Source organism: Microchirus variegatus (genome assembly GCF_963457635.1).
Source record: "Microchirus variegatus genome assembly, chromosome: 1".
Lineage (NCBI taxonomy): Eukaryota > Metazoa > Chordata > Actinopteri > Pleuronectiformes > Soleidae > Microchirus > Microchirus variegatus.
In genome coordinates this window covers 43,409,043-43,480,428 of record NC_139802.1, presented here as the reverse complement: position 1 = coordinate 43,480,428, position 71,386 = coordinate 43,409,043, and the positions used below count along the sequence as shown (strand labels likewise).

At 41.1% G+C, this 71,386-nt stretch overlaps 6 protein-coding genes across 8 annotated transcripts in view; 2 read left to right on the top strand and 4 right to left on the bottom strand.

The window, feature by feature from the left end:
* Positions 1-10,550, bottom strand: part of mamdc4 (MAM domain containing 4) — a gene marked incomplete at both ends in the record, with an annotated part of 15,524 nt that extends 4,974 nt beyond the window's left edge. The window contains 18 exons of the mRNA XM_083910012.1: positions 1-46; positions 1,054-1,188; positions 1,708-1,812; positions 1,905-2,013; positions 2,165-2,304; positions 2,394-2,531; positions 2,743-2,835; positions 3,683-3,796; positions 4,251-4,341; positions 4,898-5,053; positions 5,132-5,235; positions 5,319-5,474; positions 6,475-6,597; positions 6,689-6,922; positions 7,002-7,127; positions 8,305-8,457; positions 9,293-9,379; positions 10,496-10,550. The exon at positions 1-46 is cut by the window's left edge and continues 82 nt beyond it. Coding sequence (XP_083766138.1) covers positions 1-46; positions 1,054-1,188; positions 1,708-1,812; positions 1,905-2,013; positions 2,165-2,304; positions 2,394-2,531; positions 2,743-2,835; positions 3,683-3,796; positions 4,251-4,341; positions 4,898-5,053; positions 5,132-5,235; positions 5,319-5,474; positions 6,475-6,597; positions 6,689-6,922; positions 7,002-7,127; positions 8,305-8,457; positions 9,293-9,379; positions 10,496-10,550 — 2,165 coding nt within the window. The remainder of the gene's footprint in view (positions 47-1,053; positions 1,189-1,707; positions 1,813-1,904; positions 2,014-2,164; positions 2,305-2,393; positions 2,532-2,742; positions 2,836-3,682; positions 3,797-4,250; positions 4,342-4,897; positions 5,054-5,131; positions 5,236-5,318; positions 5,475-6,474; positions 6,598-6,688; positions 6,923-7,001; positions 7,128-8,304; positions 8,458-9,292; positions 9,380-10,495) is intronic.
* Positions 10,551-11,533: 983 nt separating this feature from the next.
* Positions 11,534-13,412, bottom strand: phpt1 (phosphohistidine phosphatase 1). Its single transcript, XM_083910773.1, has 3 exons — positions 13,067-13,412; positions 12,338-12,465; positions 11,534-12,164 (listed from the first exon to the last, which is right to left on the bottom strand). The coding sequence occupies exons 1-3, from the start codon at positions 13,230-13,232 to the stop codon at positions 12,072-12,074; spliced, it is 387 nt and encodes a 128-aa protein (XP_083766899.1). The 5' UTR covers positions 13,233-13,412; the 3' UTR covers positions 11,534-12,071.
* A 1,475-nt stretch (positions 13,413-14,887) lies between these two features.
* On the top strand, positions 14,888-17,426 carry macir (macrophage immunometabolism regulator). Its single transcript, XM_083899846.1, has 2 exons — positions 14,888-14,963; positions 16,692-17,426. The coding sequence occupies exon 2, from the start codon at positions 16,695-16,697 to the stop codon at positions 17,307-17,309; it is 615 nt and encodes a 204-aa protein (XP_083755972.1). The 5' UTR covers positions 14,888-14,963; positions 16,692-16,694; the 3' UTR covers positions 17,310-17,426.
* A 19,246-nt stretch (positions 17,427-36,672) lies between these two features.
* pam (peptidylglycine alpha-amidating monooxygenase) lies at positions 36,673-54,784 on the bottom strand (the record flags this gene model as incomplete). Its single annotated transcript, XM_083897021.1, has 25 exons — positions 54,691-54,784; positions 53,640-53,760; positions 52,715-52,772; positions 52,479-52,566; positions 51,184-51,275; positions 51,011-51,094; positions 49,778-49,826; positions 49,624-49,691; positions 48,637-48,717; positions 48,448-48,524; positions 47,254-47,357; positions 46,728-46,924; positions 46,569-46,634; positions 43,820-44,095; positions 41,238-41,367; positions 40,721-40,837; positions 40,546-40,618; positions 39,816-40,026; positions 39,523-39,726; positions 38,899-39,014; positions 38,699-38,795; positions 38,492-38,542; positions 38,105-38,419; positions 36,988-37,047; positions 36,673-36,878 (listed from the first exon to the last, which is right to left on the bottom strand). Exons 1-25 carry the CDS (start codon positions 54,774-54,776, stop codon positions 36,673-36,675), a joined length of 3,027 nt encoding a protein of 1,008 aa, XP_083753147.1. The 5' UTR covers positions 54,777-54,784.
* Positions 54,785-60,325: 5,541 nt separating this feature from the next.
* Positions 60,326-63,736, top strand: skp2 (S-phase kinase-associated protein 2, E3 ubiquitin protein ligase; the record flags this gene model as incomplete). The annotated part of the gene is made up of 9 exons (XM_083910002.1): positions 60,326-60,566; positions 60,662-60,773; positions 61,721-61,867; positions 61,954-62,088; positions 62,749-62,847; positions 62,968-63,095; positions 63,190-63,241; positions 63,325-63,432; positions 63,517-63,736. 9 exons carry the CDS (start codon positions 60,326-60,328, stop codon positions 63,734-63,736), a joined length of 1,242 nt encoding a protein of 413 aa, XP_083766128.1.
* A 2,401-nt stretch (positions 63,737-66,137) lies between these two features.
* The window catches only part of nadk2 (NAD kinase 2, mitochondrial), an 11,599-nt gene continuing 6,350 nt past the window's right edge, over positions 66,138-71,386 (bottom strand). Inside the window, exons 6-12 of one of the 3 annotated variants that reach the window (XM_083901160.1) lie at positions 70,902-71,044; positions 70,703-70,796; positions 70,417-70,581; positions 69,519-69,574; positions 69,372-69,425; positions 69,154-69,277; positions 66,138-68,069 (exon numbers count right to left, since the gene is read on the bottom strand). In XM_083901160.1, the coding sequence (XP_083757286.1) occupies positions 67,931-68,069; positions 69,154-69,277; positions 69,372-69,425; positions 69,519-69,574; positions 70,417-70,581; positions 70,703-70,796; positions 70,902-71,044 (775 nt within the window). In that variant the 3' untranslated portion in view covers positions 66,138-67,930. The remainder of the gene's footprint in view (positions 68,070-69,153; positions 69,278-69,371; positions 69,426-69,518; positions 69,575-70,416; positions 70,582-70,702; positions 70,797-70,901; positions 71,045-71,386) is intronic. The other 2 variants (XM_083901161.1, XM_083901162.1) reach the window with 2 other exon arrangements.

The following is a 71,386-nucleotide window of genomic DNA, read 5'->3' as shown; positions in this document are numbered from 1 at the left end:
ACGATCTCGTAACCTTTTCCATCCGACAGCTTCACGTTTAGAGTTCCTGAGAGGATAAAAAAGCTTTATCAATCAGTTTCTTTTTGGTTTTAGTTCAAAATTGTATGATTTTAGCCACCTGACAGAAGGTGCGTCTAATAAAATCTATGTCGGCCTAAGTCTACGATATCTTGAGGACATACACTAAGTTCTAAAGGGTTAATCTTTACAGGAAGTGATCCTTGAGCAAAGTGAGCCCTCCACATTTATACCTGAGCAACGTCCCCTTTTGAATTCCTCCAATAGACAAAGGGTCTGGCTTTCCCGGCTATGTTTTAACACCTCTTTGTCTACTGTAGGTATTGAGGAGCCGACTCCCTGCGTATGCTGTAGGAAGGTGTCAGTTCAGGCTTTTTGGGGAAAAAAAAAATGTATTTTGAATTTTATTGATTTATTTTTTAATATAATTTTTTGACATTTTGGACGAATTTTGAAAAAAATAAATACTTTTTTTTTAAATTTTGGACAATTTTTGGTGAAAAAAAATTCTGAATATTTTTCTTTAAAAAAAAATTCTGAATATTTTTCTTTAAAAAAAAATTCTGAATATTTTTCTTTAAAAAAAAAATTCAGAATATTTTTCTTTAAAAAAAAAATCATTTTTAAAATATATAGTTTTTGAAAAAAAAATTTGGTAAAAAATTTTTTGAAAATTTTTTTTGGAAAAAATATAGTTTTTTAAAAAAAAAATTTGAAAAAACTTTTTGGGAAAAAACTTTTTTGGAAAAAATAAAGTTTTTGAAAAAAATAAATATTTTTTAAAGTTTTTTTTTTAAATTCGTCATCAGTTCAGGCTAGACATCCTAACTACACAATAAACAATACACTATACACAAAAGGACCTGGTCATATTCTTGTAATTCTTACCATTACAGGAGCAACAAAGCAACACAGAGTGTAGTTTCCTGGTAGAAAATGATGACTAACAGCGAGATAAAGACAAATATTTTCTGAAGGGATAAAAAAAAACAAAAAAAAAAAACGTGGAGGCTTTATCGTCAGGTGCATCCTCACCTGTGTTTGGCCCGTAGAGTTTGTAGAAGAAGGACAGGCAGTGATCTGAAGAACCTGGAGACTGCGTGAACGACACCAAGCGTCCGAACATACCGCGGAGGGACGGATTCCACATGTCCACGACGAGGCTTTTACCTGGACAGGGGAGAGGGGACATCACGCGCCGGCGGTTACATATGTTATATTTAGTGCTGGGCGTTAGCGCATGACACGTATCCATGACGACTGACCGGAAAAAGGCGCGCTTGTCGTGGTGTTTACGTGACTCCGGATTGTTAAAATGAGTCTCTAAAGTAACGCTAAATGCTAAAAACAGAGGCACACATACGCAGTTACACAGGTACGCTGGTTATTTATAGCTTTTGTAGCTCTTGTCCTTTAATAAACAGACCGCTCCAGTTCGACTGTAGGCGCGCTAATGGCGCTAAACAAGCGCTAAATGCAGCTAATGGAGCTAACTGGTAAATGGTGCCTGGACTCTGGTGTCGCGGCACGTACACATGATGTCACGTGCGCTAACGTGCGCTAACCTAGTGCCCAGTACTTTATATTTTACACATATTACGCATATATTTATACTCTACTACTCTTATTTGACAACACTTTTGCTCGTTTATGTGTTGACGTATTTACGCTAATTCCTATTCCGCTTACCGACCCCGATGGTGTGGTCTGTCCCGCTCACCACACTCCAGTCAAAGTTGTCGCTCTTGTCCTGATACCATCCACACAGCCCGTCTTCAAAGTTACAGGACAGTCCTGGGCGAAAAAAATTAAAAAAGTCATGTCATGTCATGTCTAGAAGACGTATAAAGGGTATTATTGTGCGTGAATAACAGATAATTAATTACCTGTTGGAGCAGAGGGAAGATATTCAGCGTAGCAGTCGGTGAAGCGAACGTTCTGGACTTTAATCTTGGCGCACGGACACAGTTTACGAGCGCGAGCCTCGAACGCCAGCTGCACAAAGTAAGAGAAGATTAGAATTTCACCTTTCACCGCAACCTGTCTAGGCAGATTTTGCCGCACAGACTGAGACTGTGTCTCAGACTTGCCTTTGGTCGTCGATCAACACATTTTCTCTGTTCATCTTTGAGTCACAAAAACACACCTGAAAGCGATGTTTCCTGGCTCCAATGGTCAGGTTGACGCCTCGCCACGCCCCCTCCTCCGCTCCCGTCTTCCCGCTGAACTCCCACAGTTTAGGCTGCACGCCCAGCACGCTGTCAATCACCCTGACGGACAGCTCTCCTGCAAACAGAAGACACGGTGAATGATCTAAGTGCAGAGTGATGAAGCAGTGACAAGAAGAAGAAGAACATGGTGAATAACGGACGTACCGATGTGATCTGGGTTCCCCGTGAGCGTGAAGTCAAAGCTGAGGGAGCAGACCGGGCCTGAGGGTCCCAGGAGAGGGGTCCTGGTCTGGGCTTCAGTCAGCTGCTGGCCCGGGGCCTCAACCACGTACAGGTACTCCTCTGAGAAATAACACAGGGATAAATGTGACTATTTTTACCTTAAATTTGAAAATACTGGCTTCTTAATGTGTGATAAAAGCAGGAGACTGAGGTCGTAGCGACACGCTAGCACCAACTGTCAGAACTAACCCTTAAAGCAGAACATCCAACAGAAGACATCACTGACTGAAGCTTTAAAGGAGATGGAGATGGAGGTGAAGTAGGTTTTTACCTTTGGACGTCGTGTTTTCATGAAGCTTCCAACCTTGACTCCCGATACTGGAGTCAGTCCAGCCTGAGCTGCCGTCAGTGTACGAGAAATCACCTGCACACACACACACACACACACACAACACACAAATCACATGATCACACACACAAAAAAAGACAAAAGAGAGCAGACAGATTGAGATTAGGTCAAACTTTAAGGGCTAACAATAACACCAGTGGTTCCTAAAGTGTGGGTCGGGACCCACAGACAGGCCACCATATACTGCCATACACAAAGCATGTAATAACATGGTAATAACATCTTATAACATGGTAATCACATCTTAATAGCATGGTAATAACATTGTAATAACACAATAACAACATCTTAATAACATAGTAATAGCATATTAATAACATAGTAATAGCATATTATTAGCATGGTAATAGCATCTTACTAACATCGTAATAGAATATTAATAACATCTTAACATGATCATAATATCTTAATAACATCTTAATAGCATGGTAATAATATTTTAATAACATGGTTATAATGACAATATTGTGATACTCCAGACAATCGTATATATCAACAATACATCTGTCATCTGTGACAAGCGCCACCACCAGGAATTATGAGGTAGTGACACTGAGAAGAGTAAAAATGGGGGAGGGGCCTGTCTGCAGGGGGGCAAGACAGTGGGTGGAGCTACAAGTGATTTAGACAACTTGAGGTTCCCGTACTTTTTACACTTTTATTTTGTCGACTTCTCGTGTGAATTGGGTGATTTGAAGCACCACCCCTTGTTTATAGCCCCACCTACTTGAAGTCCCACCCCCTCTCTTGCCGTTTACAGATGGATAAATTTGAAAATTGGTGGGAAATGTGTTCCAAGCACTTTTGTTTTTTAATAAAATATAAATTCTTGGGATGTTTAGTGTGTGACTGACGAACTCACCACATTTAGCCTCGTCCTCTGCTTCAGGACAGTCCTGTTTAAAGTCGCACAGCTTGTCTGCTTCAGTACACGGGTCTTTAGGGGATTGTGGGAACTCTGCGAGGGTCTGATTCTCTGTTCAAGAGAGAAAGTGAGAAAGAAGATTAGAGGGTTGAATCTTTGCTGAGGAGGGAAATGTGTATTGTCCTGTTGTAAGTTAAATGGCTTGTTCAGGATTATTTGAAGTGGGGTTGAAAGTCAGAGAGATTGCACTAAACCCTGTTTTTAGCCAATTAACAAAAAGGTCACGTGGTAAAATCTAGGCCAGCTTAAGTCAGCGATATCTGAGGAAACATGTTCCCTGCTTTATCTCACTGTTAGACAACCTTCTCCAACAGGGAACTCAAGGTTTGTGTAGCTTTGTCAACCACTCCCTCTCCCACACCAAAGTCCAAAAGGCTGTCTAATGACAAGATAAAGTGACAGACATGTTCTTAAGATGCCATAGATTTAATTAGATGATAAATGTGACTGAAATCATACTCATTAAAAGTCCTAAACTGTCCTTTTAATAGAGTTATAGGTTTACCAGATGATATACGGCATCCTGGGGACAACATGATGCTGTCGATGGCGATTCCTCCATATGTAAAGTTTCGGATTGCAGCCATTAGTACAATCTGTGAGAGTTTAACAGAAGAAAATACAAAAAAAAAAATTGTGAGAAATTTTGAAAAAAAAAGAAATTTGAAAAAAAAACTTTGGGAAAAAAATAATTTATTTTGAATTTTATTGATTTATTTTTTTAATATAATTTTTTTTAATTTTGGACGAATTTTGAAAAAAATACTTTTTTTTAAATTTTGGACAATTTTTTCTGAAAAAAAATTCTGAATATTTTTCTTTGAAAAAAAATCTTTTTGAAAAAAAAATTTTTGAAAAAAAAAATTGGGGGAAAAATGTTTTTGAAAAAAAAAAATCGAAAAAATATAGATTTTGAAAAAACTTTTATTTGAAAAGTTTGTTTTTGAAAAAACTTTTATTTGAAAAATGTGTTTTTGAAAAAACTTTTTTTTGAAAAGTTAGTTTTTGAAAAAACTTTTTTTTGAAAAATGTGTTTTTGAAAAAACTTTTTTTTGAAAAATGTGTTTTTGAAAAAACTTTTTTTTGAAAAATTTGTTTTTTAAAAAACTTTGAAAAAACATATTATAAACCTTTAATAAATAAAAAAAACACCTGGAAAGGGGAGCTGGTGACGATCTCCACCTCTGCCTTCACCCACAGGTCGCCCAGAGCTCCGCCCCTCTCCCACACCGGGTAGATCTTCTTATCGGCGATCAGCACGGTCAGACCGCCTGACCTCGGCCCGAACTGGTGAGTGTACATCACCATCTACAGCAGACACACACACACACAGTGGAGGTGAGAGGCTCTGACATAACAGCATCAATAAATAAATAAAGGTCTCACCTTGCACGGATGTGAACTGTTGGTGGGATCGAGCAGAGGACTTTGGAACGAGGCCCAGTCCATCGTGAGACCACCGTCGGGGACAGTGACGTACAGGAAGTGACCTACAAGAGTAGTTATGATAATAAATAATCCTATCTCATGTATCTATATGTATATATATATGTATTCATCCATCCTTTTGTACCTGCTGCACTGTTGCTGGAGTGATCTCTGCCCGGGCCTTTCAGAGGGTCACTGGTGGAGATGTTCTGCTGACTCGTCAGAACCCACTTCAGTTTGGAGATTGACCTCAGGTCCCAGCCACAGGTGCCGTTCTCAAAGTCACACAGCTGGTATCCCTCTGGAGACACACGTAAAGTTCATGTTTATGAGGTTTTTCCTGCTTTACTTTGCCCGTTACACCACAGGAAACGGACATTTTTGTAAAGTTCTCACTCTGCCACACCAAAGTCCATGAAGAAAATCAACGATTTTACATCACAGTAAACAGGAGCTGTTAATCCACTGTTAAGCCTCCGTCTGTGAGTTCAAACGTGTTGTTTGCGACTTAAATGTATGAAATCTTCTGTTTGTATCCACGTCAGTGACACAAACTCACCACAAGAGGCAGCATTGGACCAGCGGCTCCTGTGTTTCTGCTGCCTGAAATTGACGATTTTCTCTATGGGCTTTGGTGCGGGAGAGTGAGAGGTTTACACACTGTGTAACAGAGACGTTAAAATAGCATACACTACCTACGTCACATGTTGAAATTTCTACCGGTGGAGTGTGCTACTATTTTCATTCAGGAAAAATGCCGACAGCTAGCTAGCTAGCTAGCTAGCGGCTATTTGCAGAGTGCTTCGAGAGCGTTTGCTGTCATGTAGCTCTTCGTAACGGGCAAACTCTCGAAGCATTCGGCAAATAGCTGCTAGCTAGCTAGTTAGCTAGCTGCTGTCATAAATCGTCATTAGTGTTCAAAGCTCAACGGTCCTTTGGACGTATATCAAACCAACATATTCCAACACACTTCGACATTGTAACGTACTTATTTGCAAAATTATAATAACAATTTCGTTATTATTATTAACGAAATTGTTCCTCGGCCGCCATCTTTGTTGAAAAAAAATCAGCCGGCTCGCTGAATTCGCAAAGCATCATGGGTAATTTCATCTTCCACTTCGTTTTAAGCCCGCATCAGAGCTCAATACATTTTGAGGGTTGATTATAAGGGAAAAATCGCACTCTGCGCAAAATGTAGGGTTAGGGGAGGTACTGGGGCGGGGCCTAAATCTGACGTAGATGATCTTTTGCTCGGTCGTTCGCTTAATCGTGTCGTGTGATGTCACGTGACGTCTCACCGCTCTCGCAGTTCTCCTCGTCAGTGCCGTCGCCGCAGTCATCGCTGCCGTCGCACACCTGCTGCCGAGTCACGCAGCCCTCGTTCTTGCACGTTAGCATCGTAGCCGCGCACACCTGTGGCACTGATGACGTAGACAAAGGTAAACAAAACAACATCACAAGGACATTAGTGGACATAAGTGGACATTAGTGGACAGGACACTGAAGACTCACAGGGCAGAGCACAGTCTAAGAACTCCAGCTGGTCCACGGCGACGTCGCCTCTCTGCCCCGCCGAGCGCCGCGAGCTCATACGAATCCAGAACGCCGCGGGAATGCGTCCCAGGAAGACGGTTTCCTCCCGCCAGCCTCGGACGCTCGTGGCCTCAGGACGCCACACGACGGTCTCGCCGGAATCCTGGTAGAGCACGGACGCCCACAGCGGCGTGGAGCCCAGGTTTGCGTGACCTTCGCGGGATCAGAGCGTATATGAAACCGTGCGTCGTTTTTAAATATATGAAGACACGTTTTGACTGACTGTCGTTACCTGAATCAAACAGGAAGTATCTGAGGCGGAGACGACACGTCGACGACGACTGTCTCATTTCTGGAGAATCTAAAAAGGCGATCCTGGACGAGTCTGCTGTCACTGCGCTGACGCCCATGAACCAGCCTGTGTGTGTGTGTGTGTGTGAGAGGGGAAACTAAAGCTGTTATAGCAGCAGTGGGCGGCCATTTTGTGCATGTACGGATGATTTAAAATAGGCAAATATGAACGGAAAAGAATCTGAATTCACGATCTGGACACTGGTGGCTCTTATCGCACGATACCAGCTGTCAATCACACTGGCGTCCACTCATATAAGCTGTTTTAAATGGTCCATTTTCCTCTAAATGAGAGCATCATTTACAAAACCAACATCATTCTTTATGGAATCGGACAAGAAATTAACTTCCATTCAAATGTATCTACTTTTAAAACTAGCAGAGTCGCAACCCTGGTGGCTATTTACAATATAATTACTTCCCGATTAGCTTCACCGATCAACTAGGAAGACCACATCCATTTTTATACATCGTCTATGATTGGAATCAGTCTATTTGTCAGACATTACTGCAGATAAATGACGCATTAAAGCAGATTTTGCCTTCTACGTAAACCAGAGGTGTCAAACATGCGGCCCGTGGGCCACATCTGGCTCTCAAACTGATTTCATGCAGCCCGCCACTAAATAAGAATTATTTCGGCATGTTTTTTTTGGTTGTTTTCCTCGATTAATAGACTAATTTTGCATAATTTAGGTATTTTATCGATAACTATATATTGTTCCATATGAACAGACAACGCTCTTATTTTGAATTTCAGGGAAATATCATGAGAAATTAGATTATTGCAATATCATGATGGAATATTGGGATATAATTAAAGCTCACATGGCCCTAAGGAACTCTTCTGACCAGACTAGATGCTCAGTGACTTTGAGACCCCTGAGGTAAACAAACACATGTAATATTTGGGGAAAAAATGTAAATATATTTTTTGACATTTTGGACAAATTTTGAAAAAAATAAATACTTTTTTTTGATTTTGGAAAAAAAAAAAAAAAAATTGAAAAACTTAAAAAAAAGAAAAAAAATCTGCAAAAAAATATTTTTGAAAATTAGAAAAAAATTGAAAATGTGAAGAAAAAAATTGAAAATTGATTTTTTTTTGAAAATTTGAAAAAAAATTGCAAATTTGAAAAAAAAATATATTAAAAAACAAATAAAATATTGATCAGTATATGGATATGGAACCAAAACAGTTTGCATTATTCCCAAAAGTCATGACATTTTAGTGAGCTGTGAACCTGTGGCGGTGCCGGTGGTGAAGTCAGAGGACGGTCCACTGTCTCCTCTCTGTTGTCTCTGCCAGCTGTAATCTGCTGCACTGAGGGACTCGTCCTTCCATCCACACTGGGCCGCGTCTTCAAAGTCACACACAAACAGTCTCTGGGCGTAACCTTTAAAAAAAAATATATAGCAGACTTATTCCATCTCTCTGTGCTTCTAGAAAACAAGGGATGCGACGATACCACTCTCTTGTGCCCGATACGACACCGATATCACCAACCCGAGTATATATCTACCGATACCGATACTATTCCGATACAGTCATTTTAGACCATTTATGAACGTATGAGTGCTTTTCCTGAGTTTTATTTGCATGTACACAGCCTGTGCATGGTGAGATATATAGGATTTTTGGGCCGATATCGAATCAAGTGATTTCGAACCAGCGTTGGACATAATCATGCGAATCACATCGTCATCTGTCATTTCACTTAAAAAGTAGTCGCAATTAGATATTTTTAATCAAAAATCGTCAAAGCCATATTTGTCGGCACATAAGAGACACCTTCTCGTCTCCGCCCCTGCTCTGCTGCTGTATACAAACAAGCACTCCCTCGGTCAGAGCTGATAATTTTCACACGAAGGAAGCGACAAACAAATAATGTTATTTACATTGTTGAAGAAGAAGAAGAAAAACAACAACAAAGCACCAAAAAGGGATAGATAACAGGTTTAAAAGCAAGACTTTTTAACAGAAAACGGTGAATAATAATAACCTCAGAGCTAAAAACTGAGTTAGGTAAGTAAAAATACACAAAGATTCAATCAGATAAGGGTTTTCAAGTCTGATTTTACTTCTATAATGTGACATTATATGGGAAAAATACTCTTAATAGAAGAAATTCAATGTTTTTATTCGTTTCCATTATATATCACATTTTTAAATGTAAACACAGACATTTTTGAGGACTGATGAGTGTAAACAGGGCAGGATTTAATGCTCACCACAGTTTTGCTCGTCGCTGCAGTCGGAACAGTCGCACACAAAGTCACATTTGTTCCCGGGAGACACACAACACAGAGCGTCAGCAGCTGTGATGCAACAGAGAGCAGGAAAAACAGTCCATCAGAGGACAAATTCACATTTAAAACTGAAGCTGAAGGAGTGAAGCGCTGTTTATTTCTGTTTATTTCCCTCTTAAACGTTGAGATTGCGTGCATTTAAAGCTGCGGTATGCAACACCTCTGTGGTTATTGTTTGTTTATGCTTCCGTGTGAAATATCAGGAGATCGTCTTATCAGGATTCATTACTGTCAAAGATTTACGAGGAGACTCGGTAATGGAGACGGGCTCAAAGGCCACACACACACACACACACACACACACACACACATGGGTAATGGGATTAACACCAGCAGCAAAAAGAGCTCAGTGATGCTGCGTCCAAAGGTCTCAGTGGAAATCTCCGGATATTAAACTGGACATTCTAGTAAAAGTTAATTATATATCATTATATAACGTTATTTAAAGTGAGAATCCAACATGAAAAAACACTTAATTAAAGACTCACTGAATAAAAGAAGAAGTTTGCTGCTTTATCTGCGTGTTAAACTGCATTTTATCACGGGAAATTAAACTTTTCTTAAAAGCACTCATTCTCGCACACCAAATCCCATAGAGAAAATCGTCAATTTAAGCTAACATGGACACAGGAGCTGTCGAGTCACTGGCTGCCTCGACCGAAGTCGTCCTGTAAGTTCAAATGCGTTATATTTGTGAATTCGGGGGTTTGAAATTCTTCAGTTTGGGCTTACGGCAATGACACAAACACGCCAACAGAGGCAGCAGAGGACCAATCAGCTCCTGTGTCCCCTGTGAGCTTAAATTGGTGGTTTTCTCAATGGGGGTTTGGTGTGGAAGAGTTTTTACCGTTTTCTTTTATTGGAAAAAAGCCGTCATAAAGCAGTGAAGACACTATTTAGAGTTCTCTGATGCAGATTTCATGTTTCTTAGGCAGATTCTCTGAATATGCGACTATTAAAACCACACTTTAAAAAGCCTTAACTATAACTTTAATCTGTGTTGTCACCTAGGCGTGACCTCGGTGACATCTGGACTAGAGATCAGCTGTTTTGTTGACCCTGTGTGTGTGTGTGTGTGTGTGTGTGTGTGTGTGTGTGTGTGTGTGTGTGTGTGTGAGAGCTTACCCCAGCTCAGAACCAGCAGCAGAACCATCGCCGAGCTCCTCCTGCGACGCTTCATCTTCTCTCTTTTTTCCGTCGTCTTCTTCCACCTGCTGCAGCTCGACTCGCTGGGTCTTTACGAGTCCAACTATGAACTCTTCTTCTTCTCCGTGTCAGGGGGGAGATAGCGGCTGGACTTTAAGTTTACCCAGCATGCAACTGCAACAAACCCGCCATAAAATAATAATCCTCCATTTATTGCACAAGCGACACGTATCACTCAAGTTACAGCATTATTTGTACGTCCTGTACATATAATCATGTTTTAATCTTGCCGTATGTTAGTCACTCACTGTTTTTCCTGCTCTTACAGCTGATTTTCTTCATTATCTCTCCATAAGACGACGTTTTCCAACAGTGCTCAACTCTCCCTGCACCAAATCCCATTAGGAAAATCATCAATTTTACATTTTCTTTACATCACACAGGCTAAAGGAAGTGGTTTATGCATTGCGGCCTCCGTCGGTTAATAGAACTGTGCTGTATTGTGAATTCTGTGTGTGAAATCCTTCATTTGCATCGACTGGTGTGACTCAGACTCACCACACGAGGCAGCAGCAGAGCAGCAGCTCCCGTGTCCCAACGTGAGCTAAAAAACGCTGATTTTCTCTACGGACGTTGGTGTGGGGAGAAAAGCACAACATATAGCCGCGTAAACATAATTCATAAAACATATTTTATGAGGCGATTCTCTTTGATAAGAGGCTTAAGATATGGAACTTCATTCGTTTTTGAAGTTTCAACAGTTTCCATTTGTATCTCAATATCACAGCGAGTCGTTAATGAGACAGAAGACTGGAAAAAACAGGTAATTATAAACTTAGCTCATTATTCTTGGTGATGTTGAAAGAAACCATTAGTTTAAATTAGGTAGTGTTATTATTACAGCCAGGCCAGTGTTGTGATGCCCCCTAGTGTCCAAAAAACAATACTGCAGACAGGATCTCTTAAAAACTCAATCCCATATTTGTGTTTTAATTAAGAAATCATGATTGACAATAATTCAGCGCTGAAGTTTTATGATATGGAAGCTGCAGGATGATGATGATGATGGACGATTATTATGGGCTGTCGGGGAGGAACAAACAAGGAAGAGTGCGACAGGTTTTGTGGTGTTTCTCGTTTATCAACATCAGCGATCATGACACGAACATTGTAATTAGACTTCGACGCGTGACGAGCTTCACTTACAACTTCCTCCAAAACGTAACCCACGGCTCTTTTTACTTCCTGTTAGTCGTCATTCAGAGGGAAACTTGGACTTTCTAAAGAAAGGTTTAGTGATTAAAAGTTCAAACAAAGTGTTGTTTTAGTCGTAATGAAATGAAAAAGGCGTTTAAATTCCAGTGCAGTGAGGCGACGACAGCAGAGCAAAAAAAAAACTGCCCGACTGTGCATATGTCAATATGTCAATTCAGGAGTGAAAAAAGACCCTTAAATGTTAAAAAAAAATCAAGCGCTCTAAGGTTTTACACTGAGATATCGTGTCGTCTCGTGACGTGAGTTACAGTTCACTACGATGCCGTGAGTCCAGAGGAGCTCAGTATCCGTCGTTGCTCCACGTCACCTCGTAGCCTGGATACCGAGCCTTTAGCTTCTCTGTGGTGACCGCGTGGTTCGCTCGTCCGTATCCCTGCAAGGCAAAGAAACAAATGATCAAATAATAATTTATTTCAGATAAATTCCAGCACTGTTGTCTTTGCAGCTGGAGAAAAATAGCGACTTTAAGCCCCTTTTAGCTCCAAGGAATTCTGGGACAAATGTCGTAGAGTTCATTTTCATCGTTTTCCTGCAGGTTTCTCTCACCATGGAGTATCCGTACACGTGGATCTTCTTGTCCTGAGTGTCGTGTCTGATCCTCCCTCCTCCGACACACTCGCAGTCCAGGACGCCGTCCTTTTCCAGCTCCTCGGAAACCTTATCATAGATGTCGGCTACAAGGAAAGAAATGAGGGCAAATAGAAAACAAAACTTTGTTGTGTAACTATAAAAACAATAAAGTTAGTAGTTAGTTAGTTAGTTATTATCCTAATATGATACACACACACATAAATGTATATAAGGGCTGCAAATAACAATTATTTTCACAGTCAATTAATTGTTTGGTCCAAAGATATTTTGTCATAAATCACAACGTTATCTGCATTTAAGAAGCTAAAAATTCTACTAACGTGTTGCATTGAAACAAACTACTTAAATGAATCAAATGTTAAAATAATTGATGAATAATTTGGTAATTGGTTTATCTTTGGGAGACCTCATATCTATGTTGCTAAACTTGTCAGAATTTAATTAAAACCGAGTATTTTTAACACATCGTTTGGTGAAGAAACGTGTTTCAGATTTGTCCAGCAGAGGGCAGCAAAAACATACGAATTCTTACTTTAAATAAACAAAAACACACATTTCTACACGCGAGTACAATAACATTGTATGTCAGTGTACTTAATAATACATTAAGTGTATGTGTATTCCGTGTATTTTAACCGTATTACAGTGAGTTAAAGCCTGGTCGCAGCTCCTCCTCCTCCTCACCGTGGTACTCGGCCCAGCCGTATCCGCGGACTATGTCCACCTCAGAATCGTCGTCTTCCTCCCGGCTGTGAACGCGGATGAGGACGTATTTGAAAACGCCGGTAGGGTCGATGTCTGCCTGCGCTATGTTGGCCATGATGGCCGCAGCTCTGGTCTGTGTGCACATCTGTGAAGAAGATGCTGCTGCTGTCAGCGGCTGCGAAAACACGCACAGAACAACGACGACGAAGACCCGACACAGAGCGCGATAGTTCCGCGGAAACTCCGTATCTGAACAACAGCGTTTTATAATTTAAACTGACGAAACACCGGTAAACACTGTCTCACAATCTTGCTAGGTCCGCCATGTTTGTGACAACAACAGCACTTCCGGTTCTTTTACTTCCGTTCAATGATTTGATTATTTGATTGGCGGTTGGCCACCAGCGTTTAAACGCATTATCGCCACCTACCGGACTGGAAGAGTAGCAGACAAAAACAAACGCCAGTGTTTCTGAGATAATGTTTACACATTTCTTTCGCCGTCCAAAGGTCAACGTTCACACTGCTTTTAATGTCATTTAAAATACATGTATTTATTTATATTCATTTATACATGTATTTATTTATTTATTGATGTCAGGTCTCGTCCTCCATACACATTTGCAAAAAATAAGTCTTCCCATGAGAGACTAAATATCTCATTATTATGACTGATATTTATGATATATTTTCTCATAATTATGATTAAATATAGCAAAATGATTGAATATGTAGCTCATTCTCATCAGATGCTATGCTATCAAAATGATGAAATAAATGATTATGACTTAGTTTGTCATTATTATGACATAGTATCTGATAATTTTGACTTAGTATGTCATTAATATGTCGTAGTATCTCATATTTATGTCGTAGTATCTCATATTTATGTCGTAGTATCTCATATTTATGTCGTAGTATTTCATATTTATGTCGAAGTATCTCATATTTATGTCGTAGTATCTCATATTTATGTCGTAGTATCTCATTTTTATGTCGTAGTAGCTCATATTTATGTCGTAGTAACTCATTTTTTTGTCGTAGTAGCTCATATTTATGTCATAGTATTTCATATTTATGTCGTAGTAGCTAATTTTTATGTCGTAGTAGCTCATATTTATGTTGTAGTAGCTCATATTTGTCGTAGTAGCTCATATTTATGTTGTAGTAGCTCATATTTATGTCGTAGTAGCTCATATTTATGTCGTAGTAGCTAATTTTTATGTCGTAGTATCGCATATTTATATCATAGTATCTCATATTTATATCGTAGTATCTCATATTTATGTCGTAATATCTAATTTTTATGTCGAAGTAGCTAATTTTTATGTCATTGTAGCCCATATTTATGTCGTAGTATCTCATATTTATGTCGTACTATCTCATATTTATGTCGTAGTATCTCATATTTATGTCGTAGTATCTCATATTTATGTCATAGTAGCTCATATTTATATCATAGTATCTCATTTTTATGTCGTAGTATCTCATTTTTATGTCGTAGTATTTCATATTTATGTGGTAGTAGCTCATATATATGTCGTAGTATCTCATATTTATGACCTAGTATGTATTATTATGACTAAGTATCTCATTATTATAATTTAGCATCTCAATATATGCCTTATTTGGGTTATTACTAAGACATTATTATTTAATTTTATTTTATTGTCATGTGGCAGAAACGGGCTTCCATAGCAAAGGTTCCTGTCGTCGGCCGAAAAAAGAAAACAGAAAAAACGCCGGACCGGAAGTGTTGTTTCCTCCGCTGTTGACGGAACAGCTAACGGTGAACCGTGAGCACAGGGAGCGGAGGCTGGAGAGAGAACACACACCGACGACAGGTTCATCACCGGAGCATCACACGGTTAAACAGGTCTGTGCTCCAGTCCGGTTCTACCCGGTTCAAACACGGCTTCTTTCTTTGTGTTTTTTTTGTTTTTAATTTAAAATCGTGGTATCTTCGCAGTCACGTAAACGCGTCCTTCTCTCCAGCTGTCAATCAAACACGAAGGCGAACGGTCGGTGCGTCGCCGTAAAAAAAGAAGCATGTCGGGTTCGAGGTGTGTTCAAGTACCGGTGTGTGTTTCTGCAGCAGCAGCAGCAGCAGCAGCACAGGCCCGGGATAAACCGGGATAAACCGGGATGGAGCGGGATGAAGCGGGCCTGTGGGTGGTCGCTCAGCCATTTTCACTGTGTCATCTCACCTAACATTTAACAATGTGTGTGTGTGTGTGTGTGTGTGGATGAATGAGTGAGTGAGGCCTGTTGCAGTGGTGATGTTTATGTTGTTTTCGCTCGGCTCGGCTCGGCTCGGTTCCGCCTCGTCGTCATGGCAGGCAGCAGCAGCAGTAGCAGTAGTGCTGGATGGTCATACAACAACAGAATAAATAAATAAATAATTAAAATCGTTATTTTGCTAAAGTCTCAGAACCATCATTATCATTTAAACGCAGTTGTGTGAGGCGCACAAATATGGTGCGTTCCATTTGTAGTCGGAAGTCGGATTTCCAACTTGGGAATCAATTATGTATTTATTATTATTACTTGAATAATTGGTCAATAATCGATTAGTAAATGAGCGCCCCCTTGTTTGTGTTTTTATACATCAACACATTATATTGCACATAAACTTATTATGACGTAGTTTGTCATTAATATGACTTAATATCTCACAATGACGTAGTATCTTTAAATTACAAAATAGTATTTCATTATTACGACTTAGTATCTCACTATAACGACTTAGTATCTCATTATTACGACTTAGTATCTCACTATTACGACTTAGTATCTCGATATAATGACTTAGTATATCACGATTATGACTTAGTATCTCAATATTTTGACTTAGTATCTCATTATTAGGACTTAGTATCTTAATATAATGACTTAGTATCTCATTATTAGGACTTAGTATCTCACTATTACGACTTAGTATCTTAATATAATGACTTAGTATCTCATTATTAGGACTTAGTATTTTAATCTAATGACTTAGTATCTCAATATAATGACATTATCTCACTATTACGACTTAGTATCTCAATATTTTGACCTAGTATCTCAATATAATGACTTAGTATCTCATTATAAGGACTTAGTATCTCAATATATAATGACAGAGTATCTCATTATTAGGACTTAGTATCTCAATATAATGCCTTAGTATCTCATTATTAGGACTTAGTATCTTAATATAATGACTTAGTATCTCAATTTTTAGGACTTAGTATCTCAATATAATGCCTTAGTATCTCATTATTAGGACTTAGTATCTTAATATAATGACTTAGTATCTCATTATTAGGACTTAGTATCTCAATATAATGACTTAGTATCTCATTATTAGGACTTAGCATCTCAATATAATGACTTAGTATCTCATTATAATGACTTAGTATCTCATTATTATGACTTAGTAACTGATATTTTTGATTTAGTATCTCAATATTATGACATAAGTCTAGTATTTAAGTCTATATATTTGCTAATAGCCATGTTTTAGCGATAGCATGCCTGTGTGTAACTATCTACGACTGTATCTTGTACGTCTTGTTTGTCTTGTTGTTGGTGACTGATTTCCGTCTCTCTCTAATCTCAGGACATGTCTGTCAGGATGGAAATGGATCTCAGCGGAGTTTCTCGGACACACGTCTCCATCTGTCCCGCGGCTGAGCTCAAAGCCACGCTGAAACCAGAAGCAGAGCGACCTCGCTGCTCCAGCACGCCGTGTTCCCCCATCAAAGCCGGATACCAGATCCTGCACATGGACTCCAACTACCTGGTGGGCTTCACCACCGGCGAGGAGCTCCTCAAACTCGCCCACAAGTGGTCCGACGGCCCCCCGGAGAAGAGTCCGGTGTCGGAGGCGGTGCCCGGCCCCGTCCAGAGCGGCGCCCCCAAGTCCGCGGACCTGGGCGTCCACCGCTCGTCGCGCATCTTCAAGGCCAAAAACCGCTACTATCAACCGTACGACATCCCCGCGGCTAACGGGCGGAGGCGGCGGCGCATGCCGAGCTCCAGTGAACCTGCCAGGAGCCTGCACTCCCCACTGCCGCTGTGTCTGCTCAAAGGAAAGGGGGCGCAGTCCAAGTCTCTGGATTACCTTAATCTGGACAAAATCAGCATCAAAGAGTCGTCGGACACTGAGGTGTTACAGTACCAGCTGCAGCACCTGACCCTGCGAGGAGAGCGCGTTTTCCCCAGGAACAAGACATGAAACGCGCTGGACGGCCTCTCTTTTTTTGTTTGTTTTTGTTTTCTTTAATTTCTTGTTGTTTTTTCAGGCGTCCCTCGACCCTGTGAGGTTTTAGGTGCTATTTCCAGCTCGGTTTCTTTGTACTCAGATTATAAAGCGGCTCTTAAACGAAGACAGTCTGATAATCCAGTTAAACGATTAACTGCCGGGGTTCCTGCCTCGTGCCGTACAGGTGACATCGGGAGGGAAATCACTTAAATCCGTCCTCACACCGTGACGAGGTCCTGAACGCCTCGTTTCCACGCAGCTCTGCGTCTGTTCCGACGTTTATTTATAGTTCTTCAGCCTTGGGGGAGGAGCTAGTGACTGTTCATTCATACCACATGGTTCATTAAAATCATTAAAGTCATGTTTTATGGCTAACCTCTTCGTTCCGTTGCTGCTGTTAGCATTCCCCTCTGTATCCTTTTTTTAGCGGGGGTGTTCCAGTTGTAGTCGGAAGTTGGAATTTCCGATTTGAGGGGGCGTTCCAGTTAAGGGAACTTATTTGTTGTTAAGTTATTCGCCGACATGTTTCTACGCTATTTGTATTCGCAAAATACCACGTAGAGTGTTGTTACGACTGGTATTGCTGACGGTGACTAGCCCAAGATACGTTAGCGTTCAAGTGTTGCTACGCTGTTTGTACGTACAAATTAACATGTGCAGCGTTTGTTATCGTATTTTATTGCTAAAAACAGCTAGCCCAAGTTTTTTTTTCTCGACTTATCAACTGGAACACGATGAAGTCGGAGGTGACGTCACTTACAGGTCTGACTTTCCGATGTAAATGCAACGCACCACCAGGTGGCGTAATTTGTGAAGATTGCGCTCTTTATGCGACAACTTCACAGTTTAAGATGGCTGCTACGATGAACTGTCCCACTGGTGTCTGTGGACATGTTGCTAAGGTGTCTTTATTTTTTAAAATGGACTAGATTAGCTTGCTAGTTAGCGAACCTAGCTATTGTGCTCACATTAACCAACGTAACACACTATTTGTCACAGGAAGTTAGCTTAAAACAAGCTAGCTAAGGGGCAATTTGTTAGAATCCATTTGTTGGTTTACTTTAAAGACATTTTCATTCAAAAATTGTAGTTTTCAATCTAACATGAACTTCTTATCTTTAGTTTTAATCACTTTTTGTCCACAAAATTGCTCTTCTATGCTGTTGAATTGGCTGAAATAACAGACGCGACAGGAAGGAAAAACTCTGGTGGAAACGAGGCGCGTGGTTAAAAAAAACATAAAACAATGTGAATCATATAAACTTAGCAATAACTAGCGAACCTATTTATTGACGGTGTTTTCGTGTGTTTGTGTGTGGAGACGCTGAGGAAAAGCACATATCACAGATCGGAGCTTTAACCTGCTACAGGCCTGTACATGTGCGAGGAGCCGCGTTCTTGTGGACGATTTATTTAACGATTAACGCTCTGCATTATCAATAGTATGATTAAAGTTTCACTATGTTGCTACATTTATTTATTACTGTCAATTATTATCAGTGTTTTGAACCTCTTTTTTTTTTTATCATTAAATAGAGAAAAAAATGTGATTTTGATTGTGATGACAGTTGTAGTCATTTAAAGGGATAGTTCCGTTTATTCCAGCGTGGTTGTATGAGGGTTTAAAAAAAAACATATTTTAGCGACTTAAAAAGGCAAAGTTAAATAACTTGAGCATGAAAAATATGTCTACTGCTTTATCTCACTGGAGGACAGCCGGGAGGGAACGTTTGTGCCAACCGCTCACTCTCCTGCACCAAATCCCATAGAGAAAATCAGCGTTTTAAGCTCACAGGGACACAGTGAGCTGCTGCTCTTGCGGCTGCATCGTCCAGCAAGTTTGGGCCACTTTGGTGAATCCGAAACAAATTATTTCCAATGCGGAAGCCGCAAAATAACGCGTTTAAACACACCGACGGAAGCAGCAGTGGAGTGACGACATCTCTATGTAGTGGTTTAAAAATCGCTGGTTTTCCCTATGGGATTTGGTGTGGGGTTAGTGAGCTGTTTACAGTGTGAAAGTGTGAAGTGTGAGTGTGAAAACTCTGTCCAACGATGAGATAACGCAATAAAACTTTCATGTCTTAGACTTAATTTTAAATTAATTAATCAACTAATTATTTTTTTATTAATAAATATGTCATAGCTTTAATTTTTAATTAATTAATTAATTAATTAATTAATTAACTAACTAATTATTTTTTTATTAATTAATGTCATTGACTTAATTTTTAATTAATTAATTTTTAAATTAATTAATATGTCATAGACTTAATTTTAAATTAATTAATTAATTAATTAATTAATTAATTAATTACTAATAATTAGGTTTTGCTAAGCTAGCGCCTGACGCACACAAAAAAAACATAACAACCACACTTCAGAACGATCTATCCCTTTAAGTTAAGTCTGGAAGTTGGTGAATCTCATGATCACATGACATCACGTCCTTTACATATGGAGAGTGAAATGTATAGATTAACATGGGTGGAGTCTAATTTCAGTCTCTTCTGATTGGTTGATATTGTTAAGGAATGTTTTTTTTTGGCTTCAGAAAAACCATTTTGGTTGCATCTCTTGGTTTGGTTTTGTACCAAGTGTGTGTGTGTGTGTGAGTGAGTGTGTGTGTGTGTGTAAGCGTGGATTATTGGATGTGTTTAATCCAATGCCTCAACTCCCTCTTTTCTTCTTCTTCTTTTTTTTTAATCTGCACCTGATTGCACTGTTGGACACGAACCGCAGAGACGTCAGTGCACCGTGATACGCGTCGCCGCGGCAACCGCCGGGGCGACGACCGTAAAACGCTGCAATATTGTACATTTAAAAAAATCAAAAAATGTAAAAAAAGAAAAGAAAAGCAAGCCATGTGAACACTTACAGCTCTGCGAGGAGTCGGCACGCCCCCCTCTCGAGTTTTGGCACGGCCCGGAACACATTTGGACACTTCCTGTGCCGAGAGCTAGCCTGAAACACCGAGACTAGCTGGCTTAGATTTGAGCCACTTAATTAATTGTAAATATGAAACTTGTTTTCATGTCAAATTCGGGCGGGGGGGGGGGGGGGTCGTACGAACTTGTCTCACTGTAAATTCACTCTTATGCACTTCTGTTAAGCCAAACGGAAAATGTACGCTTCGTGTTACTTGATGACTGTTAGACGATTAAAGCTTATTTCCAACAGTTTTACATCTGTGTCTAATGTGTGGTTTGTGTTCCTAGCTTTATCAGAGAGCTCCTGTGTTGCTGCGATGTAAAAAATGATGATTTTCTCTATGGGGTTTGGTGTGGGAGAGTTGATCTGAAGAGGTCACATGACTTAAACTGACGTTTAAGGTGCATTATGTAATAAATCTTAATATCCAAAATCCAAAATATTTGCATTAAAAACAATATTTTGCAGACTGCAAATCATGTTTATGTTTTGAAATCATGTTTTTTTGCATGTGGCGCCACCTACTGCCGTCTACCAATCATTGCAGTCAGTAGAGTCTCAGCTGCCGAGCAACCACAGGTTGCCAGTTACGTCAGAAAACCAAACCTAAAAGACCTCGGTATTTTGAATTTGAATGTAGTAACTGTTTTTGGCCACATTCTTACATATGGCGCCTTTAAGTATGTTATTTTACTTGGTGACCTTTTTGTGAATTTGGTTTAAATCTAATTTTTTAATGTTTTTAATGAGGATGCTCTTAAAATAGCCATGTTTTAGATGTTTCCCTGCTCCAAAAACACCTGATTCAGTTGAAACATTAAATTTTTGAAAAAAAAAAATTGACAAAAGTTGAAACATAACATTTTTGGGGGGAAAAATTGACAAAAGTCGAAACATTCAATTTTTGATTATTTTTTTTTTACAAAAGTTGAAACATTAATTTAAAAAAAATCTGAATGTAAAAATTGAAATATTTATTTTTTTAGAAAAAAATTGACAAAAGTTGAAACATAATTTTTTTAAAGATTTGAACAAAAGTTGACAAATTAAAATTTTTGGAAAAAATTTGACAAAAGTTGAAAAAGTAAATTTTTGGAAAAAAAATTGACAAAAGTTGAAACATAATTTTTTTTTTAAAGATTTGAACAAAAGTTGACAAATTAAAATTTTTGGAAAAAATTTGACAAAAGTTGAAAAAGTAAATTTTTGGAAAAAAAATTGACAAAAGTTGAAACATAAATTTTTTTTTTTAAGATTTGAATAAAAGTTCAACTACTTCAAGTACAAAAGTGTTTTTGGAGCAGGGTAACATCTAAAACACGGCAGGGCAGTGTTCCCTGAGGACCAGGGTTGGGAAACACTGATCTACATTCATAAATTCAAATATGATTTTTTTTGTGAATTCAGCATGTGGAATCTTTCACAGTTGAATGTAGTAACTGTTTTTGGCCACATTCTTACACATGGCGCCTTTAAGTATGTTATTTTATTTGGTGACCTTTTTGTGAATTTGGTTGAATTGTTGAATTTTTCAATGTTTTTTAATGAGAATGCTCTTAAAATAGCCATTTTTTTTTTAGATTCTAGGATTTATTAGTCTCGTCCACTGCGTACATGATTATGTTTTACAGTGGAAAGCAGAGAGTTGTATAAAAAAAAGTACAGAGTTTGCAGAAAAACAAGTTAACAAAGAGAAAAGATTGATTTAAGTCATAAAAAGAGGTTTAAGTATTTACAAAAGAACACAGAGAGCAGTGATGACAGTAAAAAATAATATTGAATATAAATAAAAAGTGAGAGGATGAAACGTGTGAAGTGTGTGCGTCACATCCTGGTCTCCTCCGCCGGTCGGTTCATGTATTCCTGCAGAGCCCGATGCAGAGGAAGCCACTTCTTTATGGACGCTTTGATGGCCACGATCCACCTGGGAAGGACACAAGGACACGAGGACATGAGGACAAGAGGACACGAGGACATGAGGACACCAGCGCTGACCTTTAGGACAAACAAAAACAATGCCAAAATGAAGAAAAAGTAGTTCCGTATCCTCACCGTTTATTCTCGGTTGGATTCTCGGCGCACAGGTGGAACGTCTTGAACTCATCGGACAGAGGTTTCAGCTCGATGGTGGATTTCTTGAACGCGTACGGCTGCTCTTTCACAGAGTAACCCTGCAGGTAGATACCACCTGACCACACACAGAGAGAGAACAGGAAGTGACACACAAACACTGGAAGAACCAGCCGGAAACACAAGAGCTAGCACAAAAGCTAATTTTTTAGCCACTTATCAAAAGAGTAAATTCAACAAAATCTACGTCATCTTAAATTTTTAACATCCTAAGAATATAGTTAACACTTTATCTCACTGTTTGACGACATTTATCAACAGGAAACTGAAGTTTATGCTAGTTTTTCGTAAACCGCTAACTCTCCCACACCAAAGCCCATTGAGAAAATCATCATTTTTATATTACATTTTTGAAAAAAAAATTGACAAAAGTTGAAACATTACATTTTTAAAAAAAATGTTTTGAACAAAAGTTGAAAAATTAAAATTTTTGGAATAAAATTGACAAAAGTTGAAACATTGATTTAAATATTAAAATATAAAAAAAATGTAAAATTGAAATATAATTTTTTTTTGGAAGAAATTGACAAAAGTTGAATCATTACATTTTTGAAAAAGAAGTTTGAACAAAAGTTTTTGGAAAAAAAAAAAATGTTTGGAAATTTTTTTAATTTTTTGGTAAAAATTTAATTTTGGGGGGGAAAATATTAAATTTTTTGGAAAATATTAAATTTTTTGGAAAATATTAAATTTTTTGGAAAATATTAAATTTTTTGGAAAATATTAAATTTTTTGGAAAATATTAAATTTTTTGGAAAATATTAAATTTTTTGGAAAATATTAAATTTTTTGGAAAATATTAAATTTTTTGGAAAAAATAATTTTTTAGGAAAAAAAAACTTTTGGAAAAAAAATTAAAATTTTGGATAAAAAATTGACGAAAGTTGGAACATATATATATTTTTTTTAAGATTTGAACAAAAGTTTAACTTTTTTTTTTTTTTTTTTAATACATATGTTCGTTATTAGGCTTCTGCAGAGCTGGTGATTTATTTAAATGACCATGTGTACATTGGTACCGTGTGCGTGAGTGGCGCGGATGCCGCTGTACAGGTAGAGACAGCCGTCCTTCAGGATGCAGTAGTGCTGCAGCCACGTGTCCTTGTTCTTGTCCATCTTGTGGAGCAGACCGAGACACTCGGGGTTCTTCACGGCCAGCGGCGGCAGGTTGGAGTTGTGTCTGGTGACGTCGACCCACACGTGGTTCTGAAACAAGGTCAACAAGTCGAGCAGATTAGAAAAAGCCGTTTTAAGGTTGTTAAGTGAGAAATATCACAGTATCGTCGGCGTATCGAAGTTCCCAAAAATCAAACGTGAGCAAACGCTCGTTTGTTTTGCAGCAGATTTTAAAAAAGTTACCTGCGCGATGGGATGAACCGCTCGCTGCATCGCTTCCAACCACCTGAAAATCACAAAAACAAGACATCGGAATCAAATAAGGACAGATTTTTGGGACTTTAGAAACGTTTATGTACGTCTTTTTTTGACAGTAAAGTTTTTAAAAAACAATGACGTGACTTATTTTTCGCAAAACCATTTGTTGTGTAAACCAAAATATCTTCGTATCAGTGAGATAATTCTTCAGACGTTTGGTAGTTTTTTTGTCTAAAATACTCACAAACAACGTCAAAGTCAAAAATCAACAAAAGTAAACGTAAAAATGGGGGAAAATTACTTAAAAAATTTGATTTATTTGTACGGGAGTTTAATTTTTAAGGTTTTTTTTCACATAAAAGATCACAGCTAATATTATTCTCTATTTATAAAAAACAATTCTATTAAAATGTCTAAATTTGTTCAACTACACGACAATAATGTACAATTTAACTAAAATAATCCTCACATATGAGACACTGGAACAGGTATATGATGGAAATTCATGCTTTATTTGTATCTATTAAATCAGTCGGGGTGAACAACATGAGCTTATAGTTAAATTATATCATATTCGTCTTATCCTTATATCACGATATCACAATAAAAACTCTCTGTGACGATAGATAATTCACTGAATTTCAAAATAAAAGTGTCTGAATATAAATAAGAATATATTTAACACTTTATATCAACAAGAAACTGAAGTTTATGCTAGTTTTTCGTAAGCCGCTAACTCTCCCACACCAAAGCCATTGAGAAAATCATTTTTACATTACATTTTCAAAAAAATTTCAATCTAATTTTTTACAAAAGTTGATATATTTTTTAAAAATTTGAAAATTTAAAATTTAAATATATTTTTTTGGGGATGAAATATTACATTTTTGAAAAAAGGTTTTGAACAAAAGTTGAAAAATTAAAATTTTGGGAAAAAAATTGACAAAAGATGAAACATTCAATTTTAGATTTTTTTTTTTTTTTACAAAAGTTGAAACTTTTTTTTATTAAATGTAAAAGAATTTAAAATTAAAAATGTAAATACTATTTTTTTTTTTTTTTTTTTACGATTTTTTTTTACAAAAGTTGAAACATTAAATTTTTAAAAAAATGTTTTGAACAATTTTTTGGAAAAAATTGGCCAAAAGTTGAAAAAAAAAATTTTTCAAAGATTTGAACAAAAGTTTAACTTTTTTTTTTTTTTTAAATAAAAAAGTTTATCATTAGGCTTCTGCAGAGCTGGCGATTTATTTGAATGAGGTGGTTTTGGAGCAGGGCGACATTTAAAACATGGCAGGGCAGTGTTCACTGAGGACCAGGGTTGCGAAACACTGGTCTACATTCATAAATTCAAATAAATTCACTGAATTTCAAAATAAAAGTGTCTGCATTGATATGGAGCGACATATAAGTTCACAGTCGTATGTAAATGTGTGTATTTATGATGCAGAAGTGATGTATGAGGTGTGTGTGTTGTTACCTCTTCATCTCCTGGTTGGACGTGGCACAGAAGAAGAAAACCCTGTTGAGAGCCTGAGGACGACACCTGAACACAAACGGTTTCCCCAGAGTCGAGTCCTGACCGACCTCTGCTCCCTCCAGCTTCACCGCAGACAGAGCTCGTCTTTTCCCTTCGTCCTGTGGAGGTTAAACAGGACAGAGGTTAAACTCACACACACACACACACATGATAGTGATGATGATGATGGTGATGATGATGGTGATGATGACGCTGACCCGTTTGTGTCTGTAGTAGCACAGACAGCAGTCGTGTGTGAGCACAAACCACCTCTTCCTCCAGCCTTTAATCAGACCGGACTGGGTGCGTTTGTGGAGGTAACCTCGACACGCCGGGCGGGGGGTGTTAGGACCGCGGCCGATGTCTGACCCGATGGTTAGCGTCAGAATATCTGGACCTAAAACAAACAACAAACAACAAACATATTTATAACCTTGATTAAATGGTTTAATATGAAACTTGCGTGTATATATACAGTATACACACAGTTATATAGTATAAACGTGAATACATACATGTACATATATACGTAATATGCTATATTGTACATGTAAATAAACATAAATGTAGTTTTACACATTGAATGAAAATTATATACAGTATGAAGTAGTTATATATGTTGTCATATGTTATATATTGTCGTTATATATGTATAATAATATATTTACTTACATAGTGTAATGCTGTATATTAGGTTATATGTTGTTATAGTGTATATGTTATTATATACAGTATATGTATAGTGTATATGTATATGTAATTATACATGTTATTACATATGTAGTTATATATTGTTGTATTTAAACGTAGCTATATACATAGTTACTATGTTCCTATACACGTAGTTGTATATTTTACGTGTATTATTATTGTTTGTACTGTAGTTATATATATTAGTAAACTGTATATACAGGTGTACATAAAGGTGTACATTATTATACTATATATGTATAAAGTTGTATATGTGGTAGTAGTACATACACTTGTATACGTGTTGTGTATATATATATATGTGTGTGTATATATATGTATATATACACACACATATACGTATATATGTGTATATATATTATATATATACATATATATACATATATACACATATATATGTATATATATATACACACACACATATATATACACATATATATACGTATATGTGTGTATATATACATATATATATACACATACATTTACGTGTATATATATGTATATACATACATACACACACACACATATGTATACATATATATATACATAGTCGTAGTACATGTAGTACCTTGTCTGGCCAGATCTGCAGCCTCAGAGTGAGGAATACTGGTGACATCGATGCCGTTCACAGCCAGAACGAAATCTCCGACCGTTAATCCTGCTTCTTCAGCTGCTCCGTCTGTAACCATGGCAACACAATCACACACACAGATACACAACCCTGATGCACATTAGCTTCACTTTACACCTTTACTTAAAAACAGAAGTTTACTGACTGGTGTCGACCTCCGTGACCGTGATAGGTTTGGAGAACTGAATGCGGAAACCCCAGGGATATTCTCCACTGCCTTTGTTGATCTTCACCGTCCGCTCTCGAACTGTCGGCAGAACACAACGCACCTTTATTTAAGCACTTTTATGATCTCATAATTAAATATTTAAGAATAAAAAACCTCAAAAAGCGCTCACTTGCGACAGCCGGAGTTCTGGTGCTGAGGCTCGGGGAAATCACCTCGGCGCCGTCTCCTTGGTAGATCCACGCTGCAGAGTGGAACGTCTCCATGTAAAACCCCCCCTCCTCACTGTCCCGGGTGGTCATGTCCATAGAGGGCGTGTCCTCAGACACTAGAAGAAAACAACAAAACAAGGCGCGGATCACAGGTCAGTTCACAGCGAGAGAGGGAGCGCCTCCTATTGGCCGCTCTTATGTTCCTGGGTAGGTAGCAAGTTAGCATCGGTAACAACTGCCAACAGCGCGAGAATAAGAGTTGCACTTGTATGTTCTGGAGATGAGACCCGACAATCACCTAGCTAGTCTACCGAAGAATACTTGTTAGCACTGGATTAGCAAACAAGCTAGCTTATCTCCCTCTCTAGGGGGCGCCACCACGGATGACCACATATTTGATTGATTTGGCAGAGATTTTTTGTTTGACGCAATCCTCCCACTTATCCGGGCTTGGGACTGGCACTAGGAGGCAGGGCCGTTTCTAGCCCTTTGCGAGATAATATTTGGGGGCCCCTATTTTTTCAAACTCCAGGTAGAGATTCCTAGCTTTTTCCGATTACCCCACAAACACTTACATGCTTTGCAAATATATGCATAATGAATGCATCCAATACATAAAGACAGGTACTTTTAATTCTCAAAAATATAATAAAATATGAGTCTGAACTTGCAGTTTGGGGGCCCCCTGGTGGCTGTGGGGCCCTATGCAGCTGCATGGTCCGCATATAGCAAGAAACGGCTCAGCTAGGAGGTCACTGGATGTGTCCTAGTGCCACTCTAAACTGACCCTCGTGGCTAAAATCAGTTTAGAACGTCCAATGAACAATAAACGATGCGGATTGAGTGCCTTATTCAAGGGTAACCCAGCCCTTGACCTGGCAGGGGGCTTGAACCCGCTAACTCAACTCCGCTAGTTAGCTGTGGGCGACTGGAACTCCAGCAAGTCCAGTCGCCCACAGCTAACTACCGAAGATTAAGAGCCAAGTTCCCTTTCAAAATCTTTTCAAATCCTTGCTAAATGACGTAAGAATGACAAAGGCTAACCCTAACAGCGACAAAGGACGAGTGAGTTAGCCAAAAACTAGCTAAGAGATAACGGCACCATTGTCGCGGTTCCTCACAAACGTACAGACAAACCCCGTCATAGCTGAGTTTGTGGACTCACCCGACTCCTCCGTGATGTCACTGGTGATGGAGCTTCCTCCAGCTGAGCTCCACTGCTTACTGTCCTTGAAGAGCTTGCGTCTCTTGGCCCAGTGTTCAGAGCTACCGCCGCCGCCGCCGCTCTCCGATTCTCCGTGCATCACGGGCTTCAGATGGTCTATGACCTCGCTGGAACCTGGAAAAGACGCAAGAAAAAAACCTGGTTTTAGCCTCTTAACAAAGGTCTTACTGGATCAAATCTGAGCAGTTTCCAAACTTCTGATTCCAGTCTGTCTAACATCTTGGCCTCTGTCTTAGCATAGGTGGCGCTCACAGCACCGTCCGCTAACTACCGCAAACAATCACACTTAACGGACAACCGTAACTAACCCTCCCCACGTGACTTACATCTGGACACAGTTGGTTTGTTCGATTTGTTGGTTTTACCGAGCTGCTCCTTCACGTGTAGTTCCGTCGGCGTCGATCTCCTGGCGCCTCGTCGCCGATCTTTTGTCTCCAGTGTCGTCAGGGGCCGAGAAGTTCTGGTGTCTCCTGGTTCCTCGCCTGCTGCTGCTTCAGATCCACTCTCTACTTCTACCTCTCTTGCGGTTACTGCCTTAACGTCTCCGCCCTGAAAGGGACACCCACCGATGTCCTCCAGTGAGCTTCCGAGAGAGTTTTCCTTCCGAGCGCTCTGCGAAGACCTTAAGTCCATCTGCAGGAACCTTTGCTCCAGTGAGCCGACAGTCAGAGTCACGACTGAGGACTTGTGTTCGGTTGGAGTCGAGTCCGAATCCTCTGGATCGTTCTGGAACAGCGGGACCTGATGGCTCGGCAGCATCTGCTCCTCGGAGCCGCTGCAGGACGGAGGGATGACTTGAATCGCAAAGGTTCTTCGTCCGGGCTCGTCCGCGACGCCGTCGCCGCTCTGAAACTCCACTTCCCTGATTTCTTGTTCAAACCCGCTGTCGGCAACCTCCGTGTCCAGGCTGTCCACGCATTTGCAAGAGCTCTGTTTGAAGCCGCATATAACGTCGGGATTGTCCTCGGAACCGATCGTACAGAACGAGCCGAGTATCGCTCGCGTGCCGTCGTATCTGTTCGAGGGTTCCGTTGAGTCGTCGGGGAAGTTGTCTTCGTCGGTTTGTTGAACCGTCCCCGGCGTCTCCGTCCGCTCGGGACACGAACACATAATCACCGAGGAGAACGACTCGGTGCAGGGCAGCAGCAGATCCTCCTGCATCAGTTCCAGACCTTCTGACATAATCCCGGGAAACGTCTGCCGCCGCTTCTGCAGATACGGACACGCTCTGTGTTCCACGGCGGCGATGCTGTTGTTCCTGATCCAGGACTTCCTCTTCTGCAGGCTGACGAACTCCCTGGTGAAGCTGGATCTGTTGGTGGACACGGACGGCCTCGCCAACGAGGGATCGTAGTTGTCGGACTCGGACAGTTGATCGAACGACGGAGCCAGATCCGCTTGCTCCTCGGCCGATTCTTCGTCGTGGGTCAAATCGGGCAATGTGTGGAATTCTCGTTTGAAGGTGGGCGAAGTCCCGATCCTGGCGGAGGCTAGGTCAAACCTCAGCTCCTCCAAAGTGTTGTATTTGATGTCGGCGAACTCTTGCGGCGGAGGAATGTCCCAGAACTGATCGATGCTGAAGCTTTTCTGGAAATACTTCCTCTTCTCCTGAGGTTTGATGTTCAGCTGAAGGGCGGAGCCCGGCGGCGGATTCGCGGACGAGCAGTCGGTCGCTATTTCTTGCTGTTGACCGGCGTAGCACGGACAGTTCGGATTGTACCACGTCTTTGTCGGATCGTCTGCTCGGTCGCGGACGCCGCCGAAGGAAAATCTGTAGTTCTGATCTGCACCGCGATCGCACGCGTTTAGCAGCGACGGACGCTCGGGCGACTCGTTATCCGGCATCGTCGTCGCCGTCGTCGTCCGGGCACCGCCCGCGTTTCCGTTCACGAAAACAAACGTGGTCTTGACGTCGGAGCCGTTGAGGATTTCCTGAATCTCGAGCTTCACTCCGGACGCCGAGCAGTCGATTTTCATCACGTTGGTCACCGGCGTCGAGGAGGAGCGCGTCCGTTTTTCGTCCGACGAAGGCTCGCGCCGCTGCCGGAACGTGACCTTTGGCGCCGAGCCGTCCAGGTCGTCGACGGACACGGACGTCACGATCTTCGTCCCCGTCTCTTTGTCCTCGGTCGTCTTGGCGTAAACGCTCCTTTGGTTCAGAGCAAACGTCGGGCGGCGATCCGGCTTGTATCGCTTCTCCTGCGGCGCAGAGTTGTCGTATCTTTCCTCGTCGTCGTCGGACGCGGCGCCGACGTTTTCCCTGCGCATCGAGTCGCTTTCGCCCTTTTCGACCGCGTCGTCCTTGTAGCCGGCGCCGTTTTTGTTCTGCTTCAGGAAGATGTACGGCGACGCGCTCTCTGCGAGACGAGAGACAAAACTTTACGTTAGATATTCCGTCGTGAAGGAGCACGGATATATAAGTGAATGAATGAAGTGACCTCTGTTGGGATTAAGCACTCGTCTGTGTCGGTGTGGGAAAAATGTGACTCAGCTAAGCTGCGGATTAACCTCGTCACACCGTCGGCCAAATCTGCGACTCACGTTTGCTGCTGCTGGAGCTCTTCCTCCGGCTGTTCCTCCTCCTCCCCCTCTTACTCATTCTTAAATCGGGCTCGGACTCACATACGCTGTAAGAAAAAGAAACATATTTGGGGTTTTTTAGTCTGGAAACTAAAGTTTGTTCCACTCACTCTCCCATACAGAAGTCCATAGAGAAAACTGGCGTTTTTTAGCTCAGGGTGACGCAGGAGCCGCTGGGCCACCGCTGCCTCGTGTGGTCACTTTGTGTCACTGAGGTCAATCTGAACACGTGTTTTTCAAACACTGAAGTGACCAAATAACACATTGAAACGTACTAATGGAGGCGACAGTGGATCAACGACTGCTGTGCGCTGCGATGTAAAATCGCTGTTTTTCTCAATTGGGTTTGGTGCAGGGAGAGTGAGCGGGTTTATATACTTGTTGTTTCTCGAAAGAAAAGGTGGTTTTAATAGTGAGATTAAGTGGGATTTTGTATTTTTGACTTTGCAAATGTTGGTTAAAAGCGACTTTGATCATTTATGTTGTCATTGTTTGGAGTTAGTCACGAGATATTATTAGAATTAAATCTGAATTTAAGAGGACTTGTGTTGGCAGGTAAACAGGATAAAGGCTTCATTCTTTTCTGAATGAACACAAACAATATATATATATACATATAAAAATAGATATAACAGAGAAATGTCATGAAATAATACATAAGACGACTGATGAACTCACTTTCAACAAACAAATCAGAGTCTACAGGAAACTTTCAGAGCTTAAAAAGAAGCTTAAATCTTTGTTTTTATCACAGGAAAAATGATCTGAGTTTTGTGAATCATTTCAAACAAACTAGACAAACGTACCTTTAGGTTTCAGGTCCTGGTTCGGTTCCTCTCGGACCTGCAGACACACTCGTCCCACACTCGTCTCAGACTGATGTTCCACTTCTTACCGTTGCTATTCTCGACGCAAAGCAGCTTATTAGGTTTAATCCCCGCGGCGGCCGCTCGTGCTCGTTTGTCCCCGTTGTTGTTGTTGCCGCGGCGACGTGGGATTAGATCTGAGAGATCTGACCACAGGAAACTAGAGTTTTCTGTAACTTTGTAAATCGCTGGCTTTCTCACACCAAACCCCACAGAGAAAACCAGCATTTTTCTTTTTTAGCTCACGGTGACTCGGCAATTTCTGATTTTCTCAATGGGGTTTGGTGCAGGGAGAGTGAGCGGTTTTAGGAACGTGTTTCTCGGCAGAAAACGATGTTTAATTGTGAGATTAAGTGACAAACGTAGGCTTAAAATACAGAAAACAAAGAATTTATGAGGTAAGCCTTTTGTTAAGTAGCTTTTTTAGGCCGAAAATTCTGACTTAAAGGTGCAGTATGTAATAAATCTAAAGCAACTGGTCATAAAATCCTCCTAATATGTCACAGAGACTCAGGAATAATGTTCATATAACAAACTGAACTCACCAACAACAACAGTACAGACAAAATATTTGCATTAAAAGAAAATATTTTGCAGACTCTTGAAATCATGTTTTTAGCATGTGGCGCCACCTACCGCCGTCTACCAATCATTGCAGTCAGTAGAGTCTCAGCTACTGAGCAACCACGGGTTGGTTTTCTGACGTTCAGTTACGTCAGAAAACCAAACCTAAAAGACCTCAGTGTTTTGAATTTGAGCGTAGTAACTGTTTTTGGCCACATTCTTACATATGGCGCCTTTAAACATTTAGATTGTTTGACTTAAATTTGTATTTTCGACCAATCAGGTGAAAGAAGAGTTTACGCGTCGATGCTTTGCAGACACTTTATTACACAAATAACATAGTTACTGAAAATAGTACTTTTACTTTTTTTTCTTGCAGCAAAAACCAGTTACAGTGAAGAAGAAGAAGAAGATCAGAGAGCAACGACACGTCATGCTGTTCAGAGGAGAATCAAATCATAAGAAAACATTCGTCCGAACTTTGCGACGAAAAAAACTAAAAAAAACTAATCAGCAACGTGAGCAAAAAGACACGAAACCTGAGAATACGGACTCTCTTTGTTCCCACTGCACTGTAATCCAGATTATATCTGCTTCATGATTCGTAAAAATCTGGGTATGAAACGGAACATGAACTGGACCAGAACCAGATTATATATCAGAGTAAATCCAGTTTGAAACCAGATTACGGTGTAATTTATTATAAATTAAATTGAATCAGATTATAAACCAGGTTGACATCATATGATTATGAAACAAGAGACAAATCAGATTAGAATCATGGCCAAATCAACCAGATTATGCACCAGTATAAAACCACATTATAAACCAGATTGAGACCAGATTAAAAACCAGATTATGACCACAATATAAATCAGATCGAAACAAAACCAGATTGTTAACCGGTTTGAAACCAGATTAAAAACAAGATTGAGACCATTTTTAAACTAGATTGAATGTGACCACATGATAAACCAGGTTGACACCAGATTATAAACCAGATTGAAACTATATTATAAAACATTATAATACCAATTTTCACTTGTGGGTAAAACCAGATTAAAAACAAGCCTGAAAACACGTGATTATGAAACAGACCCAAACCAGATTAGAATCCTGACCAAACCAACCAGATTATGCACCAGTATAAAACCACATTGTAAACCAGATTGATACCCTTTTATAAACGAGACTGAAATCAACAAGATAATAAACGATGTTGAGACCATATTATAAACCAGGTTGAAACCAGATTATAATCTATAATATGAACCAGTCTAAAACCAGATTATAAACAGGATTGAAACCAACCACAATGTGAAAAGACTTAAATCAGATTATCGAGCACATTTAACCCAGATAGACACCACATCATAAACCTGTAATAAACCAAACTGAATCCAGATTATAATCTGCAGAACAAACACGCGTCCAGCCATATTCTCAGATTTCATTTAAAGTGATAAATGCAGATTAACTCGAGCTACAATGTCAGGAAATGAGAGCAGGAAGTGAGAAATGCGAGAGTTCATCGATGACTCACCGACGGGATTGAGATTATTGGACGTGATTGAGATTATCGGACCACCTGGACAACGAGGCTCAACAGTCCACCGTTTCCACGGCGACTGCAGGTGTCAAGACGAGGACGATTAGTTATTTAGATTAAAAATGAAAGCGTACGTTTGATTTGTCGGAGCTACAGCGTACAAACGTACGTACGGTCCCTTTAAATTACAGCATGTGACGTCGTGGTCAGGTGACACTGAAATCTGCCCGATCAATGCCCGACACAGAAGACAGAGGGCGCCGCTTGGCTTTGTCTCTGTGGTTTTGGACCGTGCAAGTCACGTGACCGCGATGAAGAGGACGGAATGGCGTGGAAAAGTTTCCTTCACAGTGAGACATTTAGGGGTCGGAAAAATTACGGGAAATTAACTGGAAATTTGTCAAAATTGTAGTTTGGCAATTTAAATATCGTCTGTGAATAATATACTGTGGAATAATCTCGGCGAAAACACAAATACGGTTGAATATCAATCCTATTCCTTGGCTACTCAGGCCACGCCCCCAAATTTTCCAGTTAATCCACTCGAAAGTTTCCAAAATGGCGAGCGTCATGTGACCTGCAGTGAAGGCATTTGAACAGTCACACACACACACACACACACACACACACACACACACACACACACACACACACACACACACACACACACACACACACACACACACACACACACACACACACACACACACACACACACACACACACACACACACACACACACACACACACACACACACACACACACACACACACACACACACACACACACACACACACACACACACACACACACACACACACACACACACACACACACACACACACACACACACACACACACATATAATCTCTTTTGAAATGGAAGAGGAATCCGTGAGTACGAGCTCTAGCTAGCAGCAGTTTTCTCTCCGCGACGTCGTGATGAAACGAAAACAAAACAAAAAAACACGAGAAAGGCACAAAAACGACCACATGACCAAAAACAAACAAAAAAAACTAGCTAATCTGCAGCTTCACGACACGGAAGAGATTCACGGAAGGATCTTTGAAAAAAACGTCACAAACCGAACACTGTAAGCGTCGCGCTCACGCGTGAATAATGCAGCAGTACGATCGTCTGCGTCAGACGCGTTCACATCGGCAGGAGGACGGACGGAATCTAGATATCTGACGAGGCAGCTGGCAAGAGACGTGTTCTGGAACACTGTGTCCAAAAAAGAAGCTTCTCCGAGACGGTCTCTCTGGACAATCTCCAGAACATGTCCAAAGCTACTTTTGTGGACATTTGCGATCCCACATACAGTCTCTTGGGACAATTTCCAGCAAACGTCCAGAGCTAATTTGTGGACATTTGCGCTCTTATATGAAGTCTCCCTCTCTGGACTGTCTCTAGAAAATGTCCAAATCCTTCTTTTGTGGACATTTACACTCTCACGTGAAGTCTCCCTCTGGACAGTCTCTAGAAAATGTCCAAATCCTTCTTTTGTGGACATTTACATCCTCACATAAAGTCTCCCTTTCTGGAAAGTCTCCAGAAAATGTCCAAAGCTATTTTGTGGACATTTACACTCTCAGGTGAAGTCTCTCTCTGGACAGCCTCTAGAAAATGTCCAAAGCTATTTTTGTGGACATTTACACGCTCATGATGTCTCCCTCTCTGGACAAGCTGCAGAAAATGTTCAGAGCTACTTTTGAAAAAATATCTGGACCATCTTCAGGAAAATGTCCAAAACAACGTTTGCGGACAGTTGCCCTCTCACATAGTCTCTCTGTACAGTCTCCAGAAAATGTCCAAAAAGCTACTTTTGTGGACATTTATGCTCTAAGGTGTAGTCTCCCTCTGGATAGTCTCCAGAAAATGTCCAAAGCTACTTTTGTGGACATTTACACTCTCACGTAAAGTCTCCTTTTCTGGACAATCTCTAGAAATTGTCCAAAGCTTCTTTTGTGGAAATTCACGCTCTCTCAGGTTCAGTCTAGAAAATGTCCAAAACATTCTTCTGTGGACATTCACGCTCTCTCAGGTTCAGTCTAGAAAATGTCCAAAACCTTCTTTTGTGGACATTTATGCTCTCTCACATGAAATCTCCCTCTGGATTGTCTCCAGAAAATGTCCAAAGCATACTTTTGTGGACATTTACAACCTCATGTACTGTCTCCCTCTCTGGACAATCTCCAGAAAATGTCCAAAACTACGTTGTGGACATTTACACTCTTCCGTGAAGTCTCCCCTCTCTGGACAATCTCCAGCAAATGTCGGAAACAACTTTTGTGAACGTACATTCTCAGAAAATGTCCACAACCTTCTTTAGTGGACATTTTTCACTCTCTGGACCGTGTTAATAAAATGTTTGGACCGCAATTAAAGTAAAAACTCTCAAACTAAAACAATAATAAGAAAAACATTCAGTTCACACAGTGACGTCTTTCGCGGCTCAAATAAAAAAACATTCAATCTCTTTTTTCCAAAATAAAAGTCAGGAATTTCACAGGAGTTTCATTAAAAAGGCAAAAATAATCTTTTCTGTAGTTTTTAAGGCTGAATCTGAACGTTTTTGAATTCTCAGGGGAGGAGGAGGAGGAGGAGGAGGAGGAGGGGGGGGAAACGTTCTCTTTCTCTCTCTCTCGTGCGACGCGACTGTGAATCCCATCCAGATTACACAGATAAATTAAATTAAGGTTAAATAAACGGTCTAAAATATTTGTATATACAGCATATATTTAAATATATATATATATAAACGATAAGATTGGCAGCGAACACAACAGCTACACACGTGGTGAATAACAAACATGTTGGCAAATGTAAGCAGAAGGTCGCGGGGTCGCGGGGTCGTTGGCGGTCGTTGGCGGTCGTCTAAGAGGACGACTGAGGCTGAGGCTGAGGCTGAGGTGGAGGCGGAGGCGGCAGAGCGGAGTACTCCTCGTTCTCCGAGTCGCTGCTGTCGTCGTCGTTGCGCTCCTGGTCGCTGCCCTCGGTGCTCAGCTGGTCGAAGCCCTGGCGCGTGTAACCTTTGTGGGCGGCGAAGAAGTTGCCCAGGTTGAGGCTGCCCACGGCTTTGCCTGAAACAGAGGACGAGACGAGGAGGGTCACGGGGTCACAGAGACGACGACGATAATGAAGCTGCAGCCATGTCTGAAACTGTCTACAAAAAAAAAAAAACCCACTCACCTCTTATTTTGCCTAAGATGCCGCCCACAGAGCTGGGCTCACTCTTCACCTCACCTCGATCTGCAAACATTCAAAGACAACAGTTAGACAGGAAACTTGAGTTTGTTTCTCCTCACACCAAACCCCATATAGAAAACCAGCGATTTTACACCTTCAAAAACAGCAGCTGCAGCTCCTCTGTTGCCTCCTCTGTCATTTATGTGAACCCAAACACAGGATTTAAAGCTCACATAGAGTGGTCCTGTGTCCACATATATGTTAGTTATGGAGGTCTACTTACATACATTAACTTGTTTTTATGCTCAAAAACCTCCTAGTTGCTGTAAACGAGCCGACAGAAATCCTCTTTTCTGACGCTGTTCCCCAGCCGCGATATTTCAGACTCAACTCTCACACCCAGAAGACGGTGTGTTGTGATTGGCCAGCCATCGCAGAGTCTTCCCAACTGTCTTGTGATTGGCCAGTACCCGGAAGTGACATATACAGCACACCCGCTCTCAGAAGCGGAGTCAGACCCAGAGTCAGAAGACACTGTCGCTCGTGAAACACCTCCACAACGGACGTTATTCTTCTTCTGCGGTTCAATGTACGTAACCGGATGTGCCCGGACTAGTGCCCCGGAGCAGGAGGATCTGCTGTTCAGGAGAACCGGTGTTTACGTAACTATTACGGGATTTTCCAGAGATCTCGCTGAGCCCGAGATTACAATAAAACACAGCGTTCTCAGCAGTGGCTGAACTGTTTGTTTAGAACCTTCAGGGCTTCGTAAACAAGGTAATGACGCAGATACACACTAAAAAACAGCGTTAATTGGAACTTCCGGTCTAGGTCCGCTTTAAATCATCTAAGTGACAAAATACAATATTTTAACTGACTGATGTAGGCGGTCGTAGGTCAACAACTCCTGAATGCTGTGGTGTAAAATCAGTGATTTACTCTATGGGGTTTGGTGTAGGGGAGAACGAGTTACCCAGCGACACAAACTTAAAGCGTTACTTGGGAGAAAAAGCTGTGCAACAGTAAAATGAAGCATTAAAGTACATTCTTACGATATCATGGACTTATTATGATGTATATATTAAAGGATGAGCATTTCCTGTGACATCATCACACGTACTGTTCCTCCTCCAGCAGACGAAGAAGCCGACGGAGATGACGAGCACAAGAGGGACGAGCAGCAGCGTGGTGATGATGGCCGTGAACGTTCCCTCTCCTCTGTCTGACTTCACTGAGATCTTCTTCTTCTGCTCCACGTCGTCCTCCTCCTTCTGTTTCTCCTTCCCTTTCAGTTCCTCTAGCTGAGGCTGAGGCTGAGGTTGAGGTTGAGGCTGAGGCTGAGGCTGCTGGACCACGACTTGCTTCTGCAGCACAGGAGCCGCCTTCGACGCGTTGTGCTGCGGCCTCAGCTTCGTTTGGATGAACGCCGCCACTTCTACACGGAGACAGAGAGAGTTTTTAAAGGGACAGAGAACGCAAACACGAGCAGGTGAAGAGTCGGACTCACCTTCCACCTCCTGGACCTCGATTCCAGCTTTCTTCACAGAGCGATGAAGTTCTGGAAACACACAAAAACAAACACTCAGAATATGGGATTTGGTGGTGAGGGGAGGGGACAGTGAGTGGATGATAAAATACGACTAAATACACATCTTTACATGTGTAAAAAAAAAAGGGTGGGTTAGAGGTTGTAACGATTGCGTTCAATATTTACTCTCGCTGGTGAACTTGAAGACGGTTTTACTCGCCGCGTCGCCGACAAACACGCTGCTGTCGCTGCTCTGCACGATGTCATGGGGCATCCTGAACTCCTGAAGAAAAGCAGTGAAAGATGAGAACACGCACAGGAAGTGACACGTCATCCTGTTCCGTGTGTGTGTGTGTGTGTGTGTGTGTGTGTGTGTGCGTGCGAACCTCTGTCTTTGGGCTGAAGGTATCCAAAATATCCTTGGTCGAATAATTTATGACGAAGCCTCTGAGCGGAGCGGAGCCATACGGAGACTCTCCGTTTACTGCAAAGATCACGCCGTCTTCACACAGAAACAGGAAAAAAATATGTTATTATAAGTAGCGGTGGGCATGCTAACGGCGTTAACGCACATCAACGCCTGACGCGTTTCCACGACGACTGACCGGAAAAAGACACGCGTGACGTCGATGTTTACGTGGCACGGCACCGGAGTCCAGGCACCGTTTACCAGTTAGCTCCGTTAGCTCCTTTAGCGCCGTAAGCGCGCCTACAGCGGAACTGGAGCGGTCGGTTTCTTGAAGGAAAAGAGCAGCGCTACAAATAACCAGCGTACCTGTGTACTGCGTTTAGAGTCACTTTAGAGACTCATTTAAAAATCACGTAAACCGACGTCACGCGGGTCTTTTTCCGGTCAGTCGTCGCGGAAACGTGTCATGCGTTAATGTGCGTTAACGTTGCCCAACACTTTACAGAAAACAATAAAGATCAGCATTATTTGGTTTATTTTCTCTGACTTCGTAGCGGGAAGAAAAAGAGGCCCCCGCCCCCCTCCGCCTCAGTAAACTCACCTCCAGCAGGGCTGTAGTTGATGGCGAACACCTCCCCTCCAAACTCGTCTTTCTTGATCTCCTTGACGAACTCGCCGGTCTCGGCGATGAAGCACTGGATGCGTCCGTTCTCGCGGTCGGCCACGCAGACCTCGCGTCTGTCGGGGAGGAAAACCAGGCTGTGGGGGATGCGGAACGGCATGCGCCTCCTCCTGTCGGACGAACCTGCGGCCAAAGACACACACATGACTCTCTGTAACTCAGCCACCACTAGGGGGCAGGACAGATAAATCCGAGCGTTTCGATTCCCCCACCTGCGCCCCACTCCGTCAGGTATCTGCCGTCGGCGGAGAACTTGAGGATCCGGGCGTTGCAGTAGCCGTCGGACACAAAGACGTTGCCGGTGTCCGTGTCCACGGCGACGTCGGTGGGCTGGCAGAAGTGTCGGCTGTCACTTCCTGGCGCGAACGCTTCCCCGAGCGCCACCAACGTGCGGTCTCTGCCGTCGCCGCTCACCTTTAACACCTGACGGGAGCCACGGTTACTTCATTACATGAATTAATTCAGATATTGTTAAAGCAGCTCATTCCAGAGGACACATACTGGCAGTGCCAAAAATAACATCCCATAATATCTACAGGCAGCTTAAGTGTACACTGTCGTCAGAGTTTGTCACTTTATCTCACTATTAGACCGTCTTTTCTGATAGGAAAAGGAACATTTTCTGCCACTTTGTAAACTGCTCACTCTCCTAAACCAAATCCCATTGAGAAAATCGTCGACTTTAGCTTGGTGGCTCATGGGCACTGCTGCTCTCCTGCTGCTGTGTTTGGTTAGTTTCTGTGACTCGGGTCAATCGGAAGGATGGATTTAAATTTTTTAAATGTCATAACGGAGGCAGAAGTGAATCAACAACTCCTGTTTGCTGTGAAGTAAAAACACTGATTTTCTCTATGGGGTTTGGCGTGGAAGAATGAGAGGTTTAGATCGTGACACAAAGTTCAGTTTCCTGTTGAAACAGTGAGATAAAAGTCATCAGTTCACCTGATGAAGAGCGACGTCCGTGACCCAGTAGTTATTCTCTTTGTCTGTGGTGATCCCGTGAGGCATGTGAAACCTGCGGAGCAACAGGATCTCAGTTTTTTTCACTCTGCTCGTGTTCTGATCCGGAACATCGTTACCTTCCTCGTCAAAACAAAGAAAATCCACGCGGACTCACATGTTTCTGCCGGACGCCTTCAGGATGTCGCCCTTGGCCGGGTCCACCACCAGGATAGTGGACTGCTGGATGGGCCCCAGGGACCTCTGCTGGTACCGAGCCTGACTGTTGAAGGAGCTGAAGAACAACAGGGAAAAATTAGCTGACAATTGATGCAATTAGAAAAAAGTGACAGCCTTTAATTAATTAATAAATGTATTAATTAATTAATTAATAAATGTATGAATTGATTAATTAATTAATTAATTAATTACTTAATAACTGATTACTTAATTAACTAATTACTTAATAAATAAATAAATTACTTAATAAATAAATAAATAAATAAATAACTTAAAAATAAATAAATAACTTAATAAATAAATAATTGTATTAATTAATTAATTAATTAATTAATTAAATAAATAATTTTATTAATTAAGTAATTACCTAATTACTTAATTAATAAATTAACTAATCACTTAATTAATTAATTAATTAATTAATTAATTAATTAATTAACAAACAATGTACTAACTTGGGTCCCCATTGGTGATCCCCTCTGTGGAAGATCACCAGGTTCGAGTCCGAGTCCACGGCGAGTCCTGACACCTGACCCAGCTGCAGAGAACCCTGCGGCCATGACGACACCTGCTCCAGGTGGTTGTCTGCGAAACAAACACAAGCAAAGGTAATTGTGATAATTATCATTCAACATAAATCAGTTAAAAGATGCACACAGATCTCACACACACACACACACAGAAACACGATGTTGCTGCGTTGAGCTGACACACACAAGCCTGACCTCTCAAAGCTCAAGGTCAAAGGTCAAAGGTCAAAGGACCAAAAACTGTACAACATTATTCTCCACACCTCAGCACGAGACGAGGAGGTTTCTTTAGTTTCTCATACAAAGACAAAAATCAAACTTAGAAGCAGAGAAAGACAACGTTCCGAGACACAGATACGACCTCAGTGTTGCACAAACCATCATCTTAATGAATAAATGACTGAATCAGTGAATGAGTGAATTTTCTCCAGAGCCACTATGTGACGTAAACGTGGAAACAAACTAGCGATGGGTGCGTTAACACGATAGCGGCGGTTAACGGCGTAAAACGTTGCGCATGCCACGTTGCCATGGCGCCCGACTGGAATAAGACGCGCGTGTCGTCATGTTTACGTGACTCCCGATTGTCAAAATGAGTCTGTAAAGTAACGCTAACCTAAACATACGCAGTACACAGGTACGCTGCTTATTTGCAGCGCTGCTCTTTTCCTTTAATAAACAGACCGCTCCAGTTCCACTGTAGGCTAACGCTAACGGAGCTAATGCAGCTAACGGCGCTAACTGGTAAACGGTGCCCTGGACTCCAGCGTCGCGGCACGTAAACATGACGTCACGCGCTTCTTTTTCCGATCAGTTGTCGTGGAAACGCGTTGTGCGTTTAACCAAGTCAATGAACCTCGTTGAGAAAGTGAAGCCGAAGTAGAAGCGTAGGACACCTGCATTCTCTTGAGTGACCATCAGGGGGCGACAACACTGCTTCGAATGTAAGTCTATGGGGGAAAATTAAAGCTCGTGTACAAACTGTGCACTTTTTTCTATGGTAAAGGAACAACGTTACATTAACTTCTCTCAGGAGGATTTCAAGCTCTAAACGTCGTGCACTAATGGTTCCGTCTCCTCCTTCAGCTCCTGCGTCAGTTCACCACAGAGCGAGGAAGTGGTTTTTTTTCCCCCAGTGAGCGACGGCTGCTTTGTCTTTGTGAAGCCAGAGCAAACACGAGCTTCACCGGTTTCCATGGGGAAGATAAAAGAGGAGTGAAAATAGCCCCCGGGCGGTGCCGTCTGTGAGAGGTGAGAGACGACACCAGAGCGACATTCAGCCATCGTGAACGAACGAATGAATGAATGAATGAGAGCGAGGACACAAAGGAGACGAGAGACGAACAAACCACACGTTTGTGTTTGTTTGAATAACATGCTGCATGCAAACGCTGTAAGGACGTCCCAAGAATAAACTTAAAAATATGGTGATGTGTTGTCGTCAAGACCAGACTTTTAGAAGCGAGACCGAGACCAAGTCCTGATTTAAAACTATGAACAAATCGCAGCAATATTTACGTTGTTTTATGAAATAATCAGCATCGGTTTTATTATAGATGATGCATTTTTGTTCTCAGAAAGTTCCTAAAAGTCAATAAAACATTATTTTTAGTTTTTAGTTTATTTAATATTCAGTTTCTAACATGATATTTAATTTAAAACACCATATATAGATGAGGTGGAACATTAGTATTGTTCAATATATATACACATATGTATATACTTATATTATTTATTATGATTAAACAGTTATATTTTCTAAAATGGAGTTAAAAAAATGTTGCTCAATATATCTGGATTAAGGATCCTTTTACATTGACTTTTATTTATTAATGCCAATTTTAATTATTAATTTTTATGATTAATTAATTACTTACTTAATTAATTAATTAATTAATTAATTAATTGATTCATTAATTACTGCCAATTATTACAAATTATGAATTTTTGTTCCCAGAAAGTTGATAGATTTCATAAAAATTTACTTTTTGCATCAAAGTTTATTTTTGTTTTTTGTTTAGTTTCATGTCGATTTAGTTTCTACATGATTTTAAGTTAAAACACAATATATATATATACACATATACATAAAGAGAAAATTTGAGTTTTTCTGGCATATTTATGAATGGTGATTAATCGTGATTAATCATGATTAATCCACAGCTACCCTGTGATTAATCTGATAAAAAATGTTAATCTTTTGACATCCCTAATATACAGTATATATGTTTATAGGTCACCAAACTACTTATTACGTATTATTTGTGCTGTTATCTTGACCAGGAACTCCCTGGAAGAAGAGGTCTTGTATCTCAAAGTGAACTTCCTGTCTAAATAAAGGATGAATAAATAACTAACGTCTCTTCTTGGTCTTGACGTGGTCTCGTTACAAGTCTGGTCTTGGTCTTTTTGGGTGTTTTTCAAGCACTGGTGTGACGACATGACGACAACAAGCAGCATCAGCAGCATCAGCAGCAGCAGCATCAGCAGCAGCAGTCAGGACCCACCTTGTCCTTCAGCTACCACCTTGCTCCTCGCCGGCTTGGACGTAGCCTCGAGCTGATGGAACCTGTGGACTCTGTCCCTCACCAACACGGGGTCCTTCCTGGTCTGGAAGGCCAGCGTGGCACTGGGAGAGCCCAGGTTTTTCTTTTGCATTAAGCTATCGATCTGAGCCATGAGCTGGGCCTGGGCCCTCTGCGCCCGGCTGGGCTCGTACTTATGTACGTGAACTACGTCCTGACTCTGGCCTAGCAGCTGCGACATGAGAGAATACAGGTCACCTGCACACACACACACACACAAACACACACACACAGAGAGGACAGAGAAGACTGGAAATAAAGGACGAGGGATAGTAGGAATAATGCTGCAGCACAAGAGGAAAATGCGGGAAAAGTGAAGTCACAGCCGTGTCATGTCACTACAAGCTCCGCCTCCTTCAGAGGATGAATTTGAAGGTGGACTGTGTCACTATGACGTGATCAGTAAGTCGTGTAAGTATGATAACGGCGGTCTATAGCAACAACAGGTCAGGGAAATACACTTTGAAATAAAAGTACAAGTATACTGAATATAGATATATTTATATGTGCATATATATATATACACATATATGTACATATACATGCGTGTATACATACATATATATACACATGCATACATATGTATATACACATATATATAAATACATATATATTCAGATGAGTAGAAGAATATACTGTATGTGTGTATATATACATATATATGTATGTATATATATATATATATACACACATACATACATATATGTGTGTATATATATATACACACATACATAAATATATAAATATATATAAATATATGTGTGTAACCCATATATATATGTATATATATGTGTGTATATATATATATATATATATATATATATATATATATATATACATAGACATATATACACACAGACATGTACATATATTCTGGTTTCCACTGTATATGGAATATATACAGTGGAAACCAGATACAGATTCCACTGTATCTGGCTTCCATATACTGTATATACACACACATATACATGTATGTATCTATATATATACATACACATGTATATGTTGATAAAAAAATACATTGAATCAACAAAATGTTGTTTTAAAAAGTAACTTCTTTGCAGAATTTGATGACATTTACTTTCAATGTCCTTCATTTAAAAAAATATTAAAAAATAAAGCAGGTTTTTTTGTGAAGTGAAAATGTATTTTAAGATCCTGGAGTACGGATCATAAAGAGTAGATTATATGTTATTGTAGAGTGAATTATTCACTGTCCAAAGAAACAAGCTTTATATCCACATGTAGACTAAAAAGACGCAGATATTATTGATTTATATCATGATAAATATACATATATGTACATGTTTGTGTTGCTCTATTGCTAAGATACAGCATCAATAACTGGGAAATCATTGGGCAAAACGTTTGTTTTGACAGGAGACAAACAGACCAGCATGCACTGGGGCAGAAGCGAGTTATTAACGGCAATAAAAAGTAAGGCCAGCAGAGTTTTGAATCGTAGGTGTGGTCGTTCTGACGTTACAATCTAATATGCGATCTTGTATAAATATCTAACGCAACGCGTATCCCAGCAGTGAGGACGACTTCTTCCTCGTGTGCACAGACAACCCGGAGACACACAGACAGACAGACGTTAGACTGGAGCCTTTAACATCAACGATGTTTACACTGCGAGTCCAGTTATGGAAATGCATCACATTTTACAAACAGCACTGTTGACCTAAGATAATAACAGAGAGGCTCTGAGAAAATGATCCTCTGCTCTGAGACGCTGGGGGGGGGGGGGGGGGGCGTGTCCACACACATAAACGCACACTTTAGTGAGGACCAAAGTCCACAAAAGGTTGCCGTTCGTCAGTGTTTGGACAGAATATTAACGCAAACTCTCTGGATCTCGTTGAACAAACACGAGACTGTAATTTTAGCTCCTGCTCTCTGTCTCCCTCTGTCTGTACCAGTGGTACTGCAGCCTCACAGCAGGAGACTGGCTCCACTCTGTCATTTCCAAAGACATTCTCAGCTAGCTAAAGGCCACATTATACTTCTCCGACTGCGTATGCGTTATCCGTCTGCGTCACCACGGCGACGCCTCGAGCATTTATACTTCTGCGTCGTGGTGACGGACACTCGCTGCAATTTCCCGCCCGATCAGTAGGGGTCGCTGCGCAAGGTTGTTGTGCTTCTGGCTACAGTGAGCAATGGCGTCCGAGAAAGAAAGAGAGAGAAAGACTGTTGTTGAAACAGTGGCCGTTTCTCACTTTTCTGTGTCACGGAACGCAGTTTTAAGATAATTTGAGGCGAGAAATTGGCCATTTAGAGTCTAAACATGTGCTGTGTGTATAGATATGACATATTTATAGTTCGGCAGCGGCGTTATCGGCGGGGATCAGCACCGCCTCTGTCAGGACGCCCGGAGCGCACTGAGAGCCGGCACAGAGCAGCTTAGCTCAGCCTGTCCTGAGGACCAATCGCAGCTTTTGCCGTCTCCGTTGTCCCTTGACGGAGTGACGGACACTTAAAAAATATTTTGTGCAGACGGAGACGACGCAGAGGCTCTTCGACAGTCTCTGCGTCGACGCAGAGTCTCTACGTAGCCTACGCAGAGCACTTTACCCAGAAGTATAAATTGGGCTTTACAAACCAAGGGCTGTAGTTGGGACCGTGTCGAAAACTCTCAAAAGTGTGTAAGTGTTTTCTTTAAACTCACCCTGATCCTGATCCTGCTCCTGCTCTGCGTTGTTTACGCCCACCTGTGAACTGCTGTCTTTGTGACCTGTGAGGGAGACGATTTAGTGTTCAGGATTCTTTCTAAAAAATCAGCAGTTCTCAACACTTTTTATACCACGTCAGGCGCCTGCCTCTGTACCTGCTGCCGCCGCCGCCGACGCCATGTGCATCATGGAGTGACCCGGGCCGACGGGGATGGGAACGTTGGCCTCGGCCGGGATGTGCTGGAACAGGGATTTGGAGCCCGTGTCGGAGCAGGCCATGTACGGCACGGCGTGTTTGCTCTCCATGTAGTACATGATGTAGAAGTTGCACATTTCATCAGCAGAAGTGGCACTGATGGACGACACGGAGAACGTACATGGGAATTAATACAAAAAAACACTGTAGAACTCATTGCACAAGGGTTTTCTAATCATCCAATAGAACTTCTAACGCCATTAGCAAACACAATGTACCATTAGAACACTGGAAATGGACCTCTATACACCTATGTACATATTCCATTAAAAACCAGACATCGTTTACCACATTAACAATGTATAGAGTGTATTTCTGATTCATTTAATGTTAGATTCGTTTAAAAAAAGTGCTTTTCCTTCAAAAATCAGGACAGTTTTTAATCGCAGCAGGAATCTGGGCTGGTTTTTAACAACAGAACTCACCCGATATAGGTATTGGAGGTTTTGCCTTCACCTGTAAACATACACCTGGCAGCGAGGGTGTCGCCATACTTCACCTCTATGTCTTTGTTTGCAGGATAAAAAGCCTGGAGGTGGGGAAAAACACACAAAAACAACACAACTTGAACTCAGATGGGTTCATTCACAGTGTGTCTGTGTGGCTTTTATAAGACTTTTAAATGCCAGATTTAAGGATGAACTCATTAAGGTCTTAATGTATGGATCTGTAAGGGTTTGAGCAACATGAACTTAATATTATAACACAATTACATCACGATTAAGCAATTTGTGATGATATTACGCAGAATTTCAAAGTAAAAGTGTTTGTTTTATATGGAATGATGTGTGCACTTCACAATAAAAAACAGATTTTTGATGTTAAATCAAGCTCTTAATATCAAAAACAGGCTAAATAGGTAAATAATAACAACTTTATAACACTAGACAGGCTTAGAATTCAATGTGGAATACAACAGATTTATTAACGCGATAATTATAACTGAATATCTAATTGTAATAATTATAAACCGTGTGAAATAATGCAGAAATCATGAAAGAATAGAGCGATGCTGCACGTCTAATTAAAGAGCAGAATCTGGGCTACAAGATTAAATTAACTTATATTTAATAATAACACAGACCTTCATTTAAAGGTGCATTATGTAATAAATCTAAAGCAACTAAAGGCCATAAAATCCTCCTAATATGTCACAGAGACTCAGGAATAAAGTTCATATAACAAACTGAACTCACCAACAACAACAGTACAGACAAAATATTTGCATTAAAAAATATATTTTGCAGACTGCAAATCATGTTTTTGTTTTGAAATCACGTTTCGGCATGTGGCGCCACCTACCGCCGTCTACCGATCATTGCAGTCAGTAGAGTCTCAGCTGTCGAGCAACCACGGGTTGCCAGTCACGTCAGAAAACGAAACCTAAAAGACCTCGGTATTTTGAATTTGAATGTAGTAACCGTTTTTTGGCCACAGTCTTACATATGGCGCCTTTAACACACATTTAACAAGTGTTATCTTTACTATACAACACTCAAAGTATTCAAATAGACCTCGTGGCTGCAGAGATAAACTCATTTGAAGCAGAGACGGAGAAGAACTGGGCCTCGGGGCTGGTGAGGGATTGAGTTTGACACGTTTGTCTGAAGCGAGCGTACCTGTGGAAGCTGAGGAGACTGGCGTCCAATCAGGCTCCACCTCCCGTCTCTGATCCTGTAACCGGTGACCACTTTACCTGCGGCACAAAACACACACACACACACACAGATGTTAGAGAGTCTATAACAGGCTGCGACTGTGAAAACTCAAAACCTCGTAAATTCCGTGTTGCTGTCGCTGCGACTCACCCAGTTGATGCGTGTGTGTCCTGAAGGCAAACGGATAGATGGGATACGACGAGTAGTCGCATGCGATGTCTGCGTTCGTGACTAACACACAGGGGGGGGGGAGAAAGTGTTTTCATAGGGTGATCACTGTGCAGCTAACAGTTTACACAGATCAGTGATAAAAAGTATAAATACAAAATAAAATCTACAATAACTTACATATATATATACATATACATATACGTGTATATATATATAAATATAGACAGAGTCCTGCACCAAATTCCATAGAGAAAATCGGCGTTTTTAGCTCACTGAGTGGGTACACAGGAGCTGCTGCTCTGCTGCTGCCTCGTGTGGTCACTCTGTGTCACTGACGTGATCGAAGTCGCAAAAGAACACATCTGAACTTAGAAACGGAGGCAGCAGTTGACTCGCAGTTGACCGACAGTCACTAATTTTCTGAATGGGCTTTGGTGTGAGGGAGAGTGAACGGTTTTCAACGTGACACAGACTCCCGTTTCTTGCTGAAAAAGGCTGTCAAACGCCGAGATAAAGTCGTAAAACCATTTTTTTTAGACATCGCAGTCTAAGGTGGTGCAGATTTAATACGATTAACTTTTGGTTAGGTGGCAAAAATATGTGTTTTTAGGTCAAATTACGATTCTAATACTGATTTTATGCTATAACTTGGTACTTATTTATTCAGTTCTTGCATATAGAACTGAATGTAAAGTTATGAATCATAGCTCTTAATACATCAAAGCATTTGTGATTGTGATTTCCCTGAGTGCCACCACCTGTGTGCAACACTCCGACCATGCATAAGTACCTTACACAACCACACTTGAACTCTCCCTTAAAAACCAGGCCTCTGTTTTAACGTCACGACTGGTTTGTTTGCACACGGTGAACTTAGCACGCTCTAATTCAAACAGCACACACCCTGGTTCACAACTGTGACCCTGATAAAAAAAAACACCTTTAAAAACACATTAAAATCTTTACCTCTTTTTCCCGGAAGGATGATTGCGTCCACAGACATGAGCAGGTAGATGCCGGCGATGAACGGCTGCCTGTGAGAGCGACACCAGTTAAGACGTTTCTGTAGCTTCTCGTGCTAATAAAGAACACGATAAAGAATGTTTAAATGTTTACTTACGGCTTGGACGTCATTCTCAACGAGAGCCCCGAGCAATCTCTGTGGTGATCTGCAGGACAAATTAAATCATTAAACTTAACATCATTTACATTAATTCGATATGGAGCTCCGGTAGCTAACATCAACGCAACCAAAACAACGCCATTTTGGGCGGGAACACGGCGCCGTTTCACTGGCTATTTTCATAAAAAAAGAAAACAGTGGTGGATCTATGCTATAGGACACACTTAAAGTCACTTAAGTCACTTAAAGACACACTGATGGGACGCTGAAGTTAGCGTCCAGATTAGCATTGTCGTGATCAGTAGTTAAGGGGAACTTAAGGGAAAAGTAACTTACATTGAAAGTGAGTTTTATTGCTGTGAAAGTGGACTGGACTCAAACATAATATTATTTTGAGACACGCTATGACGTTTATAAAAGCTTTATTTTCTCGGAAAAAGTTAGGGCCACGATCGTTGTTTCCGTTTAACTCCAGTGACGTTTACAAACTCGAATCCTAATTAACTTAAAGATATTTGTTTATTTTGCGGAAAATTAAAACGTTAATCTTAACATAATTTACATTAATTCCATATGGAGCTCCGGTAGCTAACGTCAACGCAACCAAAACGACGCCATTTTGGCGGGAAAACGGCACCGGCTGTTTTCATAAAAAGTACCAGTTCACTTAAGATCCCGAGGACTACAGAGGTGCATCTGTGCTATAGGACACACTTAAAGTCACTTAAGGACACGGGGAGTCACATCAGGAACAGTTGTTAATCACGACACTGAAGTTAGCATCCAGATTAGCATTGCCGTGATCAGTGTAAAGGTGGACTGGACTCAAACGTATTTTGAGACACGCTGTGATGTTTATAAAACCTTTATTTAGTTTGAAGTATCCCTTAAGTTTCCCTTTAACCCCAGTTTAACCTACAGACTCGAATCCTAATTAAGCTGAAGATCTTATTGTGTATTTTTCGCGGAAAATTAAAGATGTAATGCTGCTGCGTGTGGAATAACGTCCGCTCCTGCTGTTTCCATACTCGTGAAAAGCACCAGGGGGCAGTGTAGTGATCAGACCCTGATTTATTGCTCGATCTCTGTGGATTTAAAGCATGCAGTATACTCTTAAAAGCTTGAAACTAGCACCTTTATTCCTGCCAACACGGCGGCAACACGTACGACATCAAGTTAAAAGCCACAACAACGTGAATGAATAAATAAACGTCCATTAGGACTCCTCACCCTTGAAAGCGCTGACGTCTCCGTAATGCAGCTGCAGCACAAAGTGCGTGATTCCTGCGTTTCGACCAACCTTAAATCCAACATCTGTGCAAGAAGAGCAAGAGGTCAAAGGTCAGATGGGACCTCAGAGAGAAGCAGAAGTGGCAAAGCAGAGGTCAGCGAACTCGTCAGACCTTTAGGTAATTTAGTGGGCGGGGCGTTGCGAGCCCAGGCGTACATGATGGAGCCGCCGTCGTCACACGTGCCCTCGGCGCTGCCGCAGTCCCTGAACACAGAGGAGAGACACACGAGTCTGTGGTTACGATAAGGGAAGAGGAGGCTGGACAGGAAATTGTACTTAGAAAGCAAAGGAAATGTAAGGAAATTAAAGGAACACTCAGGAAAATTCAATGAAAAGCAAGGAAAGGGAAAGATAATCCTTCATTAATCCCACTATAAAACACATTTGTGACCTGCTGGCTCACGATGAACCATCCAGACCAGAACCAGGACAAAACATCAGGAGAAAATATCTGGATAAATGAAGTCCCAGAAGAACGCAGGTCTGCTAAATCAACTCATTCTTTATATTGAGCCTGAAATCCACTGAGTTTAAATTAAATTACCATCATCACTGCTGCACCTCAGCCTTAAAGGTGAAGTAAGTAGTTTATAGTGCCATCTAGAGGAGAGGCTGAAATTTACAACAAAGGACTGCTCCTCTGCTCACCCCCTCCCTTCCCTGAGCGCTACGGTGTCCTCAGCCGGTCAAATGTCGTCCTCGTCGTCTTTCTCCGTGTCAGCAGATGAGGTTCGTGAGGCGAGGGAGAGGGCGGAGCTACCGCGGCCGTAGCAGACGAAGCGGAGAGAGAGGAGGCGGGACTTCCGCTACAAGTAAAACGACGCTTGATTTGTTCTCTCGCGTTTGTCCTTACAGGCTCCGGTAGAAACATGGCGTCTCGCTGCTAACAGTGGCTATGCAACCGCGGCCCGCGACCATGTTATTTGACATGACTTTTTGAAACACTACGAAAATGAAACAAAAACTATTATACAGCGACTAGACAATGCAGGAGCACATAATATGTATAAAAAAAGTGGATTTTGGGTCATATAAACCCATAAATATTACACAGTGTCCCTTTAACTGCAACTTTTAGTCTCCCTCCTCTTTTTCTTTTTGTGTTTTTATTATGCCTTTTATATCTTTATCTTTATGTTGCTGCTGCTGCGCTTTTCTTTTAAATGCCTTGTTGTTGTAAATCTGCAATGTCAATAAACTTGCTTTGGCTAAAGGGAAATCAAAGGCGTTCCAGCAGACATAACAGTAAAAAAGTTAAATAAAACACATTATAAAGCGGGGAAAACAACTATGAAAACATATTTAACACAGTGCAACTATTACATATCAAAAAAAATGCATAAATATTGATTTAGATTCTTGCTGAGAGCGACGGATTTCAACCACAGAGCTGTGATCGGACGTTACCAGTAGCTGCTGGTGGAGGCGGGCTTCTGGCAGCCGAACAGAATCATGTGATGGACGGTGTTCATGCTGGCGAGAGGTATGAAGTCGACTGAGGGAGAGGAGGTAGAAAAAAAAAAGAAAAAAGCACCGTGTGGTTAAAATATTGAATAGTTAAAGAGCTCCACCACAGAATCAATACTCTGGAAACCTGCAGGAAAGTCTCAACGCTGTGATGTTTCACTGACGATAACACTCACCGACGTACAAGTCTCTGTTTGTTGGCACGGGAATGGATCTGCACAGGTACGTGTCCGACTGAAACATTAGAGAGAATGGTTCGTTTTCTGAATGAATTACAAATCAACATCTGATTGTGACATATTCTGCTTTTCATTCGCGAAAAACAGATTTAAAAAATGATATTAGTGCAGATCTGTGATGTTCTCTCGCGTCTGTAGAATAAGACGTATGTAGATCGAGACAGTTTTTCGTCTAAAATTATATTTTCACACACATTTTTGCGATTTTGATAACATTTTGATGCACTGTTCATCTCTACTGTCACGTGAGCTCCACCAGATGTGTAACCGTTGTACTTTTCAGCGTTTTCACTTGGGATGATACGTTCACACAGCAATTCTTCGATTACCAAACTTGCCATCAACTATTAAGACTAATATATTTGAGTGTTTAAGTGTTCATTAAAACAAGCTCTGTGGTTTTCTTTCAGCTTTTTCAGGAGTCTTTTGACTCCAAATACAGTGTGAATAATTTAGAGAACGTCATCATCTCAAGTCAACAGATTTGAGAACATTTTCTGGACTCGATTAATCGAGAAAAAAAGAACGGAAAGACGATTAATTAAGAAGATAATTGTTAGTTGCAGCCCTGAACGTGACACCAATTTGTCATGATGTGATAATATTACAGAAAAAGTCAAATGCAAAGAGGCAAACTGTGAAAATCAGCGCAAATTCACGTTGTTTTCAAATATTTCTTAATTAAACTTAAGTGACGGAAGCAAATTTGCATCATACGCTTTAGGGAAGAGCCAATTACTGGTGAGATTCTCCCAGTTTCCTGATACCGCCGTATGTACGCACTACGAGCGAGTAAAATCGGTTAAAGAAGGAGCACTTTTTATGATTAAGTTGTCACATGCACAGAGAGAAAAGGTCTCACCCCTCGTGGAATAACACCAGGCATACGGATGTCCATGGTGAAGTTGCGAGGGTTGATCACGAGAGGCTGCCTGTTCCTGGACGCACAGTCGCTGGAATCCTGCAACACGTCCTCCAGAGACCTGAAGAGACAACCGAGCATTCAGCAGCTTCACACAGTCGCTGAGCAGTAAAACCAGTTTTCCTGAAAACAATGGTCCGTGCATCCTATTTCAAACCGACATATAGACAGTTTTCCAGTCAGGAAAAAAACGGCGACTTCATGGACACGCCCACTTATTCTGACATGCACCAGAATCAATCAATCGCGCAGTACGCGTTTCCATGACGACTCACTGGAAAAAGACGGGCGTGGTGTCATGTTTACGTGCCACGGAACCGGAGTCAGGAGACACCGTTTACCAGTTAGCTACGTTAGCTCCTTTAGTACATCTTTAGTACATTTGGTACATCCGGTTGCGTACATTGATCCGCAGAAGAAGAACAACGTCCGTTGTGGAGGTGTTTCACGAGCGACAGTGTCTTCTGTCTCCGGGTCAAAGTAATAAAAGGGACTGCGGCGGGGAGTCGCGAACAAGCTATTTTTAAACACTGTTAAAACAATGTTTTGATAATGAGTTGTAGTGCATCCATCGTTCCAGAGGGGGGAGCTGCGCTTCTGAGAGCGGGTGTGCTGAATATGTCACTTCCGGGTACTGGCCAATCACAAGACAGTTGGGAAGGCTCTACGCTGGCTGGCCAATCACAACACACTCTGTCTTCTTGGCGTGAGAGTTCAGTCTGAAATATCACGGCTTAGCACAGCGTCAGAAAAGAGGATTTCTGTCGGCTCGTTTAGGTTTTTGACCATAAAAACAAGTTAATGTATGTAAGTAGACCTCCATAACTCACATATATGTGCAACAGGACCACTCTATGTGAGCTTTAACAATCGGGAGTCGCGTAAACATGACGTCACGCACGTCTTTTTCCTGTCATGGAAACGGGCCCGTGCGTTAACGTGCCCAGCACTAAAACATACCGGCATAGATTTAAGGTTTCTTTTCTCTTACCTTTTGGAGTGCTCTAGTGTTCCCACGCTGTGACTGTGACACATGAAAACTAGCACCATGACACAGAGCACAGGGACTCCCATCATGCCTGAGTGTTGTGCTGCTTCTTCTTCTTCTTCTGCTGCTGCTGCTGCCGCGCTCTGCAGACGTAAAAACAGAAACCGTCAGCACGATGAAGCAACAGTAAAGAGCAGGACGGGGAGTCCGTCTCACCTGTTGTCTTTATTCAGATTGACGGGGGAGGACGAGGAGGAAGAGGCAGCGTGTGTGTGTGTGTGTGTGAGGGAGGCGTCCCTGCTTTATCTCACTCCTGTAGCATAGCTGGACCGTTGTTTACTCTCGTTTCTAGAGTCTTTCAGGAGCCACGTCCTGAAAAAAAGAAACAACACCAGTTGTAAATCAGGAGACAACAAACCCTAACAAACGGCTGGTCCACACTGTTCACTGCATAATGTCATCCTGATTATTAATACACGAGTGATAAATACTGATAATGTGATTTTCAACTTCATGAAGAAACCATCTTATTCTTAATCAATTAAAGGCTCATTTAACTGCGACTGAGTGACTCCTTCAGTGAGACCGACACCATAATGACCTGTTGTATAATTGTTGATATTATCATCATGGGTTATGCATCACATACACTAGCGTTCAAAAGTTTGGGGTCACTTAGAAATGTCCTTATTTTTGAAGGAAAATCCCTTTTTTTTTCAATGAATATAACATCAAATGAATCAGAAATACACCCTTTACATCGTTAATGTGGTAAACGACCATTCTAGCTGCAAACGTCTGGTTTTTAATGGTTTTGATATGTACATAGGTGTATAGAGGCCCATTTCCAGTGTTCTAATGGTACATTGTGTTTGCTAATGGTGTTAGAAAGCTATTGGATGATTAGAAAACCCTTGAAAACCCATGTGCAATGATGTTAGCACAGCTAAAAACAGTTTTGCTGGTTCTTCGTGATTAGAAATAATAAATAAAAATCAATATTTCTAATCTTGTCAATGTCTTGACTATATTTTCTATTCATTTTGCAACTCTTTCGATGAATAAGTGTGACTTTTAATGGAAAACACAAAACACCAAAAACTCTCCCACACCAAACAATTCCAGAGAGAAAACCAACAATTTCACATCACAGCACACAGGAGTTGTTGATCCACTGCTGCCTGTTTAAAAGTCTTTGTTCAAATTTACCCAAATGAGGAAAAACTGAGCAAACAAGGGTGCAGCAGTAGATCAGCGGGTCACGAGTCCCCGTGAGCTAAAAATGCAGGTTTTCTCGACGGGTGTTGGTGCAAAAAAAAGTTTAACAAAGGCTTAACAAAGGTCTAATATTGGTACGGACAAACTAGCTTTTCTCCAAACAGTGGTGAGGACACAACAACCTACGCCCTTGCCGAGAGTGAGAGCAATATCTAGAGGATTTTACGAGCGTCATTGAATGCATCACAGGCGAGTAGAAATATCGCTGCGAGTCACAAAAGGAGACGAGAAAGACGTGTTGTTGACAGCGGTGCTGTGTTTCCACCAGCGTTGTATTGTCGGACAATAACAATTCGATGCTATTTACTGGCAAAAACGAGCACTTTATAAATGGAGATAACTCAGAATCTAACTGATTCAATTACAGCAATTGCCGCCCGCACTTATGAAGCCTTTTGTAATTACATTTCAAACATAAATATAGACAGTGTCCATTGTCCAAGTCAGAACTTTAAAAAAAAACGGCAACTTTGGAAATGAGTGATCCGTGAAACCCAACAGTTCAGAATCAATCGACAGGCTAAAACGTTTAGTAAAACGTGGTAACGCAGATTAACGTACGACGCGTTTCCACGACGACTGACCGGAAAAAGACGAGTGTGATGTCATGTTTACGCGCCGTGGCACCGGCGTCCAGGCACCGTTTGGCTCGGTTAGCTACTTTAGCGCTGTTAGCTGACCTACTGGACCGATTATAAAGCCTTTTGTAAGTGCATTATATTCACGTACACACACACACATACATAAACATAAGGTGAAGGTAGAAAAATACCAGAATTCCCCTTTAAAATGTGAAATTTTCCTGGTTTATTTAATTGCTTTGTTCTGAGGTTTGGGAAACACTAATATGGGCAACGGGCAGCTCAGCGATAGAGCGAGTTGTCTTTCAACTCGAAGGTTGTGGGTTTGATTCCCGGCATTTAAGACGTTTAAGCCCACACTCCTGACAGCTGTGTCTGCAGCGTGTGAATAAGCATTAAAGTGTGTGTCATTTTCAAATACAGGCCATTTAATATGACATTTCCAGCAATTTCATGAACCCAATAATGACAATAATTATCAATATTCTGTTGCAGCACATTTTTTAACTGAAACTTTGCAGCATCACTAAAAGCAAACGCAGCTCCCCGTCACACGCAACACACCCACGGTGCCATAGTTACCTGGAGCAGCGCTGCGGATGCTTATATGAATTACAGAGCGACAGTCATCGAGCTGAGGAGCTGCCACGATGACTCATCTCTGATAACAGAGAAAAAAATAACAGGGAAGAGGAGGAAGGAAATGAGGGAGGGGAGGGGGGGGGTCTGTGCTGACGTCACAGCAGAGTGATGAAACTATGGAAACAGGGCTCAGCCCACTGATGGAGCACTGCACGTATTCTCACCACACACACACACACACACACACACACCCGACACTTCATCAATAACCATCTGATGGACCCCGTTTCCGCCATTATCTCTCTGAAAGCTGATGAATGAATTAAATCTGTGCAGTAATCACTTTCTCATGTTCTCTCTGGAGTCAAAGGTGTCCGTTATTTACATATATTTATGCTATTTTCTATGGAAAATGTTCTGTATTTGTGACTTTAAAGGCACATTTTGGACATGAGTAGCATCTATAAATACTGGGGTACATTATATTAAATAACTGCTGTGCAGATCACAGTGTAAACAACAAAATAAATAACTATTTTCACCATTATTCTTATTTCCTATTCCTTATTTGCATTTCACACTGTTGCTCCTGTAACAAGTGAAATTCCCTGGTGTGTGTGAAACAATCAATAAATCAATCAATAATCTAATAAATACAAACAATAACACAGATGGATAACCAACACACAACCAAGACACTAGCATAGCAGTAAAAGTGCATCTAAACACACCAAAAAGGTGTCGTTACTTTATCAGACGCAATAAATACAGCTTATTTTTGTACGTTTATTTAGTGAAAATAAAAACAGCTGTTACGCCTACACCAAAAAAAGCGAGAATAGCCACCTTTAATCGGGATTATGCTGAGCTAAATGTGCCAAATCAACACCAAATATGCACGTAAACACACCAGATTAAAGTAAAAACTATGATGACACACACACACACAGAGTCTCCGTTAGCTGCTGCACGTTCACGTCACTGTGGGAGTGAGCAGCAGCTAACGTTAGCTAACTGTACCGACTGCGTCGGTATGTTTTCACGCGTTAAAATAACAGTTTCGTTAAAGGTAAACGTCGTGGTTGATTTTAACAATGGCCGTAAACGTAAAAACGGGCGTTTTTGTTTGACGGGAGAGAACACGGTACCTGTTCGCAGCGGGAGGCGGTCGTTCTGTGTGTCGCTCGCTGTGTTTCTTTCTTTCCGCTCGTCCGTAACGATGCGATAGGAGCAATAACAGCGTCTCACCATCATCAACAGCACCACTTCCGCCTTTTCACAATAAAAGCGCCGGAAATCGAAGCAAAATATAACTTTATTATTAACCACTGTAAATACAACAAAACTGTTATTGCCAGGGGTATATAAAAATGTCGATATGTACAACAATAAAACAACAACAAAAAAAAAAGATTAATTATAAAATGAATATGTAATAATAATAATGGTGTTATTATTTATCAGTTATCCTTTTGCAAATAATGTTCAAAGTTTGGTTTAGAGTCAGCATAATTTGTTTATGAATGTGTACATTCATAAAAACAAAAAATGTCTCACTCTGTGTTAACGAAGCAAAGAAAAATGTCCTTATCTTTCAGCTGAATAGCATGTTTTGTTATTTTTGTTTTGTTTTATTTTATTTTTTCTCCCCCTTCATTAATGTACATACATTAACATATATATAACAAAATATAACGCATCCACAAAATAGTCTATAATTTGCATACACATAAACAACAAAAAATAAAGTACACCAGTGGGAAACGAGCATTTTACAAGGAAAGTAAAATCCCCCCACTATTGGACAAATGACCGACGACGTCATGACGTACGTACGACGTGATGACGCGTCAGTGACGTAGCAGTAAATGAAAAACAGGGCGCTCCGCTGCTGGCAGTGAGTGTTAAAGCGTCCCGGTGAGAAGCAGCAGGAAAAAGAGAGAAAAGCACCGGGAAAACATTGAGAATAAAGCGGGAGAGATGAACACAGACAGGTACGGTCTCACACTCTATTATACTTTATTAATTTAAAGCTGTTTTAGCAGAATTACAGTGAAATTAGCCCCAAACACAGAGCTGCCCGTGTGGAACTCTGGCAACTCCGAGGGCTCCACGTTTGATAGAATATTCCAGAAAAACGAGTCACTACACTAACGTAACACATAGTTTTATGTGTAAACTGTTATTTTAAGTTTAAATCACGACTGTGAAGTAGTTTTTAAGCATTAAACAGAAGTAATCGATCATCGATACCGCGCTTTCCCTCACAGCCAGGCCTCCATTCAAATCAGTCTGACTGTGCCTCCTTCCTTCCCGCTTCTTTTAATCCGTTAATCCGCTATTTAGTGAAATAATGAATAGTTCGTTTTAAATATATGTTAGTGTTAAAACCCTAAAGCAGTGAATGTGACTGTGTGTGTCGCAGTTTGCGCGGTTTCCTTGCTAGTGTGTGCAGTAATATGGCGGGTAGAGCAGAGCACTGTGTGTGTGTGTGGGGGAGCACAGGGTTGCCAGGTCTGTCTGATGTAACTTAAAACCAGTCTAAAACCAGTTTAGTGGTCCCTCAAACCACTCCAATTAACGAATAGCACAATAAATACCACAAGTCAATGCCATTACTGTTATTACTAAAAAAAAAAAAGTGTTGTCACATCTGCTCAGACATGAGTTTCATAATACACTCTGGTCACTTTATTAAGTATAACATGCATATAATAACCACACAAAGGTGGAATCCTTCATATCTTGTGCTGTAATGAGGGATTATTTGTGTTTTGAAGCAGACTGGTCACTTGATTTTTGACCTCTGGCATCAACACAACATTTTCTCACCTAGAAATGCTTGATATCTTATGTATTTGCAGACTATTTTCTGTAAACTCTAGCGATTTCACTCATGTTGATGCTCTCGATTGTGTCCACACGGCTAAATGCATCGGTGCCATGTGGCAGTTGAGCAGGCGTGCCTAATAAAGTGGCCAGTGAGTGTCCATAGATGACATGTAAACAGTTTAGTGCACATTCTAATAAGTTTTCTTTTCACATTGTAGAGGCTTGAATCTACAATTAAACATTTCATATCCAAAATCTGTCCGATAAACCAATATTAGATATTTTTTGTAAGTATTTCATTGTCTTATTTCTACTTTTCTACCTTGTGACAGTTACTGACTTACTCATTTCCCCGTTTTCCCAGCATGCCTCTGCAGGAGCTGCCCTGCCTCAGCCTCCAGGGCTCCATGTTGGCTCAGTCCATCAAGCGCAAGTCCAGGCACTGCCTGAGCGAGGGTCTGGACACCGAGTGCACCCCGACAGATCTCATCCAGCAGAGCTCGCCCCGACACAAGCTGCAGCGACTCGTCGGCAAGGGCAAAGAAAACGACTGCGGCCACTTTGTTCTGGCCAAGAGGCCGAGGAGGAGGAAGGAGGCCACGTCAGGTACGAGGAGGAGGAGGATTCTTCTGACCTACGAAGAAAACATTTTAAGAAAGATCAAGAAAATTATTGTGAGTGTTATTTTCTCTCATTTGCAGCCGTTTCGTGGGACCACCTACCAGACGAGCTGCTCCTCAAGATCCTCTTCTGCCTCCCCCTGCATGATCTCCTCAGGATGTCCAGAATCTGCAAACGCTGGCACCGTTTAGTGTGAGTCTAAGCAGATTCTACAAATAAAACCTCCTCCTCGGACAGTGTTTATGTGGCCTTTAACGACCACATAAACACTGTCCGAGGAAAAAAAGGGCTTTTAGATGTGGTTTATAAGCTACAGACATAATCTGTGATTTTTGCCAACAGGACAAACCGATTTTTACCAACTTCTCAGAAGTGCTCACCTATAATATCTGTGGAATCTTGCTGTTAGTAGGGATGGTTACGTCGAGTAAAAATGCTATGTGAATATTTGACCGTAGAATATTCTAGTGCATGAGAGATGCATTCAACAACCCTCGTAAATGTAATCTCTTCCGCTGGATCTACAGCAGTTTTTAGAGGAGCAGCTTTGAGAAGTATCAAGGAACCTCATGAATTTCATCACTTTCGACGTCGTATCTTAATACACATCACATATTTAGACTATAAATGGCTAATTTCGTGCCCCAAATTATCTTAAAACTGTGTTCCGGGACACAGAAAAGTGAGAAACGGCCACTGTTTCAATGTTATTCAGGTGCAACGACAACAGTCGTTCTCTCTCGGATGCCAACCTTGCGTAGCGACCCCTACTGATTGGGCGGGAAATTGCAATGAGTATCCAGCACCATGACGAAGAACGATGAAGGCTCGACTGGTCTCTGTGGTTACGCAGTTGGATAACGCATTACGCAGTCGTATAAAGTATATAGAAGTATAATGTGGCCTTTAGAGGAGCAGCTTTGAGATGCATTCAAGGAACCTCATGAATTTCATCACTTTCAGCAAACCTCGTGGTTCACATATAGACGCGCAGAAAATTAGGACGTTGCTGGAGAAGAGAGATTTGTTTTTATATACAAGTGCGATCATTGATAAAAAAACATTTGTATCGTATCTTTTTAAGTATAATACGAATAGTCACATTCATCATTGATGTCCCGTCCGTGTTTCCGTCTCAGGTTCGACGAGTCCATGTGGCACAGCGTGGATCTGGAGGGTTTGACTCACACGGACTCGGCCCTGCGACAGGTTCTGAAAACAGGAGGACTCCGCAGGCTGCGCTGCCCTCGCTCCTTCGTGGAGGAGCTGCACTTCCCAGGCTCGGGGTGAGTCCACGTCCGCAGAGTGGAAAACGCAAAACTTCACCCAAACCCATTCTTTAATCTCGTCTCGTCTCCTCCTGGCGGTTCAGGCCTCTGCAGTTGGTGCAGATGGATCTGTCCAGTTCCATCATCCCCACCTCAGCTCTGGAGAGCATCATCTGTCGATGCAGAGAGCTGGTGTGTCTCAGTCTGGAGGGTCTGCAGCTGTCTGACACCATCATCGAGTAAGTGTTCCGCCGTTTCCTCAAAAACAGCAGATTTAGATAATAGTCTGAACAAGACAATACAGTGGGAAAAGTATTATTATTCTGACTTATTCAATTTACTGAGCGTGGGAATCACCAGAGACTCAATGATAAGATGTTATCACCATATTGTATAATACTGAGTATTGTGTTATCTTGTATTGTAAAATTCTCACACAGCATCTCCTGTGAGAGTGAGCATTTGGCGCCATCTAGTGGACTGAAACATACTTTTCTTTTTTCAGTTAAAAAATGATATGCAAAAACATCTATACTTTTTTAACACAATATATAACTGGATCTTGATAAGTAAATAAATAAATACTCTTTATTTTTATGTTTTGTGTGTTAATAGTGGCCCTAAATAATTAAACAGGTTGTTCTTACAAATAAAACTTAATTCTTGTTCAAAAAAAGTCAACAAAATACGCATTTTTGTTGTTATTTGTGTTTAACACCGTTAATTCATGATTAATCATGTTTATGATCAGTTTTTTAAAGGTATTTTTCATGTATTAAATGCTTTTAGCAGCATGGGAGTGGACGTCGGTTTAGAAAATCGCAATCGCAGAATGTGCATGCATTAATGGTGTGTTGTGAGATATTGTGGCGTATAATATTGATCTCTCTGTGTCTCAGTTCATTGGCCAAGAACACAAACCTGCTGCAGCTGAATCTGAGCGGCTGCTCCGGCTTCTCTGCTGCCGCCATCGCTGACGCGATCAAATCCTGCTCCAGGTCAGAAGAAGACGACGACGACGACAACAACGACACTGTTTTCACCTGTTTTCCAAACGGCTTCCGTGTATTAATAATCCTTTATTATTCCTCCTTCTTCTTCTTCTTCTGTACGCTCAGAGTGGAGCAGCTGAACTTGTCCTGGTGTGAGTTCAGCAGCTCTCACGTGAAGAGCGCGGTGACCAACCTGAGCTCCAGCGTGACGCACCTCAACCTCAGCGGCTACAGAGAGACTCTGAATCTGGACGGTGAGCGACCAGGACCACGGGCGCCATTCTGTGTCTGTATGACGTCCGTATCACATGATGAACCTAACACCGTAACACTGCTCTCTGTTCACAGACGTGAAGGTGCTGGTGGTCCGATGTTCTCGCATTCAAACGCTAGATTTAAGGTAAGAGCGTTCGCATTAAGGTGAAGTGGATCTGAAAGTCGTTGGTGTCTCACAGTTGTTCCTCGTTTCCTCTCGTGTTGCAGCGACAGCACTCTGATCATGGCCGACAGCTTCCCCGTCCTGGCTCAGCTCAAACACCTGCAGCATCTGTCCCTGAGCCGCTGCTACCACATTCACCTCGCCGCCCTCACGTAAGTCGCCGCTCGCCGTTCCTTCCTTCCTTCCCGAATCGCCGAGGCAGACGAATCTAAACCTTAACCCTCCGTTCCTCGCAGTGACCTCGGCAAGACGCTGCCGTCGCTGTCCCTGCTGGACGTCTACGGCCTCGTCCCCGACAACCAGCTGGCCTCGCTGAAGAAGGAGCTGCCCCGCATCTCCGTCAACTCGCGGCCGTTCTCCGGCATCGCCCGGCCCACGCCCGCCAGCGCGCTCGTGGGCGCCGTCGGCGACCGCGGCATGTACGGCGGCAGGTGTCGGCTGAGGTTCGCGCTGTAAAATCCCAGCACACGCACACACACTCTCACAGACAGGGGTCAGTATTTCCTGCTGCTACACAAACGGCCTTTTAACGTTTGCTGCTTTCACAGAACTGAGTCGCGTAAAAAAAAAAAGGGCTTTTTTTAGATGTGGCTTATAAGCTACAGACATAATCGCCGTGATTTTTAGACCATGTGAAAAAAGACTCACCAGCGGGGGCAACAGGACAAACCGATTTTTTACCAACTTCACAAAAATAATAAACAACAAATCGATAAATTTGCGTTAGCCTATAATATCTGTAGAATCTTGCTGTTCGTAGGGATGGGTACATCTAGCAAGAATGCTATTTGAATATTTGACCGTAGAATATTCTAGTGCATGAGAGATGCATTCAACGACTCTCGTAAAATGTAATCTCTTCTGCTGGATCTACAGCAGTTTTGAAATTTTTAGAGGAGCAGCTTTGAGATGCATTCAAGGAACCTCATGAATTTCAGCATCTCATGCACCACAAATTAGGACGTCACTGGAGAAGAGAGATTCATTTTTATAGAAGTGCGATCGATGATAAATTAAAACATTTGTTTTGTATCTTTTTAAATATACTACAAATGGTCACATTAACTGATTCATTTAAAAAAAAAAATCAAGCTAATCAATCGCATGTCTATCCCCACACCAAACCCCATAGAGAAAATCAGTGATTTTACACCACAACACGCAGGACTCGTCGATCCACAGCCGCCTCCATGAGTCGGTTCAGATGCTTCATTCTGACTTTTGGTGTTTGAAAATCCCTTGTTTTGATTCATGGAAGTGACCATACTCAAGAAAAGATGGCAGCAGTGGAGAAGATCCTGTGTTACTGAGCTAAAAATCACTGATTTTCTCTGTCTCTAAACTCTGAGAGCCTTTTTATTACGTAGCTAACGTCCCGTTTGTCCCCGCGGCCGCGTCGCTAACCTCTTATCACTTTCCACTGAAAGCACGACTGCCTATGTTTTTTGAGCTGTATAACTGTGTTACTTTGATCACTGTATGACTCGTGTTTTGAATCGCAGTAAACACGGCTGGCTATTCCTCTCATGGGGCTAATAATGCTAAGCTAACGGTCATAGTAAACTAAACTTGAATCAAGTGACACACACACACAAAACATTGGGACGTTGGAAGTCTCATCACTCACGATTGGTATTTACTTGAATTTTTTGCGCTCAAGTTGAACTATAATATAAAATCGAGCTGCTGAAGCTAACGACGAGGATCCTGTCGCGCCGACTGACGCGAGACTTGAAATATGAGGAATACTGAACACTTGAACTATCCCTTTAAGTGTATATATTAAAAAAAAAAAAAAAGGAAGCAACCATCACCGACGATGTAAATGTTGAATCGGGGTTTTAATGTCTGAACAGAGTGTTATAGAATGTTTCGGACGTTTTTATGTGACATGTCTTTTTTTAAATCGGAAAAAAGTTTTTATGTAAAATGACATGTTTTTTAATCTCCACACATGGTGTGGGTTTTCCAAATGTTAACTTGATGTTTACATGCGGGTTCACTCGCCGCAGCACTGTTTTTCCTTCAAGATGTCATCGTGATGTCATAATGTGGCTGTCGATGACTGAAATCCAATGGGGGGGGGGAAACAAGTTTGTATTCATTTCCTGTGCCGAGTAAATCAACTGAATTTGATTTCTCCAATTACTTGAATTTGGTTGTTAGAGAATAAAAAGTTGTTTAATTTGCTAATTGTTGACTTTTTTCGTGTGATCTTTTTTTGACACAAACTAACTAAAGTTGGTCCCAAAAATAATATTTTCAGAATGTCAAAAAATATATGAAATTTAAAAAAAGAAGTGTGTATATATATATAAGTAGTATATAAATTCATTTTTAAAGAATAAAACATCAGCTTTAAAGATATTAAAAAGATGTAAAGGCATCAAAAAAATGTCATATTGGTAAACTCAAAACATTTTTTTTTTTACAAATCTCGGATTAAAATGACAATTGTGTGTAAAAAAAAAAAAAAGATGGTATAATTCAGAGGTGGAAGCCTTTAAAAGTATTTAAAATTTAAGAAAATATAATTTTTATCCCAAAAAAACCTCGGTTTTAAGAAATTAAAATGACAAAAATGCATTAAAACAAAATAAAAAAGTCAAATAATGTACATACAATAAGACGTAAAATAATCAAATATTAAATAATAAATTTAAAAAATTTAATGAAAGGTTGAGTTATGACCTCGGTAAAGTTTCAAACTACGAAAAAATGTCGCTATCTTAGCTGCGAAAAAGTTCCCAGTTAAAAAGAAAAATAAACAATTTAGGACAAATATAATTAAATATAAAGACGCAGTGACGAGTTGAAAAGAAGAAAAAAAAACGCCACCACTTCATTTCCAGACCACTTTTTATCCAATTTTTAAACAAAAACATATTTACATATTAGTGACACATCACCATTTCCACAAGGAGGAGGCGCTGCCTTTGGCACGCTGCATAATACGATGTCTTCTCTGTAAACAACCCCTGCTGGTGTGACGCGGTATGACGCAGTGACACAGCCACACAGCGTCTACCTCGCACACTGTCCCTTTAAATAAAAAGAAAAAAAGAAAAAGCCCATCACTGTCACCAAGATCCATTCTTTAAAGCTTGTGACCGTTAAAAGACGAAGGATTGACCTAAAACGCGGAGCTAAACGGGCAGTTCGGGAGTTTTTACGTGTGGTTTTTATGTCGTACGTCAGGGAAAAAAAAAACCCTGAATTTAGCCGCTTTATACGACTCACCTAATTAAATCTACATCTACAAGATTATTTTACACTGCTTCATCTCACTGTTTTTCAACTCTCCCGCACCAGACCCCATAGAGAAAATCAACGATTTTAACATCACAGAACACAAGAGTTGTTCCACTGCCGCCTCTATCACTAACTTTAAATGTCTTATTTGCGACTTTGGTGTTTGGAATACTTCGCTCAGCTTGACCGCAGTAACACAAACCTACCAAAGGAGGCAGCGGTAGTGCAGCAGCACACTGTGAGATTAAAAACACTGGTTTTCTCTATGGAATTTGGTGTGTGCGTGTGCGTGTGTGTTTTAAAACAAACAAACGTTAATTTCCAGCTAACGTAAGCTGTGTAACGGTGAGATAAAGCAGCAAATAAATCAGAGAGTAAAACCCGAGGGAGCGTCAGTCAAACATCCACACTTCGCAAATATTAAACCCGTTCACCTTTCAGGACAACATTCTGACATTTAGTGCACTTCATTTGTTCCTCCCAGCTTCTTCTTTTTCTATTTTTTTTTTTAAAACACCCAACCGCTATGAAAAAATAAACCCTGTGCCAAAAATATCATCGTAAGAAAAGTAACAATCGCTCACTGTGCTTTGGGTTCACGTTATTTCTCTCATCATCATCATCATCTTTCTTAAGTGTACGATATCTCCTGCTCATGTTCACCACTTCATCTCAACGTTTCGCTGACTTTTCCAACAGAAAACTACAAGTTTGTATCACTTTATAGACCGCTCACTCTCCCACACCAAACCCCATAGAGAAAATCGTCATTTTTAGCTCACAGGCGACACAGCAGCTGCTGGTCCGCTGCTGCCTCGTTTGATACGTTTAGGACACTTCATTAAATCTGAATAAAGAAATTCAAACACAGGAGTCACGAAATAACATGGTATAAGTTACTCATGGAGGCAAAAGTGGGTAAACGACTCCTGTGTGCCGTGAGGTAAAATCGCTCATTTTCTCTATGGGGTTTGGTGTGAGAGAGCGAGCGCGTTACAAAGTCACACAAACCTCCGTTTCCTGTTGACATAACGGCGTCTAACGGTGAGATAACGCAGTGAACGTGTTCTTAAGATACCAACAACCGTACGCCCAAAAAAAAAAGAGACTGAACTATGCCTTTAAATGGGGGGGGGGGGGGTGGGGGGGTGTGATAGGGTCACAATCATCAGGTCTCCCAGCATCATCACCATCATTGTCAAAGCTATGATCATCCAGGTTAAAAACCAACATTATAAAGAAAAAACTATTTAGAAAAAAAAAAATGTTTTCAAATCACACGTTTGATAAAACACCTTTTTCTGTGTGTGAGGAATTGAGATATTTAACACTTGTGTGGGAAGGCTAAAGGCTAAAGGCTAAAGGCTAAAGGCTAAAGGCTAATCTTCCTGACTCGCCTCAGTTTTGCAGAACCACCGTCCTCAGCTGATCGTCCTCGCTCATGCTGATCGTGGCGATGGCGCCGTCGTTGAACTCGAACGACGTCCCGCCGTCCACCACCATGCAGGCGTCCCAGCAGCGAGAGCGCACGCACACCCTGAGAAACAAACAAAAATGTTTATTTATTGAAGTGCCACAAGGGGGAGCTGCATCTTTTTTTTTTACAATCTTTTGCAAAAAAAATTTATTATTGCAAAAATACTATGAACAACAATCATTTTTGTGAGTGTAATTTGCGTTGATACAACCCACAAACAAAGAAAGTCGTATTGTTGTAATATTAGTCGCATTTGTTACATCCATATCGTAAAGCTTACATACGTAACGCTCCACCCATTTAAATTCACAAATCTATCAAAAACCACACGTTTAAACGTATTTTTAGCAGTTCTTTATACACAAACAATGTGGAATAATAAAAAAATTAGCTTGGCGCTAATTTGCAACTGTTCTCACGGTTCACGTTAAACAAAATAAATACTGCACAACATCGCAATATTTACGTCAAATACTATGAACAATGTACAATACACCCTAAAATAATGAATTGTGTTCCATTAATATTAACTCTAGCGTTAAAAATCTGTTTTTAACTCCATTTATAACGTAAATAACATAACTACTGAGGGAGAACAGTTGCAATTACAATCAAGTGCCACAAGGGGGAGCTGCATATCGTATGAACAGCAATCATTTTTGTTCGGTGTAAATTACCACGATACAACAGGCAAACAAAGAAAGTCGTGTTTAGAAAGTGATGTTTTTTGTAATATTAGTCGCATTTGTTATGTCCATATCGTAACGCTAGGGTAAAACGTCCGGACACAAAGTTCTACCCATTCCAATTTACAAATCTATCAAAAACGACGCGTTTATTTTCTTTTTTTAAATGTACTTTTAGTGTTCATTTTTACAGCTAATTACAGGAGCTAATTGACAACCTTTTTCGTGGTTTTAACGTTTTTTAAAGTCAGTTTTAAACCTCTTAAAAAAACAATAAAATCAATGGTTGTTAAAATCACTTTGTGTGCATTGTAAATTCTGCATACGGTATAACGCAAATATCGAGGGAGAACGGTTGCAATTACAACCAAACTGTAAGAAAAAGCTAGTTTAAAATAGGATTTTTAACGTTATCGCGAATATAAATGTGATATTATGATGTAATAACGTTGACTGACTTGCTGGCGAAGCCTCTCTGTCGACTGTTGGAGAAGACTCTGTTCACGATGGGCTCTCTGATGCTGTACAACAGGCGTCTGTCGTCCGGCGCAAACACCAGCGCCTCGTTGTATCTGTCAGTGACTGTACACACACACACACACACATGCATCATCATCATCGTCACATGACACAAAGAGGAAGTGAAGAGAGAATAACAAAGCGATAATCCACTCACCTCGCTCAATAAATTCACGATTAAGTGGAATTTCAAGACCCGAGAGGAACTTTCCTGAAAGAACAAGGAAATGTGTCATTATTATAGAATTGTTATTATTATTATTATATATAAATTAGGCAACACATATACGACACAAACACACACCTATTTTTAAAACCTCCTCCACAGCTTGTTCAGAAAGTTTGTTGATGTTATAAGACCTGTAAAAAAAAACAAAAGGCAGATGATTTACTCACTCTCCCACACCAAAGCCCATAGAGAAAATCAACCATTTTACGTCACAGCACACAGGAGTCGTCGATCGACTGCTGCCTCCGTCAGTGAAGTTAAAGGTGCATTATGTAATAAATCTAAAGCAACTAAAGCCATAAAATCCTCCTAATATGTCACAGAGACTCAGGAATAATGTTCATATAACAAACTGAACTCACCAACAACAACAGTACAGACAAAATATTTGCATTAAAAAAAATATTTTGCAGACTGCAAATAATGTTATGAAATCATGTTTTGGCGTCATGTGGCGCCACCTACTGCCGTCTACCAATCATTGCAGTCAGTTGAGTCTCAGCTGCCGAGCAACCACTGGTTGCCAGTTACGTCAGAAATGGACATGCAAAAGACCTTGGTATTTTGAATTTGAATGTAGTGACCGTTTTTGGCCACATTCTTACATATGGCGCCTTTAAAATGTGTTATTTTGTGACTTCTGTGTTTGCAATCCTGTTCGGATTTAGCTAAATAGCAAAAAAAATGACCAAATGATTCAGCAGGAGAGCAGCAGCTGCTGTGGTCCTGTGAGCTAAAAAATATGTTTTTCTCTATGGACTTTGGTGCAGGAGAGTAAGTGGAAATTTAGAAGATTATTTTATTTTCTTCCCCTCTTCCTTTTTTAAATTAATGTTTCACTCCTTATATTTTTACATACTTTCTATATACTTATATCAGTCATTTTATTTCCATCTGTATGTTTAATTTTGAAAAGCTCAATAAAAAGAGTTTTTACATATTCAAATATCATCAACTAAAGCCGACTACGTACCAGGCTTTGGATCCGGTTCCCGTGCAGATACTCAGACCTGAGCTCTTCTGCTTCTCCCACGGGCCGTCGTCCACAGATATCTCATAGTAGGAAGCCCTATGAAGCAAATGGTTAGCATGGTGTTTGAAGGGTTTAAACTTCTCCCTGTAGTGGGCAGAGATTCCACTGATGAGATGAAGGAGGAACAAGCGAGAAAGTGGTGGATTAACAAGGGGGGTGGGACACAAACAAACACACACACAACAGCACATTCGATTCCATGCATGGCTTGAGAAGACCGAGGTACCTGGACGACAAAGACTCTCCGATGAAGATCTCGTTGAGGCTTCTGACGGTGAGCAGACAGGGTCTGGAGACGTTCTCGTGCAGAGCTCCTGGCCCTGAGAAGACTCACTGAATTAGAGGAAGAACAAAGAAACATTTCCACACACAAAGTGACAGACGGACGGAGGACAGAGGACGTAGACGTAGAGGGGAGGTCGTACTCTTGTGGCCGTTGTCGTCGGCGGTGTTGCGGTGAGCTTGGTTGTGCTGCTCCAGGCTCAGCTGCTGCTCGTGCAGATCCACCGGCGCCGGGTTGATTCCCGTTCCCTCCAAGTGGACGCGGATCCTCTGACGCCAAAGCCACCTGCGGACGCAAGAGGACAACGTGACGGGGGACCAGATCCATCCATACATCCATCCATCGCTGCCTCAAATTTCTCAAAAAAAAAACCCCGAAATGAATAGTCGAACCCTGGGTGAGGCTTTGGCGACAATGAACGTGACACAACAGACAACAAAGGAGGACGCTCCGGCAGCTCTTTAAGTCCAAACACGATGTCAAACTTTGCCCAATCACCTGACTTCCATTTATCTCTGGTACCCGAGCGGAAGTGAGGCAAAAATCTTGACAGAATGGCTGATTATTTTTAGTACCATTCCAATTGGAAATGCATAAAAACCACACGCTGCGCCGTACCAAACCGTT

Excerpts from the sequence above, each read along its gene's own strand:
- phpt1 (XM_083910773.1), bottom strand. The coding sequence starts at position 13,232 with ATGTGCACACAGACCAGAGCTGCGGCCATCATGGCCAACATAGCGCAG. Across the intron at positions 12,466-13,066 it reads CGGCTGGGCCGAGTACCACG|CCGACATCTATGATAAGGTT; the intron begins GTGAGGAGGAGG and ends CTTTCCTTGTAG. Across the intron at positions 12,165-12,337 it reads ACGTGTACGGATACTCCATG|GGATACGGACGAGCGAACCA; the intron begins GTGAGAGAAACC and ends TTTGCCTTGCAG.
- macir (XM_083899846.1), top strand. The coding sequence starts at position 16,695 with ATGTCTGTCAGGATGGAAATGGATCTCAGCGGAGTTTCTCGGACACAC.